General features: G+C 41.2%; 2 protein-coding genes across 3 annotated transcripts in view; both read right to left on the reverse strand.

The window, feature by feature from the left end:
- KDM4B (lysine demethylase 4B) overlaps nt 1-1,836 on the reverse strand; it is a 259,342-nt gene extending 257,506 nt beyond the window's left edge. Inside the window, exon 1 of one of the 2 annotated variants that reach the window (XM_027851028.1) lies at nt 1,748-1,836. The gene's annotated coding sequence lies outside the window, so the exon portion shown is untranslated. The remainder of the gene's footprint in view (nt 1-1,747) is intronic. The other variant, XM_027851029.1, reaches the window with a different exon arrangement.
- Nucleotides 1,837-6,180: 4,344 nt separating this feature from the next.
- UHRF1 (ubiquitin like with PHD and ring finger domains 1) lies at nt 6,181-51,935 on the reverse strand. The gene is made up of 17 exons (XM_027851381.1): nt 51,852-51,935; nt 49,465-49,627; nt 37,582-37,845; nt 29,529-29,692; nt 28,802-29,017; nt 23,236-23,345; nt 22,906-23,092; nt 20,945-21,068; nt 20,739-20,846; nt 19,814-19,918; nt 19,596-19,702; nt 16,948-17,110; nt 16,670-16,807; nt 13,038-13,161; nt 12,793-12,950; nt 9,878-9,976; nt 6,181-7,637 (listed from the first exon to the last, which is right to left on the reverse strand). Exons 2-17 carry the CDS (start codon nt 49,615-49,617, stop codon nt 7,491-7,493), a joined length of 2,367 nt encoding a protein of 788 aa, XP_027707182.1. The 5' UTR covers nt 49,618-49,627; nt 51,852-51,935; the 3' UTR covers nt 6,181-7,490.
- Nucleotides 51,936-72,089: the final 20,154 nt, after the last annotated feature.

Here is a 72,089-nt window from a genome sequence, read left to right on the forward strand (position 1 = left end):
CTTACATCGGGCTGTCAGGATGCCCTTGGCTAAGCCTAGTATTAACCTAGCTCATTCCAGTAAACAATAGAAAAAGTGAAAGAAAATTTCATATTCCTCGTATAATCTCATGGTAGGACTCTTTAAGGATTCCCCGAAAAAAAAAAAAAAAAAACAACTCAAATCAATTATCACGAGCACAGAGGATTGACTCAGTTTCGGGGCTTCCTTATCTAAAGCTGGAGGGCTTAGCCGGCATGCTGTAATTCTCAAACCAAACTACCATTTTTAAACAATCAGCCCAGTTCTCCTATTTAGGATCACCGAAATTTCCACCCTGCCAGAAGCCTGGCTAACCTTTTCTGTCTATCCCATCCAGAGCTATGTCACGGTCCCAGATACCGACAGTCCGAAACTACTCCATAAGATTCTAAGTATTTTAAGAATGTGTGTCAATTCCACAATCTTTTCCTAATCCGTCCACATTCGAAAAGTAATAGGACTAGATTGTATGTATGCGGAATCTGCCTTTCCCACCCCCACTTACAAGGTCTCAACTTCTGTAACCCCAGTTTGGTCGCAGACATAAGCGACACCCCCTTCCCGACCGCTGTTTTTGGGCCAGGCCCTACTTCTCCAAATGTTATGGGGCTTTTTAAAAAATTCATTAACACCTCATTTGCAAGAGTGTGTTGGAACCACCCACAATTGTCACCGAAGAAGTCTTTTGTGCGGGGCTGCCACCCTCAAAACAAACACTGCATTTCAACCCTTTCAAAACAAAAAACGACCCCAAGCCAAGGCACTATTCGGCCCACGACGCCCCAACCCCCTTCCCCCCCCCCCCCCCCCCCCGGCTTAGTGGAAAGAAAGAGAATGCACCGGCCACGCGCGACGCCCTCCCCCGCTCCCTGGACACCGCGGCCCCCATTGTGTCCCAGCCCTTCCTCCTCCCCCTCCAGCTCGGGCCGGGCCGGACCGGCGCAGGCCGGGTGACAGCCGGCGGGCGCCGTCGACCTGCCTCCCGAGCCTCCGAGCGGAGCGCGTTCCCCGCCTCCCCCGGGTGGAGCGGGCGACCTGCCGGGAAAGCAGCTCGCCCGGCGCGGCGTCGGGGCCGGGGGCTGCCGCGGAGCCTGGGGGCAGCGGGGGAGCCTGGGAAGCACTATTTCCCGGCTCTGGGAAGAATGGGGTCGGGGATCGGGAGAAAGAAGGAGGGGGAGCGGAGGAGGGGGAGGGGAGGAGGGGGAGGGGGGCCCCCCATCGGCCGGGGCAGTTAACGCATGTAACCTCCCCTCGCTGGCCCGGCCCGGCCGGGGCCTGAGCAGGGACACCGCCCCCGCCCCCACCCACGCCCCAGCCCCGGCCCCGGCGCGGGGACCCGAGCGGCCAGGCGGGGCGCTGGAGACAATGAGCGGGGGAGGGCGGCGGCGGAGGAGCCGCGATGGAGGAGGGGAGAGGAGCCAGGCCGGGCCCGGGACTCACTGGGGTTGCGGTGCTTGCTCCCCGGCCCCGGCCCCGGCCCCGGCCCCGGCAGGGCGCAGGCCGGCAGCCCAGCCGCGCTCTCGCCGTCCCCGCCGGGCCCGCCATCGCGCTCGCCCTTTCTGGACCGGCTCGGCTCGGCCCCGCACGCCCGCCGCCTCGCGTCGTCTCTCCGGGAGGTGTGAGGGGGCGGCCGCGGCCCGGAGTGAACGGGGAGGGGGGTGGGGGGGAGGAATACTCTTTCAGCTTGGGCCTCCCTCCGCCGAGGCGAAGGCACCTTCGGCCTCACCTGATGGCCGCCGCCCGGCGCGTCAACTCCGTCAGTCCGTCGCGGGGTGGCTGGGCCAGCCGCCTCTGGCTCCTTAGCTCGGGCCGGGCCCCTTCGCTCGCTCGCTCGGCCAGCACTCGACCCCACCGCAGCAGAAGCTCTATTCGCGATGGGCCCGCACCGCCCCGGCCGCCATTGGCCCCAGCACCCACACCCGCCCGCCCATTGGCCACGGCTGACAGCTCCGCCCCTCCCCCTCCGCTCCGCCGATCAACAAGGCAAGGCCCTGCCCCTTGGCCAGCAAAGAGGTGGGCTAGGAGGGATTTCGGGCACGGATTGGTCGGGCCTCCAGGGAGGCCGCACCTCCTCATTGGACTAGCTCGCAGGACTCCCGGCCCTCCCACGTGCCTGCTGCCCGGCCACACTCCCATTGGATCCGACGAACACCATTCAGCCACTCTCGACCAACCCAATGGCTAAACAGCCTTGGATTGACAACGGTGCCTTAGGGCCCGCCTACCGGCTGCACTAAAATGAACCACTATTGGCTGCAAGGCAAGCCGGAGGCGCAAAGAATGGATGTGGCAGATGCCACTCAAATCCCTCTCAGCAGAGCCCCCGCCCTTGCAATCAGGCTGGAAAATGAGTACGTGATGCCCAGCACAACAGCAGGCTAGGTTTGGGGAGGTGGGAGCTTCTCTGTATGTTGGAGACCTTTTCTATTTGCATGCAGAGGCCTTAGCACCTGAGAAAGAAAGGGGAAAATGAAAAAGAGAAGGAAAGACCTCCTGGACACATGGAAAGTAAGCGGTGGCCAAGCGCTTCCCGGGGTGAAGTGGGACTTAAGGCTCAGGTCATGATGAGGAAACTGAGGCCCAACCGTTATGACTTTCCCCAAGGTCATACAAATATTAAGTAGCAGAAATGAGTTCAGAATCCAAGCCCTCTGACTCCCAAGTCTATTGCTCTTTCTACCCACCACTATGCCTCAGTTTCCCTTTCCAATTATACCGCTCCAAAAGCTGCTTCTGAATTCTAATTGATTCCCTATCTCCCCACTGAAACTATTTTCAAATCTTCTCTTCCCTCCTCAACCCCCTTCCCCAGCTGAGGATCTCACCTCTTTCCTGAGAAATATGACAACTTTCCTTGTGAGCTCCCTCTTTTCCCAATCCCATTCCCCAAAAAAACTAATAAGTAAAACCTTCCCTAGGTCCCATTATCCTTTTCAGGTTCCAGTCCTAGATCTCCTCACCCCCTGCTTCCCTTTAAGCCAAATTCCTAGAAAAAGTTCTCTGCATTTGTTTGTTACCTTAATGTTCTCTTCTCTCATTCCTCAATCTTTGAGGCAACTAGGTGGCACCGTAGCTTGGAGTCTGGGAGACAGCAGCCTCAGACATTGGCCAGAGTAAGTCACTGTCACTGAAACTGTCAGCCTCAATTTCCCCAATTGTAAACATAGCGCCTGCCTCCCAAGCTCATCAGTTAATTAAAATTGCACCCTCCAGGTCGCCAACTATCTCTTATCTTGACCTATGATCTGCATTAGACACTGTTGAGCACCCTTCTCCTCTCTGGATCCTCTGTCTTCTCTGGGTTTTTCATGACACCGCTCTTTATAGTTTTCCTACTTGTCCATTTCTTCTCCTTTATTAGCTCATCATCCTTATCTCTCCTCCCTAACTTTGAACGTTCATGTTTCCCTGAAGATCTGTCCTAGCTAGGCACGCATGCACATGCTCTTCCCCTGTCACGGATTTAACTATCTTTATGCATGACTCCTAGATCTCTATGTCCAGCCTCAGTGTCTCCTCTAATACTGATCACCAACTGGATCACCAGTTTCAAACTGGATTTTCAACAAGTCTAACACTGAACTCATTCCCCCACTCCAACCCTCCTGTCTTCCACACATCGCTATTTCTGTGGAAGGAACCATCCTTCCATCCTTCTTGGTTCACTATCCTTAAATGTTCACTCTCGTTCTCCCCAAATAATCAATCAGTTGCCGATCCTGCCATTTCTACTTTTAAAGCATATCTTCAACTGAACCATTCTCTTTCACACAGCTACACTCCACAACCCCTAAGTTCAGGCCCTCATCACCTCTTGCAGAAACAATGGCAGTCCCTTAATTGGCCTCCCAGCCCCAAATCTCTTCAATCCATCCCACACAAAGAGGCCAAAGTGATTTTCTTTAAGCACCCTCCCCTACTCAACCAACTCAAGACTTCCCATTGTCTCTCAGCTGGCCAAAGGGATTTTCTTTTGTCTTGATCTGACCTAATCACTCACTTACACTACCAACTCTCAGTTCCCTACTGTCTCTCAATCAACTTTTTTAAAAGCCCTTCACAACCTTGCTCTAAACAAGTTTTCCAGGCCAATTTTATAGTACTCCCCCTTCCCACTCTTGGCCATCCAGCTTTGTTTTTACAATACTCCATCTCCTGTTTCTATGCCTATTAATACTCTTTCCTCACTTCAAGACAGCTCAAGAACCACGTTCTACATGATGCCTCTCCTCACTCATGCTAGTTGCCCCCCCTTCCAAACAACCTTTTCTTTATTCTATTCATATTTATCTTATATGCACTTAACTGTGTTTGTTTTCTCATCTCTTAAAATGTAAACTCAAACTTTCCAGTAGGGATTAGTTTATTCTTTCTGTATTCCCAGTACCCAGCATAGTGCCTAATAACAGGGTAAGCATTTAATGTTTGTCATTTATTAGATTGTTTGTTAGAACCTAAGCAACTCAAGTGTGCTTAAAGACCACCCAACTCTACCCTCATTTACAAATGAATAAACTGAGGCCCAGAGTGGGAAGACTTCCAGAACTGGATCACCCAGTGGTAGACCTAAGTGAGGCCAGGACCCAGATTTCTTGATTCCAAGTCCTGTACTTTTTGTCTGTCAAAAGCTTGAGTGCCTATTCTGTACTGGGCACCAGAGATATGGCTGCTCAACCCGAAGACCCACTGCTATTGAACGAACTTAGCGCAAGGGAAGGTAAATAAAGATTTGGTCCAGCTTCACAGGAAAGCTGTTTTTAAAACAATGAAGTATATTATCAATTTTCCATTTATACAGCACCTTTTATTTTCAGGCCTCCCTTAAAGCCTTTCCTTACACTACATTCTGGAAGATATTCCCAGCTGGAGTGCACAAATTGAGCCAACTGGCATATAGCATTTCCAATTTTAAAAAATAGCTTTGAATTTCCAGTACTTTTAGTTACTATACTTTTCTATAAGTAAAAGTTATAAGGGGAAGTGAAGAAATGGCACAAAGATATTTAAAATAGACTGCAGAAACATTGTCTTTCTCTTCCTTTGTTATGTATTTTTTTATCTGTTAATAAAACATATTTCTTGGGGATGGTTTTTTTCTTTAAAGTTGACCCCCTCCACCCCACCCCCACCCCCAAGAGAAAATGAGAAAAAAATCAGTCTTCTTTATTATACATTGATCCAAAACTGTTATTTTCCCTGGGCTGGTCTTTGGCATATGAAAGTATGAATAATTACAAATATTTCTTATGGAAACCTTTGTAATGATATAGTTTCTGCTTAGTCCATTTACCTGACCCTTGATTATGACCAAACCCAAATGATCACGCTCTGCCTCATACTTCTGATGCTTTTAAAGCAAGTTACTGCGCCTCAGTGTCTCAGTGTCTTCATCTGTACAATAGGCTTAATCAACAGCTCAGTCTTTCTTATTGGGCTGTTTGTGAGGATCTGAAAATGAGGGCATTAAAATCTCAAACTTTGGTTTTCTGACTCCCTCCCTATCCAGATTTCATTCCACATACCAGACCAACTTCACAATGGATTTATAGAGATGAACTAAAAATCCACTGTAAAACGTTACATTAAGTGGACTTTGTTACCTGTTGACTGAATATTTGCAATTTATCGGAGAGCTGAAAAAGATTAATACCCCTAAAGAATGAAGAGGCACAGTAGAATACAACATGCAGTCAGGTAAGGTCATTGGATTCAGGTTGTGATTATGACACAGTGCTAACAAGTTCTCAAAATTACAGCTGCATCAACAGTGAAATAGAGATGAGGGGGCAACATGACAATTAGAGGACAATTTCTTCATCTGTAAAATGAAGTAGGCAGACTAGGTGGCCTCTGACGGACTTTCCAGCTCTGAATCCATCACACCATATTCACTACTTAACATACAAGTGTGTTGGGAGGTTTCCTTACAAGTGCATTGACATGGGAGCTGGATAAGTTCATATTGAATGAATATCAGATTCATAATTACACAGAAATCCAAGCTGAATCTAGCATCACAGGCTGTTCAGAAATCTTCACAGGATCCTAAATGTATCTAATCCCAATAATGTATCTAGTCACTCTCGGGATTTAAGATAATCACGTCAGAAACTTGGCAATTTTTTCTAGACAAGTCTATAAAGAATAACAAAACACACATTCATCTTTAAACACATTTATTTTGAGAACTTAAAATCTGCACATGTACAAAAAACATCTGAACTTTTTAGAAAAAGCCTACACAATGTTTCATTGTTTTTATCCTATCCGTTAATATTCTACCATAAGGAAAGAGTTTTACAAAAAAAAATATATATCATTCCAGTCTGTCTGCAGTTAAGTGAGTTAAAATATCCCTGTTACATTGAGGTATTAAACTTCAAACATTGGTACTGTTAAAAAAAACCAAAAATCCATTCACAAAATTAAAAAAAAAAAACAACTAAAACTAAGTTATCTCTTTCTGGGTTCATATACAGTAACTGAAAAAAAATTTCATTTGGAAAAGTGTCTTATAAAAGAAAAACTTTCTCACTTATATAATTCTCCATTTCAAAATGGAAATGCATTTAAAATAACGATAAAGTAAAATAATCTTAACAAAATGCACCCTAGCAAAGAAGAGTTTCAAGGTTTGCAATGCCACACTAATGACGTTTGGCTACAGTGTTCCATTTTCAAAGGAAGAAATATAATCTGGTTGGCAATTTCAACATTTCAGTGCTAAAAAGAACCCAGTCTTTTAGAAACGAACCAAAGGCACTTAAGAATGGCTCTAGTATGTTCCACAATGGCATTCTGGATCAGAGACAGCATCTGGCTGAACAACCAGTTCCCTCGGTAAAAGAAGAGTCCAGCTGAGGTAGCATTCTGTACTGCCCCGAGCACTTAGCTAAATGCAGGCCGAGAGCTTTTTTATACTTATTTTAAACATAAAAGTAAACTGGTAGAGAATGGCCTTGAAAAAGAGCTTAACCCATTTTAAGCAAGATTTTTTTTTCTTTAAACAACTTCTTGATAAACCATCTAAGCAACAGGTCCAAAAACACCAGGAACCACCTTAGAGAATTTGAACATCAAAATATTGCCAAAGAGCTGAGCATACTTCTACCTTTGAGGCCAAATCCACAGACTTTACAAAGATTGTTCTAGCAACCAAGCCACATTCTACATAAGAGGGAACTTTTGAGAACTCAATGTCAGGTTCATTAGCAGCCTTTACCAAAAGTAGGAAAATTTATGCTGATAAACTGCAGGTTTTAGGAAAAACTGAAGGCAGTATCCAACATTTTAAAAAGCCACAACACATATAAAATAAATCCCTCAAGGTTTATAGACTTAACAAAAAAAAAAAGGTGGGGAAGACAAATCTTTTCAAGGAAAAGGTGAAGCTATGTGTTTAAATTAAGCCTACCGAAAACCCACTGCCACATTTTACCATTAAAGTAAGAAGTGCTTGACAGACAGAATCACCGCCCATTGCCGTAGCCTGGGAAGAGCTGACTGAGGATGGTTTGCAGTGGCTGATTCACTTGCATAGTGTAAGATTTACCCAGATCATACCGACAAGCTGGGCAGCTGTACACCTCGGCTCGGAAGGATCGGTCCAAACAATCCTGCAATCAGAGTTTGGAAGATTTTAGAACAAGCTATGACCAAATGCAAAACCCTAGCAGCCCATGCTGTACCATCATCCTGATTCAGTTTTTTCACTTTTCTTGAGCTGGCTGCATCCTACGCAGAGGACTCACATCCAAGTCGCTGAAATGACTATCTAGGTCCCTTGCTACCTTACTACCACCTGTGTCAATTTTTTTATTAATTTATGGAAAAACACCAAGCTACCAATGGACTTTGTAAGAACCATCCAGACTGCAGGCTTTAACGTCACTTCCAAAGGCTAGACTCCTAATGGAAGCATTTCTACAAACCAAGATCTAATGTAAAAGATATTGGTAATAAATTGTTACATGAGATCAGAGGATCATAGATGTTGTGATTGGAAGAATTGGAAGGCACAACAGGGAACAGTCCCTTCATTATACTAGAAAAGGTCAAGGCCATTAAAAATGCTCATATCAAATTCCTTTATAATTGAAATGGCATTTTCATCCAATCAGTCGACTTTGAGCTTTTTGGGTTACTTTTTAAATTCTAAATATTTACATAAATATGTTAACTTGGACCTAAATATGCAAAATGTTGTTCTAAGAAAAACTGTCTAGGCATTTACGTATAATTTGAGAGCTAGAAGGGATCTTAAGTGTCCTCTACTCCAACTCCCTATTTTTACAAATGAAGAAAATGAGACCCAAGAGATTTAGTAACTTTCCCAAGGCCATATACATAGCAAATAGTAGGGTCAGTATTCAAATAAGTAATCAATACATATGCAGGTATAATAGTCACCATATGTGTGTATGTGTGTGTGTGTTTATTGTAAACAACTGAGTTGAACATTAAATGCCTTTTTTTCCCTAAGTTTTTAAAAAACCACACTAATCGTTGGTCAGGAATACAATTAATCAACATTTAAAATATAGTGACTGCTTGTCCTTGAAAGAGCTACAAGACTATTCTTTCATCTTTCCTATAAAAATTGGCCAATATTTCCTCTTTTAATTATATATGACTATATACAATACATAGTTCACACAAAAAAATGCCTATAAGCTTTTCTTCATTCCATGGGCATCTTTTGACTATTTTAACAAGGCGTGGTGTCCTCTTTCCAGGAGGGACTCTTTCTTGGCAACAAAAACATTAGTGGAAGACACAGAGAATCAGGAGAGGGAAAAATTCAACTGATATTCCTCTTCTGCAATGTTAAAGCAAACACTGAATGATTGGTCAGAGAGAATAAGGGTGGCCAGAGTGAAAAATATGCACTCAAGGTAGGGAATATAAGAAAGAGATAGTGCTTGCAGAGTTCATGGGAGAGGGGTAGAGTTTCTGAGTTTCTGCCACTATGCGGTTTGATGCATGCTCCATAAAGCTGCCCAGGCTCAGGACCACACAAAGTTAACTTAAAAAAAAACACTAATTAAAGTGCTAGTTGTATGCAGAAAATTGTGCTGGGTCCTGAGAGAGATACTAGGGGACTGAGAAAGACAGTCACTGTTCTCAAAGTGAGTGTTCCAACACATAAACATACACACACACACACACACACACACACACACACAAAAATTATAAGATAGTAAAGACGTAAGATAGATACAAATAAAGTGTTATGAGAAGTTCAAGAAGGGAAAGATCGTTTACCACTGGAACAGATCAGAGAAAGTATAAAAGATGAGGTAGTATTTGAGCTGGGTTTCTGATAGGTAGGATTTCAACAGAATGCTAGAGAGAACATTCTGTATTCCAAATACAGAAAGCAGATGTGTGTATGAAAGGACAGTGCATAGCACAGTTTGGTTAGAACATGAGAATTAAAAGAGAATAACAAAATTTCAGAATTGAACATTAGATATTATCTTATCCCTTCATTTTACATAGAAGGCCAAGAGATATCAGTCCCTTTCTCCAGGTCACATGGCTAGCCAGTGGAAGAATCAGGACTAGAATACATATCACCAACAATGCAGTATTTTCTATGATACCCATTGCCAACTACCTTAACAAATATTAATATATGATACTAAAGAATACTACACAAAAATCTAACGTCCGAGCCTATACAAGGCTAGTAAGGTTAAGACTACAAATGCTCAAAAAATACAAAAAGACGCATAATGACAAGAGACACTGTAGATCCACAGGGACTTTAGTCAAATCTGTTTCTAGGTCATTCAGCATTATCACCCTCAAAGATACAATATGCATCTTAAACAGACTGACCAACATTACTTACCTTGCAAACATTATGCTGACACACAGTGGTAATTGGCCGAAACACTACCTCTTGACAGCAAATACACAAGAATGTTTCTTCCACTTTATTCAGGAATTTCTATAATTAAGAAAAAGACTGTGTGAAGCCAGCAACGAGACTGACCCTATATACAAATCAACAATCCTCAAGAGTATGCTTAGATAACACATCTAAAGTCCTTTCCAGTTCTGAATCCTAAGGTAAAATAGAGTGTTCCTTACCACCCAGGGAAAAGGCTTTGTGATTCAAGGACAAACTAGCAATTCACCTTTCTCTAAGATGTTAAGGCTTGCAAAGTGTCTTCCTCACAACAGCAGTATAATGTTGTAGTACAAAAATTGTGATTCTCATTTTGCACATAGAGAAATGGAGGCTTGAAGAGGGACAATGATTTGCCCAAGGTCATATAGCTAGTAAGTGACAAAGCAGAGACTCAAGTTCAAGTCTAGCTCCAAGATCATTGCTTTTACCATGAAATCATACTGCCTCAGCAAGCACAAAACCGGAAAACTTATTACTAGATATCACACACATGCTCTGGGTCCCAAAGAAGCTTAGCCCCACAATAATTAAATAGTTATCCTGACACTTCCTTCATACTGAGTTCGTAAGGACCTTGTGAAATAATCTTAGGCAGTTAGAAAAAAAATGCAAAGGAATAAGTAAGTGTGTAATTAACACTGAAGTATGCAAGCTTAGAATTCCAGTAATATCAAGTCATATACAGAATTTCACAATTCAGAGCTTTGCACATGCTTTTAACTCAAGTAAAAAACCTCTGGACTGGATCATATCCAAAGAGCAGAACAGAACTGAATCCTATCAATGAAGGGCTCTCTACCAAGAAAATACCTGATCCAAAAATAAAAATATCCCAGCTGCCACCTTACTTTTTGGAAAAATCTACTATTCTGCAATAGAGTGGTCAAAGGCTATAAACAGGCAATTTTTAAAAAATGCAAACTATCATCAACCAAATAAATATTCCAGTACTAATAAGAGCAAATTAAAACAACTCAAGGTTTCAACTACCCATTAGATTGACAAAAATTATAAAAGAAAAAATGGTAAAAGATTGGGGATGGAACTATGGGAAGGATGATAAACATATCAATGCACTTTAAGTGGAGTTGTAAATTGTTTCAACTGTCCTGGAAATCAATTTGGAACTATACCAGAAAAGTCAAACTACATCATCCTTTGACCAATCCCACCCAAGGAGGTCAAAGATAGAAGGAAAGGTCCCATAAATGCAAAATATTTATTTATAGTACCCATTTTTCTGGTAGCTGAGAACTGGAAACATAGTGACAGTGCGTGCCCACTGAATAAGGAGCAGCTGAAAAAACTGTGGTATGCTAATGGCCATTAGGTGGCAGAGTGCAGGGGAGTCAGCATGTATTGCCAATGGCAGTAGTACCCAGTAATTGACAGTTAACAAAATAAGTAAAAATAGAATACATATGTTAATATATGGTTTTCTAAGTCAATTTGCAGCTAACAAGGATCCTTATGGACAGTTTAGTGGCTTCTTTTCTATTGGAATTTGATACCACTGGCAGAGTGGATAGGGGGCCTGACTTGATTGATTTATACTGATACTGACGTATGCATTACTCCTGAGCAAGTCATTTCAGCGCTCTCTGCCTCTGTTTTCTACTCTGAAATGGAGATATTAGTATCTACTTTCCAGAGTTGTTGTGAGGATAAAGTAAAATAACATGTATTGAAAACACTGTGCAAACCTCAACACACTATATAAATGTTAGCTATTATTATAAAATACTACTTTACTAGAAGAAATGACAAATAAAATATTCTGAGAAATTTACAAAGTACTGGTATAAACTGATATAGAGCAAAGTATAAACAGAAACAAGAAAATAATTTATACAATGACCACATGAAAGACATCAAAACTCTGATCAATGCAGTAATCAACTTGATATGCCTGGGTGATGGTGGAATATATCACCCTCTTTGGTAGAGAGGAGGTACGCTCTGGTTGTGAAGAAAGGCACACATGGTCAGCCAGAGTTTATGTGTTAAATGTGTTTTGCTTTACTACACTTAATTGTGACAAGGAGGAATTCTATGTGTGTCACTGGGAAGCTGTGGTGACTCTAAAAAATATCAACTGAATACTAAAAAACCGTCTAGCTTTCTCAGAAGATAAGGGCCACTACAGCAATGACAGGAAGGACTAAAATGTCATTACCCTAGTCTGATGCTTACATAAAATAGCCTTTTTGGAGAAATGAAATTCATAACAGCAAAATTAAGGATAAGAGATCATCTGACACACTCAGTTCTGAAACAATACATTTGTACATACTACACAATCACTGTAGTTGCATCTCAAAGGAAAGGTTTTCATGTTCCAAGTTGTTTTACCCATTGATAACCATATCCAAATTTCTCTTAAGAACACATTAAAATAAATCACTTATTCAATACTTCAAAAAGATCTGTGGTTTCATAGGTATGGACTACTCTAATGAAAATCACAATTCCTACCACCCCCAATAGACTGTCTTTATGAGTAATACCATAGCCTAAATAAATAAGGCATCTTCTGGTCAGCAACATTTTGGGACTGGGTCTCTCTGCACCTGGCTCTCCATGTTCTCCAATGACAGAAAGACTGTCTCCAGACCCCAAAGCCAAGTCTTTCCTATGTGGTGGCTCCTGCAGCTTACGTGCCTCTGGCACAGGGTTTGATACCACACTTCAATGAGACATCAAAATAGGACCTTAGTGGAGGTCTAAATTATTAATTTACTGGCATCTCATTGATCAGAAATCAGCTCTTCACATATCTAAAGCAGCAGATTCGGCCCTTTAACAAATACTTCTGCAAAGAGGGAAACTAAAAATAAAATCTCCATGCCTACCGGCCCATCCTTCAATGCCCCTAATACTTCGTTCCACAGTTTTTCATTGGATTCATCATTCTTGATGAGAGTCTTCTGCTGGGAGGTGAGTTTGTATGGTTCCACTTTAGTCTTCTTGGACACTGTACTAGGAGAGGCCAGAAAGGCCTCCCTACCCCCTAAAAGAAAGAATACCTGGTCAGCCCACAGGAACTCACTGCCTTGAAATAAAGCTGCAGAAGGAGCTCTGCTGCTCAAATACCAACCTGCTGTCTTCCTTTTCCTCTTCCCCTTTCCTTTCCTTGGAGATGTCAATTCCTCATCATCACTCTTACTATTTTCTTTTTCCTTCTCTTTGTTAGCAACTGCTTCCAAATACCCTTCAGGATACTGAAAGGTAGAAACAAAGTCAAGTAAAGAAATGCAGAAAGAAAAGTTCATCAGACACACAAATTTTCTATCACTCCTGGTTTCTGAGATCTCCACAATCTCAAGTTACTTACCAACAGAACTCATCTCTTACTACGTGCTAACATAAATGCTTTCCTGAAGTTAGTACTGCCTCTGCCTGTCCCCTAACCATAACCAAACATATCACAACCTCCAGGCTTTTTCATTTGCTAGTCATCTCTCCTCAAATAGCCTCTCTTGCTCATCTTCAAGATTCTGGCTCCGTTCTGACCTCGTCCAGGAATATATTTTTCAACCACTCTGAGACATATTTATTTCTCTAAGTCTTCTAACTCCTAGGATAATCTCCAGTCAATATTATTCACTTTGGCATAAAATCAGATGATACGCATATTCTTAACTCTTTAATTGAAGGATGAATGCCTCTTCTGATGTCCCTAATGGCAGAAATGCCTTCTATTTCTTTGATAACACCTATAGCAATGCTATGTACACAGTAGGCATTCAAGCAATATTTGTTGAAATGAATCAAGTGTTTTACCAAAACATGTACACCATTCTTTGACAATATGAAATATGCATCTTGGCAAAAAATCTAAAGAGAAGATTTCTGCATGGACTTGGAAAGGATGCAGTAGGTTAAGTGAATCCTAAAGTCTCAACTCTTTCAACTTCATGATTCTGTGAAAACACAGTCGATCAAAAATCTTCCACCAGGACTTAAACATTTTCACTTCTAGCAATAGTCTTTTTGATTTGGATTTGTTTTATATTCAGTTTTTCATAACTTAAAATCCCCTATTGTGCCAAAGTTATGCTAAAAAAAAAACTCTTTATGATCTCAAGAGTATAGGGTAAATTTATACTCTTTTTTTTTTTTTAAAGTAAGGCAATTGGGGTTGAGCAACTTGCCCAGGGTCACACAGCTAGTACGTGTCAACTGAGGCCGGATTTGAACTCAGGTCCTCCTGACTTCAGGGCCGGTGCTCTACCTGAACAAATGACCAAACTTTAAAGCACAATTTACAAAAGAGTCAGGAAATTAGACTATTTTCAACCTACAGAAGATGAAATGGCTCTAGGATTCCTCTTACCACTCCTTGTCCAATGAGTTTCTAAACTACCTATCCATGTTTGGTGTGTGCTAGTTTTTGGTGGTGTTTGAGGAAATAAACTCCAAATTAGCATTGAGTAAAGAACTATATCTGAACACATCAATTAGACTCAAAAAACAATACAACCCAAACAAAAAAAGGATTGATTGGCTGATCTCCTGGCTTTACATTTTCCCATTTCAAATTTCCAAGTGACAGAAGAATTGTAAATACAACTACCAATGGTGGTGCCCAAAGGCAGTTGATATTTTATGCTCCTCCAATTGAGAAGGGGAAATATACAATCATCTAACTCAAAAAAGGACAGGTCTTCAAATCTAAGATGCAACAGCAATCCCAAAAGGAAAAAAACAGCCAATGGTTGATAAGGGTTGACATTTATATAGCATTTTAAGGTTTGCCCTCATAACCTACAGAAGTTTACAACTAAAGAAAGGAAGGCTTAGAGAAGTTGTTAAGTGATCTGCACAGTCCCACAGCTAATGAACCACCAAACAGGTTTTGGAACACAGGCTGTCTGTTTCCAAGTCTTATCTATCCTCGCCTATCAACATTGAGTAGCATCCATTTAACTATATTCAATAAGAATAAAGATAGAAGCCAAATACAATCATGTATTTTATCATAAGAGACAATATAATATCGTAGAAAGACAATGGATTTGCAGTTGGGCAACCTGCGTTCAAATTCCAATTTGGATGCTAACTGTTGTTTGTCCTTCATTCTCAAAGAGGACCACCCCATCAGGAAGGTGATGCCATGACTACTGTGTGACTATGTGCAAATCACTTATAGCTAAGCCTGTTTGCTCAGCTACAAAGCAATGGGGCTTATAGCTGGATGACCTATTTTTCGGGGTCATGAGCAAAGGCTTTTACAAATCTTTTAAAGCACTACAGTAACAGCAGGAATTATTAGTACCACTGTCTCCCTAATTCCAATTGTGTGAATGACACCAAAGGTAGAACTTGAATCCCAAGCCTTCCTGTAAATAAACAGGAGGCCATTCTACCTCTTCTCCTTTGGACAACAATTACTGCAAAAATAACAAGTAGAGTAATGCTGGTCCATCCTACACACAAGTCTCAGAGTAAATCTGAACAATTCACAACTTTGCTCACAAAATGGAAGACTATTCATGCTACAGCATTTCCCAATACAGTTCAAAAACTTTCAAGAGTTCTGTCACTCACCAATGAAAGTCATAAAATCCAGCTTTCAAGGTTCTATACAATCCAGCATAAATCTATCTTACTGCTGTATCTCACAGAATGACCCTCCTCATGCATTCTTATCACTACTTTGGCCCATGCTGATCTTAAATCTAGCTTTCTCCCTCCATTACCTCTGTGTACTGTAATCTCACTTGTCCTTCAAGGCCCAATTCAAAGAGTACTTCTTCCAGGAAGCCTTCCCTAACCTCGATGAAAATCTTCTAGCCTTAGTCAGAATCCTTTTTTTTAATTATAAAACATTTTTATGTAAATAAAGTTAGATTTAAATAAATGGAAAAATATTCATTGTTCATGGATAAGCAGAGCCAATATGATAAAAATTACATTTCTACCCCCCCCAAATCACTGTGGAACAATGAAAAATTCTGTATAATTACAGATTTCTTATAACATTTATCTAGACCCCTCCTTTGTATTTATCACTCCAACTTAGTATCTACCTGTTTTCATGTTTTATCTCTTCCATTAGATTGAAAATTTGTCTTAAAGACTTTTTTATCTTTAACTCTAGCTCCTAGAAGAGTATAGGTACTTAACAAATGTTTACCAAACCAGAACCAGAAAAATAATACACACCAATTCAACAATATAAATGGGAAAAAACCAACAAACATGAAACTAGATACTGTAATGATAAGGCTCAAAGAGAAGAAAAACGTAACCCCCTCTCATCTTTGCAGAGGTGAACGACAATGGACATGGAACACTGTCCATAGTACCAGATTGGGTTGGTTTGTTGGTTAGTTTTGCTCAACTGTTTTTCTTCACCTTTCTTTTTTTTAACCTTTTTTTTAGTCTTTGTTACACAATGGTTCCCTATGGAGAGGAGGAAGGCTATATTTGGAAATAAAGGTGATATAAAAACAAAAAAAGTCAGTTAAAAGTTAGAAGTATAAAATAAATATTTACCAACCTGAATATAATCCCCCATAACACATTAGCAAACTTGTCCTATATATAAAAGACACATAAATTTGATTTGTATTCTAAAGGGCTGACCTAGAAAAACTAGGTAGACAGTTTTCCCTAGTCAAGGATAATTTGCTTTGAGGATATAATTAGCAATTCCTAGCCCATCCTCCACAGAAGTATGTGTCAATACAACATAATCCAACATAGGCCTTGTCCTGACCTTACCTGCATTGTTAAGCCAAGTTTCTTCATCCTGTCTTTCCCTTCCCTGGTCCATGGGCCAGGTTCATCATCATCCCTCCTGAGGAGATAACGCCACACAAGGAAACCAGATTTCCCTTTTTCAGGCCAATACTTCACTACCTGGAAAGGGTTGCAAATTAAGTATAAATGACATCCAATATGGGGGGGGGGGGGGGACAACTCATCCAGTCAGCAAAGGGAAAAAAAAAACCCAAATTACTTTTAACACTAAAGAGAGAAAAGCTCACACCAGAAGTTACCTTGTATATTCCATCATATCGATTCCCTTCAGCTGGGGCATATTTGCTGTGTTTCCCTCCCTTGACGTTTCTCACCACCCTGACTGGCTTCCCAGCTCGCCAGTCCTTGGCTTCAGCTCCACCTCGATCATTGATAGGAGCACTGCAGTTCAAAGCCAGAGCTCTAAAAGATTAAAGGGTAGAAAACATTAGGAAGTAGTAGTCTAGGAAAGACAAAGACAAAGGCACAAAATACAGGTATCATGTGTGGAAGGTTAGGAAGGCAGGATGAGAAATGGAGAGAAAGCTGAGTTGATTATTTCATACCCTGAAAATGCAAACCTGTAGCTACCTCTTAAAAAAAAAAAGAACTGGAAAAAATAAGCTAATGGGTAGGCTAAGCCAACATAATAAAAATGATAATTCAACCTAAATTAATGTACTTATTCAGTACTATACCAATCAAACTACCAAAAAATATTTTGTAGAAATAGAAAAAATAATAACAAAATTTAGCTGGAAGAACAGACGGTCAAGAATATCAAGGGAATCAATGAAAAAAATGTGAAGGAAGGTAGCATAGCCATACCAGATCTCAAACTGGATTACAAAGTGGTAGTCATCAAAACAATTGGGTACCGGCTAAAATTAACTTTTGTCCTTCATTCATGAAGAGGACTATGATATCAGGGAGGTGATGCCAAGACATGCAAGTGAACTGGATTTAAGTGAGGGAGGGCTGTGCAGAGTCACCAGCCTCACTTTCACCTCCAGAGATATCTGGGTCCAGTGGCAAGATATAGATCAGGACAACTGGAGATGGCCCTGGATGCAGTGGGAGCTTTGGCATTTTTAAGCTAAGGTCTTTCCCAGATCTCAGTTTGACTGAGGCAGCACCCATTCAGTGATTAAGATGAGGTAAGAAATGAGGCAGAGAATGGCCTCTTTTACCTACTCCAAAAAATCAGTTTGTGAGGGGAAGACCCTCAGAGTTTCTCACTAGCTAAGAAACAGAGTGGTGGATCAGTGGAATAGATTAAACACACAATACACAGCAGTAAATGACTTTTAGTAATCCAGTGTTTAATAAACAAAGATCTAAGTTTTCGGGACTAGAATTCACTATTTGACAAAAACTGCTGGGAAAAATGGAAAGCAGTTTGGCAGAAAATAGGTATAGAGCAACATCACATACCACATATCAAGAAAAAGGTCAAAATGGATACATGATTTAGGTATAAAAGGTGATACCATAAGCAAATTAGGGTAACATGGAATAGTTTACCTGTCAGAACTATGGAGAAAAAGAAATTATGACCATACAAGAGAAAGAGAATATCACAGGATATAAAATGGATAATTTTGATTACATTAAATTAAAATGGTTTTATACAAACAAAACCAAAGTAGCCAAAATTAGAAGGAAAGCAGAAAATTAGGGGATAATTTTTACAGCAAATTTCTCTAATAAAGGCCTCATTTCTCAAATATAGAGAACTGAGTCAAATTTATAAGAATACAAGTCATTCCCCAAGTGATAAATGATTAAAGGATATGAAAAGGAAGTTTTCAGATGAAGAAATCAAAGCCAACTATAGTCATATGAAAACTCTAAGTCATTGATAGATTAGAAAAATGCAAATTCAAACAACTCTGATATGTCATCCCATACCTATCAGACTGGCTAATATGACAAAAAAGGAAAATGACAAACGTTGGAGGGTATGTGAGAAAATTGGGATGCTTATGTACTGTTGGTAGAGTTGTGAACAGATACAACCATTCTGGAACTATAACTAAAAGGCTATAAAACTGTGCATACTCTTTGACCTAGCAATACCACTACTAGGTCTGTATCCCAAAGAGATTTAAAAAAAAAAAAAAAAGGAAAAGGACCTATATGCACAAAAATATTCATAGCAGCTGTTTTTTGTGGTGGGAAAGAACTAGAGATCAAAGGGATGCCCATCAATTGGGGAATGGCTGAATAAGTTATGGTATATGACTGTGATGGAATACTATTGTGCTAGAAGAAATGATAAATAGGATGGTTTCAGAAAAACCTGGAAAGACTTATGTGAACTGATAAATACGATTATATGAACAAAGTGAAATGAGCAGAACCAGAACACTATACACAGTAACAGCAATACTGTATGATGACCAACTGTGAATCACTTAGCTATTCTCAGCAATACATCTAAGACAATTCCAAAGGACTTGTGATGAAAAATGCTATCTACCTCCAAAGAGCTGATGAGACTCTGAATGCAGATCAAAGCATACTTTTTTTAAACTTTCCTTATTTTTCTTGGGTCTTTTTTTTGGGGGGGGGGTGTCTTTCAAAACATGACTAGTATTGGAAATATTTTGCATGACCGTACATGTATAATCTACCAAATTGTTTGCCCTCTCATCAATGAGGAGAGAGGGGAGGGAGAGAGAAAATTTGAATTTTTTTAAAAAAATAATTAATGTTAAAAATTGTTTTTACATGTAATTAAAAAATATTTTTTAAATTAGGAAAATAAATTAATTTTACCCTTTTTTCAAGTTCAACAGCAAAGTATTCTTGTTCAATGAAATTAATTGAATAAATACTTCCCTGCAGACTAAGTCAACTTAAGGATTTAACAGTAACCAGAAAAGAAATCCATAAAACCATGAACCTGTTCATGTTGGTGAGTTTTTGATCACAGGACTGCTCTGCGGTCCGTTTGTTTCCAGAAAGATCTCTGCCTCCACTGCCCGTATAAGTGAAAGAGTTGCCATGGTCCTGAAGGGAAGAAGCACACAGACCAAGGCTCAGTTAATTAAGCCTATCGAGGTGAGCAGGGAACAAGATGGAGAGCTTCTCTTGCAGACACAATTACAAAACATCACTTACTACATCATCTTCATAGCCCCCTGCCAGGACCAGAGAGTAGGCACCGTCATTGCTTCTGCCATGTATACCTGCCACATGGGGCCTATGGACACCAGACTCACTCACCTAGGAAAGGCACAACAAATCATACATGTCTTGACTAACACGATTCTCAGAAACCAGACCATATCCCACTTTGTGTGATTGTCAAAAATTTTCAAAAAACCCCAACCCCCAAGGTTAACTTCTAGATTTTAATATATATATATTCAATTTAGTTGGTGGCAACTTTAAATTTAAAGATTATAGATTACCTCATCTAGTTAAACCAACATTTAAATCATGAATGCCCTCTACAACACCCCCAACAGTGGTCATCAACCCTCTCAAACAAAACATGATCAAATACAGAACTGGTGGTCATACTTGTGAACTAATTGTACAAATCATGGCGGGAGTAAAAAGCGCACTGGCCTAGGGGTCTATGATATGTGAGTTCACGTCCTCTCTACTACTATGAGACCTTGAGCAAATCACTTGACCTCTATCAGTTTCCTATCTATAAAGTACCAGGGTTGACCCAGACGATCTCTCAGATCTATTCCAGCTCTAACATTCTAACATTTAAATATAACTTGTTCAAAAAAAAAAACAGTAACTTAAACACAATCTTAACCCCTTAAACCATTTTGGAGAGACTGGGATAAGGTATTTTTATTTTTGCCGTGGGGGATGGTGCACTGGTTTACATAAATGGCATTCTAGGACCTTAAGTACCTCCTCCCCAAAAGAATTTCTTTTGACACAAGACAAGACCACAAACCAAGGCGATTCCACACCACCACATCTCACCACCTCTGATCACATCCAATCTAACATGAGGCTCAATGAACATACCCTTCCACTGAAATATCACCACAAACTCACACTGCCGGCCCTGTTATACCTGCACTCTGAACTTCCACATGGTACCAACAGGAATCCCAGGGATTGGTCCATAATGATTAGAAGGCACAATAGTGCACTCCCTTGTGCGCCCCACACATGCCATACCCTATATTAAGAAGAATAATTTGGGAGAAAAAAAGTCAGTAAGAAAACCTTAATGTACCATTAAAATATCAAAATGAAATAAAAAGTTGTTTCCCACACCTTGCCCCAGTCTCTTTGAGACGATGATGTAGCAGATGCCATCTTTGCCTTCTTTTTGCTCTCTTTTAACTTCTCCCCTGCCAAGACCACTTCACTGGCATCATTCCGACATTCAGGGCAATACCTATAATTATATATCCATAAAATTATCCACCGGTCATAGCAGAATAATATTTAAAATGAGTAAAAGATAAGGACATATTTCTTAAATTATCATAGTACATTTATCCTGGAAAAAACCTACCTGACTTCAACCTTTCTCACTTGTACTTCAAAATGATATTTTTTTATAGTCTTGTCATTTCTATGTTCTCAACATTTCTCTCTCTATTCCACCCTTCACACCCTAGTTTAGGCCTGATCACTTCTCATCTGAACTACTGTGACAGCCACCTAAATGGTCTACCTGCTTTAATTCCTACCTCCCCCCTTTTCTCTAATCTATCCTCCACACAGATACCAAGATATTTTCTTAAAGCAGAGGACTGACCATGTCAGTCCCCTACTCAATACAACTGCAGTAGCTCCATATTACCTCTAGGGCAAAATACAGACTCCTCCATTTGGAAGGTAAAGCCCTCTACAATTTTCTCTAACCTGCTTCTTTTCAAGCTTCTTATGCATTACACACCTTCATGTACTCCTCAGTCCAGCCCAAAAGACTTTCTTCACACCTAATACTCCTTTTCTGGCCTTTGCCCAGGCTGTCCCCCTAGCCTAGAATGCTCTTTCTCCTCATCTCTATTTCTGAGAATCCCAGGCATCCCCCAAAGCTCAACATAAATGCCACCTTATACTTAAATATGTGCTTGCAAGTCTCCCCAGCACAGTGTTAGCTCCTTAAGTGCAGGGGCTATTTCATCGTTATCTTTGCATCCCTAACATCTAGCAGAAAGCCAGGTACATAATAGCTGCTTAATAAATGCTTACTGATTGACTGAAAACATCCTTTTCATCCTATCCCACCGAGATCTGGAAGAAGCAGCTATACTGTTAACAAAGACAGCACCGGCTGTGGAGCCAAGAGGCCTGAAGATGACTCCTAATGCTACTATTTCCTACTGTGTGACCTTGGGTAACCCACTTCTCCATGCTGGGCCTCAGCTTCCTCATCTATAAAATGGTGCAAAGATCTAGATTTCATACATCAAAGCTCTGTTTCAAGGAAATTATTTTATAAACCTTCAAGCACTATAAAATGCAAGTTATTTTTAACACAGTCAACAGAGGCTTCGATCCCCCATCCTAGTCTCTTTACCACAGAATCCCCACTTCACCTAAGCAAATCACTCACCAAACTTGTTCTATTTCTTTTGTATCTTTCTAGAAAAGATTCTCGGGGCAGCTAGGTGGTACATTAGATAGAGCTCCGGCCTTGGAGTCAGGAGGACCTGAGTTCAAATCCGGCCTCAGACACTTGACACTTACTAGCTGTGTGACTCTGGGCAAATCACTTAACCCCGACTGCCTCACCAAAAAAAAAAAGAAGAAGAAGAAGAAAAGATTCTCCATCTATAACCCATGTGCCCCTCTCCCTGAAACCCCAGATCTCACCATGGAAGCCTGCCTGGCTCCATTCAATTCATTTCCCCCAAGTCCCTCAGCACTTCATTTCATTTCAGGCTGTCTGGTGCACACAGGCATCACAGATGAGTACAGGTTTTTCAGGTGATGCCTCTGCTTTGTTCCTCCACACTCCAGCCTGGCCCATCAGAGGCTCTACAGGCAGATGCCAGGTATTTCAGGTGTCTTTTTCCAACTTCCCCACCCCATCCCCGACCCACCACGTCTAGTACTTTGAGGAAACAGTTACCTAAATTGTTCAGTTCCTCCAAACCAAGATATATGAAGAAGGGGACTTAGGTCTTTATAAGGTGTAGTGTCAGTCTCTCACAACTGCTTCTCTTCAACCCTTACCCCAGAAAACTGCAGACAGGGTGTCCTGCGACATGGAAACTCACCAGTCCTCATCATCTGGAATCCGGCTCAGTGGAGGGCTAAGGCAGTAGATGTGGAAGGCCATGTCGCACTCATCACACATCAGCTGCTTGTCAGGGTCTTGCTTTCCTCCGCACACATAGCAGGCACACATTCGGCAGGTCTTATTGGGGTTATCTTTACAGTGTTTGCAAATGGGGCCACTCTGTCCTAAATGCAGAAGGTCATGAAGCAGAGACAGATACCAACACAAAAGAAGCACGTCAGTTTACAAAAGCCAGTCTTCTACCACCGAAGTATGAGAACACTAAAAACATCCCATGGAAAAACAGTGAAGGGTTACCAGGACTCACTTTTCAAAGGGTTTTCGAAACCAACTGGGCTCACACTGCCAGGCTCCTCAATTTTGTAAACTTCATCCACAAAAGTTATTCTACAATCATTCAGAGAATCTGCAGCATCCCTATAACAAATTCACATATAAAATTCAGCTTTTGCCATGACAATCACTCACTTATTCCTCCAATATCCTGAAATCAGTTTTTAACTAATGCAATAAGTACACATTCACTACAATACCTACTGCAAAACTGACAGTATCCCATTTCACAAAAAGCAGGGAGTGGGAACAAAGGATCAAAACTGTGTGTCAACTGTCTAAGCTGACATAGGATGCTGAGACAAAAGTAAAGTGCACGAAGCTGCCCAAAAGTGCTAAGACATGTACCCTAGCTTAGGTTAGAGATGAGTCCCCTAACACTAAACCTAGTGTTCTTTCCAGTCAGTTGATCCAGAACCATTTCTTAAGCAGTAATGGTAATAAGGATGGGCAGGGCTTAGCCTGAGCCTCTGTGGGATTTCACTAAGGTAGGAACTCCCCATTTACTAATGCAGGAATCTGTGGCCTTAAAAAGCTGCTTAGGGAAGTCCATAGTCACATGGCCAGTCTGTGTCAGAAGCACTCCACCCAGTCCCCTTGAAAAAGAAACAATTTTTGACCTCAAGAAACTTATGTTCTATCAGGAGACACAATGTGCAAAAAATAAGAATATATAAAATATATACCCCCCAAAAAAGTGTGTGTGTGTATGTGGCAAATTTAGAGAGGGGGGAACCTAAAAGAAGATGGTTCTGAGACACGTGCACCTCTTGTCTTCCCAATCCAAAGTGCCAATGATTGCCCAGAGCTGCTCAAATAGCCGAGAGACAATTACTTCTCCTCCTTCATCTTCCACTCTCTAGGCCAAAGCTTCAGACTTAACATTAATACTGAGACTCCCAGGGTCGGCAGTCCCAAACCCCTTCCATATACCCACTTTTTTTACACTCACGGGAGGCAGAATTTAAAAAGATATTAGTAAGCCCCACAAATGCATCGGACAAATAATACAGTCCAATTTAACAAACACTTATTAAGCACCTACTTAATAGGTGACTAGGTGGCACAGAGCTCCAGACATGGAGTCAAGAAGATTGGAGTTCAAATCTGTTCTCGGACACTTATTTGCTATGTGACCTCAGGCAGTTCCTAAACTGTCATCTGCTTCACTTTCTTCATCTGTAAAATCTGGATAATAGCATCACCTACCTCACAGGATAGTTGTGAGGATCAAATGAGATAATATTTGTAAAGTACCTAGCATATAGTAGGTGCTATATAAATGGTTATTCTCTTCTCTTCCTCTACTATGGGTAATGCATGATGCTAAGGGACACAAAGTTTATATAACACAAGATTCTTGCTTTATTGGGCTAACAGTATGCTTGGAGAAAAAAAACCACATAACTAATAAATAACAACTGATAAGTGCATTAGAGACATGTGATATAAGGTGCTTTCAATGTGAAATCTGAGGGAGAAAGTAAGAGTAGGGCAAAGAAAGGGGGAAGGCATATTAGAGGAGGCATCCAGGCTGGACCTTAAAGGGTGGGCACAACTGGTCAGGGAGAATGTTCCAGGCATAAGGATCAATACTTGATGGAGCCTTAAGGGAAAAGGAGAAGAACAACGAAGCACAGAAGATGGCTATGTTTTCATCTGTTCATTGAAAACACATAAATGTGTCAGAGGGACAAGAAGGGTGGGAAGGAAGCTTGAAGTAGACTGACGAGTCCCTGTAGCTGACAAGTATAGGATCCACACTCCACCTAAAAGACATGGGTGACAAGCTACTTTTTTAAAAACTTTATGTCTAGCTATGAATAAGGGGGAGCGGAGCGAAGATGGCTGAGTAAAAGCAGTGACTTGCTTGAGCTCTCCCCCAAACCCCTCCAAATACCTGTAAAAAATGGCTCTAAACAAATTCTAAAGCAGCAGAACGCACAAAAAGAGTGAAACAAATTTCAAGCCCAAGACAACCTGAAAGGTCAGCAGGAAAAGTCTGTTGCGCCGGGCTGGGAGAGGAGCGCAGCAGTTCAGCATGGGCATGCAGGGAAAGACCAGGCCTCAGGAACCTGGAGCAGGCCTCAGGGGACTGAATCATGGGTAGCTGTGGCAGTTTCCAGACCTCTCAACCCACAAATGCCAAAGACAACTTAGAAGGTCAATAGGAAAGGTCTGTCCCTCGGTGAGAGAGGAGCTTGGTCCGGCCCCAGCCTTGGGGCGACAGCAGTTCCTTCCAGAGCTCTCAGCCCACAGACTGAGGGGGGATCAAGTGGCCAATCAGAGAGGGATTGCAGAGATCTCTTTGCTGGAGCTGAGGCAGGATTCCCTTTCTGCCTGTGCTTGGATCTGGGTCACAGTCCTGGCTGGCAGTCCTGGGGTGTGGAGGAGCACTAGGTGGTAGAGCTTGTGGTGGCACTGGAGGGGGAATCCTCCTCACAGTTCCAAGGCAGGAAAGAGTGCTTGGGGTCACTCATAGACCAGAGCACAGGCCAGGAAAGGAGTAAACACCTCACCCTTGATCATACCACCCTGGAAGAACTGCAAATTTATAGGTCCCTAGAAGCCTCTGAAAACAGCTGCACAAAACCCCCAAAGCTTGGGACAGTACATTCGCCACACTGGAAGCAGACCCCTACCTTACCAAAGGGTTTAAAAGTCAAGTAATTGGCTGGGAAAATAAGCAAACATTGCAAAAAAAAAAAAAAAAGTCAGACCATGGAATCTTTCTTTGGTGACAAAGAAGATCAAAACATACAACCAGAAGAAGACAACAAAGCGAAAGCTCCTACATCCAAAGCCTCCGAGAAAAATATGAATCAGTCCCAGGCCATGGAAGAGCTCAGAAAGAATTCTGAGAAGCAAGTAAGAGAAGAAGAGGAAAAACTGGGAAGAGAAATGAGAGTGATGCAAGAAAATCATGAAAAACAAGTCAACAGCTTGCTAAAGGAGACCCAAAAAAATACAGAAGAAAATAACACCTTAAAAAATAGCCTAACCCAAATGGCAAAAGAGGTCCAAAAAGCCAATGAGGAGAAGAATGCCTTAGAAAGCAGAATTGACCAAATGGATAAGGAAGTTCAAAAACTCACTGAAGAAAATACTTCCTTAAAAATTAGAATGGAGCAAATGGAAGCTTATGACTTTATGAGAAATCAAGACATTATAAAACAAAACCAAAAGAACAAAAAAAAACCAGAAGACAATACAGATATGAATAAGGTATTAATAGAGAGAAAAGGAGGTAGGGCACCATGGTGCTAATGGTGGAAGGGCAAGAAAACACAGTAACAAAGAACTTCTCAGCATAGCTGATAAAAAGGATTTAGGAGAGTATGATGGCAGTTGTAGAAGTGTGTGAGGTCACACTAGCACCAATCCCTAAACATTACTTAACTTGGCACTGGTGCTACATCCCCATCACATAGGAGCATATGAATGAGAACTGGCAGGGACCTCACATGAAGTCTAACCTCCTCGTGTTAGAGGGGAAGCGCTCGAGCTCAAACAAGCAGGAAGAGCAGGAGCTGGGTTTGGCGCCCAAGTCCTCTAACTCTAAACCTCAGGCTCTTTTCACCAAAGCAGGCAGTTTTATATGGGGCTAAAATCTTTTACAGTCATCATTATCTTTTTTTGTTTTTGTTTTTTTGTTTTTTTGTTTTTTACTTTTTGCTGAGGTGATCAGGGTTAAGTGACTCGCTCAGGGTCACACAGTTAGTAAGTGTCTGAGGCTGGATTTGAACTCAGGTCCTCCTGACTCCAAGGCCAAAGCTCTATTCACTGCACCACCTAGCTGCCCCAGTCATCATTATCTTTTAAGATTGCCAAGAACTACCTTGAAATAAATCCATAGATAATAAGTAAAAATTTTAATCAAGTTTTTACATAATACAGAATGTTTAAATCAATCTACTTCCTTTTACCTGATCCACATATCACTCACCATGTTACCATAGAATCTTAAAACTAAGAGAGACTTTATTGACCAATTAGTCCAAAGTTTTACAGATAAGGAGACTTGAGACTGGAGAAAGGAAATGTCTTGTCCAAAGCAGCACAACTAGCTCACAGCAGAGCCAGGACCAGAACAGGTTCTGGCTCTACTATAAGTCTTGTGGCTCTCAGACTGGGGTTCTGACAACATTTCATTTCTCTTGAATATGTCAGTCAATGATAACCTATTTCCTTGACTCAAATTTGTGATTTCATCAATGTGGAGAACTCCTAGGAGACAAATACCGTCCAGAGAAACAGACTGGTGATCTGTCTATAACTTAAGTTTTAGAGTTAATTAACTGACTGGGCACTGAGAAGTTAAATCATTTTCAGCCTATGGTCATATAGCTAATATGCATCAAAAGACAGACTTGAACCCAGATCTTTCTAACTCCAAGGTCAGTTCTCTATTCTACCTCACATAATTTATTATTATTATATGTGAAATTAATTGGAACTCATAAAAATCTACTTTTAAAAAGTATTTTTAAGGTTTAATGTTCCTTGCAAAAACCGCACAAGGCATGTAGTAAGATTTATCACTTTCCCCACTAAGCAGATGGAGAAACTGAGCTTGAGAGCAGAAGTGACTTCAGTGCTCCCCCAACTAATGGTTTCTTTTGCAATACCGAGCTGAAAGCACTGGAAAACTCACTCAAGGCTTGTTCCTGTTTTGCATGCATTTGGAAAATAGATCTGGAAGCTAACATTGTTAATCAACACCCCTTGCAGATCACTTGTGAAAACAGCTGAGACTCTTCCATCCTCAGCAGTCTCCCATTCAAAAAAGTGTTTCCAATCACTAAGTTGAAATTCTTCAGATTCAGAGGGGTAGGCCCTCACATATTTGGCAACTAAGGAAATAATGACAACTCAAAAGCAAACAGCACTATAAAGTAAATAAGGCCAATTTCAACTTTTTTCTATGTTAAAGATAGTTCTCAGAGATGAAATATTCAAGAGTAGAATCCCAATCTAATGACTCTTCCTTTACTTCAGATTGAATTTATTAATTATCCATAAGCTAGTGTTGTACAGTGAAAAGAACAATGAACTAGAGATCAAGAGCCTTGAATTCAAATTCCATTGCTTATAACAACCTCACTGAGAGAACGTGGGTAAGTCACTTCCTCTTTCTGGGTCACAGAAAGCATTTGGACTAGATCAGGTGTCAAACACACAGCCCACAACATTCCCAAGTGCAACCCAAACCAGATTAAAATGTACTTGGGAAGTATTTAACAAGATAAATAAAAATACAATAAAACATAGAGGACAGTATTTTTTAAAACTAAGTCAATATGAGGCCCCAAAGGGATCAGTTAAGTATGGTTTAGCAGTCCCCATTTCTGAGTTTGGACTGGACTAGATGATCTTCAAGGCTCCCTGGAGGGCTGATCCTCTATGTTTCTAAGCTAAATTAGGCTACTTTAATACCTCTAATTTTCAAGAAATCACCAGTTCTTGACTATGGCCAACACTTCAATTATATCAACTTACTGTGACATTATGAGGTACACTCACAATCACATGCAACTTACCCAAGCAGTAAGTTTGCATAGATCTCTTTAACAGTCCTAGTTTCCCGTTTTCGAAGAATTTCAGCATCATACCAAAAGCCCCTCTCCTTGGGCTCATCAGGATTATAGTTCACCATCACAATTTGTCCAACTTCCAGCTGATGCCATTTCAGTATTGTCCGAGCCCGAGCTCTTACATCTTTTGAACTCAACTTCACAATGCCATTTTCTGGATAGCTTTAAAAATAAAAAGTACAATAATCAATTAACAGATATACAAAGACTATATATGAAAAACTAAACTCTCCTCCCTTGAAATGAATTATTACAAATGTATGCCAAGATTACATAATAACTAACATTTATAATTTTAAGGTATGCAACGTTCTCTATATACATTATCTCATTTGATCCCTAACCCTTATGAGGTAGGGTGCTATTACCCCATTTTAAAGGCAGGGAAAACTTAGAGGGGTTCCAAGTGTGTAAGTGATTTTCTCCATGGCCACAGTAAGTCTCTGAAGCATTTCAAATACACTCCTGATTCTTAAGACCAGCACTCTTTCTATTACCCACAATTAATTTTCATGCTTGTGTAGGAGTATCCCCATTAACCATTTTTCCTTCATGTGACTTCCAAAACAGTTTTATGAATTGAAGTCTTACACAGGGACAAACTAAATGAGAGACCCTCAAAATCATCTATGTGAGGGACCATTCAGAAACCACAAACCAACTCCAAACTCACTCTTCATATTTCACATGATAGATAACATCCTCTTCAGCCACTTGGCCATCTCCATTGTCACTGGATTCACTGGCTGCTGCTTTTTCTTTCCTTGTAACATTTACCAATATGGCTTCAAACCACGCTCCCATGTTTGTATCCCGGGCATCTACATATTCATTGATCTACAGATGAATAAGGAAAAGTTTTTCACTGACCTTGGTAATTTCCAATTTTCAGAATTTGAACTTGACAGCTTATTCACTACAATTCAACAGATATTAAGGACCTACTGTGTGCAAAGCCACTGTGCTCAGAGTTGGGGGAGATACAACGTTTAGATAAGACACAATCCCTGACTTTACAGGATTTATAAATCTAGTGGTGGATATGATACAGATAACTGAAATGCAAAATAATCCATGGTAAGCACACTATAGCAATATAAAACAAAGTGCTCCTTAAGGCCTAGATGAGGGAGTCATTACTGATTTTGCAAGTTTAAAAGGTTTAGCCCTTCCCTCAACCCTATCATGAGGCAAGAGTTAATGGAGTTGGCTAAGGTCAAACACTCCTTAGGTTACCCTTCAGCCTGCTACTGGAATCATTCCCATATTTAATCTTACTATCCCAAGCATTAGCAATGATCCCAGGGTATGCTTTGAATTTTTCTTAGTAATTAATACAATTTCAACCTCTCACTAATTAGCTGGCTCAAGCCCCCACCCCAGTTCAATAAAGAGCATTTATTAAATTAACTGGAAAAACTCCCTTTTTCAATAGTAATTGTTAATACTTCTTTACGTTAAATCCCTTAATTTTCTTAGAATTGGGTAAATAGCAAAACTGATCAATATATAATTTATTAAAATGAAATGAATAAAAGACATTTGCAAAATTTTGTCTACGAAAAAGATCACAACCAGAATCACCTCAAACTCTCACTCTAACAGCAAACGACTTCTTGTTACTTTCAGACCACAATTTCTCCATTCAGTTCATTCCAGGTTCTGATTAAAGTCTCAAGAATTCTGTTTGCATTTCTCAAGATAATAGTTAAATTTGGTCTCTCAGGAACCAAGTTATTTTTATTCCTTTTCCTTTATCCTCTCTTCAACTATCACAGTAAAGTAACAGTCATTCCAGAATACACTGTAAACTGCCAATTCTTCCACATAATTTTCTTTATAATGATTTTAATCACATAATTAAGACATTTCTCACAAGTTTTCTCCTTATCCTCTTTCTCTGTCTTCTCCCCAGTTTATCTCCTCATAAATCAAAGTTAAAAAATAAACTCTTTTCCCTAACTTCACAGGGAGAAGCCTCTCAAAGCAAGGTATTTCTGACTCTTAACTTTAAACTGCCACCTCAGACTACTTTTCCCACAACATTCCATTTGGCAGCCTTAAACCCAAATCACTCTGGCTCTCATAGATTGGCCAACAAAGGGTCCCAGCCCAAGCCTCATTTGGTCATTGTTTGGATTCTGATGGCTCGAGTGAGTGTAAATACCAATTGTTTCTGTTTTGGCCAGAAACCCTGAGGGTCTTCCCCTCACAGATTGATTTTATGTTATTTTTTTTGACTAGGTAAAAGAGACCATTCTTTGCCTCATTTTTACCTAGCCTTAATCACTGAATGGGTGTTGCCTCAGACAAACTGAGACCAGGGAAAAACCTTAGCTCAAAAAGGCCAAGGCCTCCCCCTGCATAGGGGCCAGATCTAGGCATCCTGATCTATATCTTGCCACTGGACCCAGATGGCTCAGGAGGAGAGAGTGAGGCTGGTGACTTTGCACCCTCCCTCACTTAAATCCAACTCACTTGCAAGTCATGACAACTCCTCTATGATGTCATGGTCCTCTTTGAGATTGAAGGGCAAACAAAAACAAGCATTTGGTTCTTAAAGATACAATAACAGTTTCTGTAGTCTGAGAGAGCCTAGTCAAAAAGATGTATTATATAGAGAAAGGGAAGGGGGCATACTGGGGCAAGGGAGAAATCAGGGAAAAGCTTCATGGAAGAGGTGATATTTGAATTAGGTTTTAAAGAATGAGTAGGAATTAAACAGGCAAAAACAGGAAGGCTATTTTAGTAAAGACACAAAGGTGAATAAGTAGAGGTAAGTAAGAAGAACAAATGAATCAATCAACCTAGAGCACAGAATATGTAAAAGAGAATAATATAAATTAAAGCTGGAAAGGTAGATTAGCACCAAATTGTAGGGTCTGGAATGTCATGCAAAAGAACAAACAGGACTTAAAAGACAATTAAGAACCAGTGAAGATTTTAACAAATAAATGACAAGACCAGATCTACACATAAAAGAGAGACAAAGTGAAAAACCAAGAGCAGATTTAAAAAAGATACGCAGCTCTGATTCTAGAAACATTTTGTTAGAAGTAATGTGAGACATAAAGGTATAGATGTCCTGCAGATAGGTGGTAAGGCTCATCTAGATAACAGGAGAAAGGTCTAAGACTAGAGATAATACATTTTGGGGAATCTTCTGCATGGGTGAGAGTGCTTCCTCTGTGAATACAGGGAGTCAGTAAGATTGCCAAAAAAGTGTGTATAGAGGGAGAAGATGGCCAAAAACACAAAGACACCATATTAGGCCAGGAAGAAGACAAGGAACCAACACAGGAAACAGGAGGGGAGTGAAATGCCTCTGAAGCAAAGGGAAAATAGATAGTGGTCAATTGTGTCAGATGCGTCAAAGAAATCAAGAACAATGAGGAATAGGAGCAATGGAGAAGGTGGGGAGTGGGAGGGTGGGGGAAAAGCCTTTGAATTTAGCAATCAGGTCACTAATGAATTCCGAGAGAACAGTTTCATTCTAGTGGTGGTGACAGAAATTTCAGAATAGGTTACAAGGGTAGGGAGATTAAGCAACTGAAGTATTAGGTATAGAAAATTTCCTCAAGTTTTTCAGAAGAGAAATGAAGTGGTAGCTGGATGGGCTAGAAATGTCAGGGGAAGGTTTGAAAAGATGAGCACATCTGCAAGGAGACAGAAAGCAATCAGTGGAGAAAAGGCATCACTGATGAAGTGAGGGCCCAGAAGCCTAGAGAAAGCGATTAAGGGAACAAATACAGCCTCAGTAAGGCCTCTTCTCTAACAGAAGAAAAGAGGAGAACGATAAAGAGAAGATGATACTGAGAAGTTTTGAAAAATGCAAGAGGAGCTCAGGGAACTCACATTAAACGAACTCTACCTTTTCTGTGAAACAGAAGGCCAAATCATCTTAATGGGGTTGGAGGTACAGTCGAGGACTTAAAGAGAGAAAATATGATTTGAAATAGTCACTCCAGGGGAAAGAAGGAATCTGTAAGAGAAGAGTTAAGGACTTCGGCAAAGCAGTGACAGCCAATGAGGCTGCACAGCAGAAACGTGAAGTAAGGGAGAACAGCCTGATATCACAACTTTCTCCACGGACGCACTACAGCCTAGGATTAGAAGAAGAGAAGTCTAAAGGTGGAGGTTCCCAGGAATAAGGATTAACAGGTGGAGAAAAGAAAAGAGCAAGTTAGCAGGTCCTCAGGGTCCTAGAGGAGTGACTAGTAAAACAATTTAACATACCATGGAGTCAAGCCTGAGTATGAAAGTAAAGCCAGTAAGACACTGGAAATAACACACATTTGGAGCCTCCCAGGACAGCTCAAAGCTGGAAATGAAGAGCTGGGAATCATGGGCACTGAGATAACAGGTACAGCTTTAGGATAACCAAGGGAGAAAGGATAAAAATAAATAAGGGGAAAAAGCCAAGACCAGAGTTGGGGGGGAGGGGTTAGGGCAAAAGAGGCGCCATGGGAAACAAAGCAGAAGTTATCTGAAAGACGGGAATACCAGAAGTGTGGTGTTAAAGGCACCAAGGAAATAAAAAGTATCAAGGAGAAGATGACAAGTGTCAAATGATACAAAGAGGTGAAAGAAGATAGAGAAAAGGCCAATAAATTTGGTCAAGAGGAGTCTTTGAATGACCTTTGAGAAACAGTTTCAGAGAAGTACACGGGATGGAAGTCAGATTATAGGGTGATAAAGAGGGAGGCAGCAGTGACCGGACAGCAAGGTATAGAGGAAAAATACTAGATCTGGTACCAGAGGCCATGAATTTGAAACCCACCATTGCCATCTGTCAGTGGGACCTTGGATAAGTCCTTTCCCCTCTCTGAGTCTCAGATTCCTCTTCTGTTAAATGAGGGAGTTGGACAAGATGACCTCTAGATTTCCTTCCAACTCTAAATCTATGAATGTAGAAAAGAGATTTAAAGTAGCTTGAGGGAATCAAAAAGGTCAAAAGAAGGGGTTCCTACAGTTGCTGTTTCTGTTTAAGGATCTGGAGATCTGAGTGCCTTTGTAGGTAAAGAGGAAAATGAGAGAGAAAGATTAGAGATGCAAAGAGAAAAGAAGTAATTGGTGGAGCAAAGAAAATGATAGAAAGGATAGCCTTGGCCAAAAAGGGACAGCTATTCTTTAGTGAAAGAAGGTGCATGAAGATACCAAGAGGTCCTGAAGTCAAGGGGAGGGGAGAGGAGGAGGGAAAGTAGAGAATGGATTGAGGATGCAGTTCCAGCACCTAATAATAACAAGAATAACTAGAATTTACAGAGCACTTTAAGGTTTGCTAAGTGCTTTTATATATTCTATCTCATTTGATCCTCACAATCACACTTAGGAGTGTTCTTGCTATCCCTATTTTACAAATGAGGAAATTGAGGCTGAGAGGCAAAGTGACTTGTTCAGGATCACATAACTAGAAAGTGACTAAGGCAGGATTCAAACTAGAAACTTCCCCACTCTAAGTCCAGCACTTTTTGCACTATACCACCCAGACGCCACCTACCACTGGCCCTCTGCATACAAGTGTTTAATAATGACTTCTTGAATTAAATCGAATTAAAGCAGACTTCATATCTTTTGACAATATAATAGAAAGTTAATTCTTCTAGATCAGGAGTTCTCAACCTTGTTTGTGTCCTGGACTCCTTTCACAGTCAGTGTGGGGAAGTCTGGATCTCTTCTCAGAAAAATGTTCACAAATGCATAAAATAAACTACATAGGATTACCAAAAAAAAAAAAACATTTATTTTGAAGTATAGTTACCAAAATATTTATAAAAGAAAAAGTCCACAACTATGTCCAAAGGGCTATAAAAATGTGCATACCCTTTGACTCAGCAATACCACTTCTAGATCTGCATCCCCAAGAGATCACACAAATGGGAAAAGGACCCACATGTACAAAAATATTTATAGCAGCCCTTTCTGTGGTGGCCAAAAATTGGAAATTGAGGAAATGCCCATCGATTGGGGAATGGCTGAACAAGCTGTGGTATATGAATGTAATGGAAAACTATTGTGCTATAAGAAATGACGAGCAGGCAGACTTCAGAAAAACCTGGAAAGACTTATATGAACTGATGCAGAATGAAATGAGCAGAACCAGGAGAACGTTGTACATAGAAATAGCCACACTGTGCGATGATTGACTTTGACAGACTTAGCTCTTCTCAGCAATGCAAGGATCTAAGACACCTCCAAAGGTCTCATGATGGAAAATGCTATCCACATCCAGAGAAAGAACTATGGAGTCTGAATGCAGATGGAACCACACTATTTGCTCTTTTTCTTTTGTTGTTTTATTTTGTTTCTTCTTTCTCACAGTTCTTCGCATTAGCTCTAATTCTTCTTTATATCATGACTAATGTGAAAATATGTTTAATGTGCATGTTTAAATAGAGCCTATATCAGATAGCATGTCATCTTGGGGAAGGGGGAGGAGACAGAAAGGGAGAAAACTTAAAACTGTAAATCTTATGGAAGTGAATGTTGAAAACTAAAAATAAATAAATTATTTTTTAAAAAGTCCTCAGACTCCAAGCTAACATCGCTTGTTGTGGAAAATATATCTGCATATAACGATGAGTCACAGTTTCCTAATTTTTCTCCTTTCTCAATTTTTGTTCAAAACAACAAAGGGAGTAATAACTATAAAGGGGAGACAGCTACTGTGAAAATAATAATAATAATAATAACAAAAAATTTTAAAAGCACTTTAAAGTTTTCAATGGGCTTTACAAACATCTCATTTGATCATCACAACAACCCTGGGTAGGAACTATTATTGTTCCCATTTTACAGATAAGGAAACTGAATCAGAGGCTAAGTGACTTGCCCAGGTCACACAGCCAGTAAATGTCCAAGGCTTGATTTGAACTCAGGTCTCCCTGACTCCAGGTCCAGTGTTCTCTCCCCTGTGCCACTTAATTGTCTAATAACAACACATTAAAACAATTATTTCAAATTTTCAAAGTGCTTATGTGCATTATTGCATGTTTGAGATCATGTCTTGAAAGCATGCCCAAGTCTTCCCAATCTTTAAAAAGCCTTCAGTAGACCCATCTCTTCCCTCAGCCAAACTCCTAGAAAAAGTTACCTACATCTGATACCTCCTCTTCTCCTCCCACTCACTCTGCAACCCTTTGCTGTCTGGCGTTCCAATGTCATAACTCAAATGAAAATGCTCACTCCAAAGTTATCAATGATCTCTTAATGGCCAAATCTGCTAATCTTTTCTATACTTTTTTTTTGGACTTTCTGATGCATCTGATACTGTTTGACCACCTTGTGTGTCTCACACACACACACACACACACACACACACACACACACACACACACCCCCAATACCCTCTCTTCTCCAGGTCCCTGTGGTACTTCTCACTCCGAGCTCTCCTCTGATCTGCCTGCCCACTGCTTCTCTGCTTCCTTTGTTGGCTTATGATCCTTATCACACCCACTAACTGTGGGTGCTTTCCAAGGCTTTCTCCTCAGTTTATGTGCCTGGCATATCACTGGCTTAATAATGTCTTTTCAGTCATTCATTTCTTTCATTCTGTCTCTTGGTGAAAGATAACAAGTTTAATTACCATTTCTCTGAAGATGACTCAGGTCTATTCTACATCCAGTTCCAGTCTCTTCCAGGCTTCAATCCCAAATGCCTGTTGAACATTTCAATATCCCAGATGTCTCTACCTCAACATGTCTAAAACAACTCTTCTTCCTCCAAGTCCACCTTTCTTCTAAAGTTCTCTATTTCTGTTAAAGACAGCACCATTCTTCCAGGCTCCCAGGTCTGTAAATCTGTCCCTAATTCTTGACTCCTCACTCTCCCTCAGCTCACATGTCCAATCAACTTGCCATATCTTGCTGTTCCTAACATGCACAATCTCATTTACATCCAACCCCTTTTCACTCCTTACACAGCCATCACCTTAGTTCAGGTCCTTATCACCCATATCCTTGACTACTGCAATGGCCTCCTAATCGGTCTCCCTGCCTTCTGTGTCTCCCCATTCTAAACCATTCTCCACAGGGCTACCCATATCACTCCCCTACTCGGTTAACTTCAGGGGCTCCCTGCTATCTAGGACAAACAATAACTCTTTTGTCTTATAAAGCCCTTCCCAAATGGCCATAACTCAAAATCCTCCCAGCCTCCTTGTACATCAGTGCCCACCTCCTTGCACTCCATGCTCCAGCTCAAATGGCTTTGTCTGGGTCCCTGTCTCCAGGCCTTGGTGAGAGCCTGTTTTCCTGTCTTTCTCCCTGTCTCTGCCTCACAGAAGTCCTCTCTCCTCCTCTCAAGACATAATTTCTCAAGCACTACTTTTCTATAAAAAACCCTTTCCTTAGCTCCCAGATGCTAATGTGTTCCACCCTAACTTCCTTGTGTATACTTTGTATTGATCCTGTACATACTTATATATGTGTATGCTGTCTCCCTCAAGAGAATGTGAGCCCCTAAACAGTAGGAATTATTTCATTCTCCGCATGTTTCCTCAGTGCCCAGCACAGTGCTTGGCACATAGTAAAAACTTAAATGATTGCTGACATTTAGTTGCATGCTTAGACCAATGGTTCTTTCAGGAATGAGGAGGAATTGGAAGGGAAAAGTGACCCCAGGTACACACAGAAAGGTTCACAAATGTGAGGCACAGAATGGAAAAGGTTAAGAAATCATATTCCAAAGAGTAACACACATCAAAAATCCAAAATGGAGAACTTTACCTTATAGAGGCCAAATCCTGGATCAATCCAGTCTGCTTGAGCAGCTGGGCCAGGTTGCCCATCAATTTCCAGGGCTCCTTCTCCGTGGTTGGAACTCTTATCGGATTCACTCTGGCCTGAACAACAGCCGGAATCTGTATCAGAGAGTTCAGAATCCTTCTCTTTACTAGGAACAGAAAGTACAGCTGGGCTTTGTCGCACTAGCAGCTGAACAATGTCGTTCAGACCAACGCTATAGTCAAAAAGGGAATGCCCATCTTCCATCTGTGGAGAAAAGCAAAGAGGAAAGAGATATTATTGGCAAATGCCCTCCAGAGCTAGGGGAAGGGCCCTCAGCTGTCCCTTCACGACATCCTATCTGTCTTTCAGCCCACCTGTGAATATGAAGGGGCCTCAGAGGCTCTCTAGCCCAACCTCTATACCTGAACAAAGATTCTCTCTACCAGACACCTGACAAGTGGTTAGCTGATCTCTGCTTGAAGGTTTCTAAAAAGAGAATCCACTACCTCCTGAGGCAGTTCACCCCTCCGGCAAATAGCTGTGGAAAGAAATTTTTTTCTTACATCCAAACTAAATCTGCCTCCTTATGTCTTCCCCTACTACTCCTAAGGTCTGCTTTCTGGGACCAGCCAGAATTAATCTAACCCTTCTTCCACATGATGGCCCTTCCTTCAAATACTCTATCATCCAATTTTCCACGTTACCTGCCCCATTCCTTAAGAGATCCTTTAGGTCCTTCACCAATCTGGCCACTCTCCTCAAATAACTCTTTAGGTTACCAATTTCGTTACTAAAACACAATGCCCAAACTGGAATATAACATTCCAGATTCGGTCTGAGCTAGGCCAAGTTGAGTAGAATTATAATCTTCCTTGTTCTGACCATGCCTCTCCTAAAAAGACTTAAGATAGGACTCCAATTTTTGTTTTTTTGTTTTTTTGTATCACACTGTTGAGGAACACTATCTAGATGTGCCTCCTGGTTCCCTACCTCCCTACCGTTGTATACTTAAAGTCAAGACTATCTTTATCACCATTACATGTGATCTTATTATATCTAGCCCAACATTCTGGCCTGTCAAAATCCTTCTGGATCCTGACACAGTGATTCAATGCTAGCTCTCTTCAAAAAAGCCCTGTAAGAAAGCAGTGTAATTAACATCTTAATTAAAGTAGATAGGGAAGCAGACTTTCCAAGCATTAAGTGACGTGCACAAGGTCACATAGCTAGTAGTATAAGAAAACACAAGCCAGTTAGCATTAACTAAGTACTTACTATGTGTCAGAAAATACCCATCGTGCATAACATATTGTATATCCCATAATGCAAATGTGGAAAAAGCACAGAATGGTTAGAAGGCCTAGTTTCAAATCTGCTGGATTACCTTTGTGACTTTACACAGTTGATTTCTCTGGTTTCCTTAACCATATAAAATGAGGTATTCAATAAGAAGGCACCAACCCTAGAATGCTTTCATTTTCTAAATCTTATCAGGTTGCCTCTCCATACCATCACTGCCACACCTACAAAAGTACCCCCTCCTGCCAATCCATGGCCATCATCTCCCTTCAAGATCCAGTTTAAACTGCAGAAGGCCTTCCCTGATTAAAGCCTTTACTTCACCATTTACTATCGGGAAATTGATGTTTGTATCTACTTTGTAAGTGTCTGCATGCTTTGCCTTCTACGCTGAATCACAAACTGCATCTGTATTCCCTGCATAAAGTTGTAAAATTTTGTCTCACTTCTTTCCTTTACTTCCTGACAGCATCCAAAGAAGAACACTCAGGAGGCACTCAAATTAACCAACCAGATCACAGTCATACCAATGGAAAAGAGATGCAAAATGCAAGTGAAAAGGCAATGAATAGCAGTTTTACCTCCCTGAGCCTCCAGGAAATATGGTTAAATCGATCACATTCCTGTAAGGCTCAACTGTTTACAAAGCATCTTATACAGTAAACAGCACAAGTCCTAGATAAAGGATAAAGATAAACATATTTTACAGATAAAGGAATCAAAGCTTGGAGAGATCAAATGACCGCCAAAATCAGAGCCTACAGTAGGAAATGGAATCAGGACCCAAGCTCCAACATTCTCATTCCAAATTCAGTACTCTTTCCCCCAGCCCATGATGTCACTCTTAAAGGATCAACTACAGCCACAAGTCACCTGAATGGCCAAGTTCACATGTCAGTCACTTCAGGGGGAGGTATTTCTTCAGTAAAAACCATAAAACTGCTTCTAAAAATAACTGACATTTCATCTTTGGACATCCCAGAATTCTTCATAAACATTAAGGTGCCATATAAATGTCAGCTAGCCTCACAGTCAGGTGAAAATGATCCCAATTGACTCATCCATTTCTGAGGATGCAAATTAGAACTAAATTACTAAATGCAAATATATGTAATAGATACATATTTCAAAATGCATCTTCTACTACTAAACTGTCAAATTAAAGTGGTTAATAGTTTCTTAAGCACTTCACATGCATCGTCTCACTTGATTCTCACAAAATCCCAGTGAAGTTAAGTACTACAGGTATTCCCATTTTACAGACGAGGAAACAAGAGGCTCAAAGAAGCTCAGTGACTTGCCCAGGGTCACCCCATTATTAAAAAGAGGGATAGCAAGCTAGGTGTACCTGATTACAAGGCCAGTCCTCTATCCATTAAACCACGCTGCCTCTAATCAAGTTCTCATTAGAAATAACAGACACAGAGGAAGCCTTTGCATAAATGGATAGATTGAAGTAAGCAAAACCAAAAAAATAACATACACAATGAACACCACAATGGAAATGGAAAGAATGACAATAATAAAACAATCAAAACTGAATAATGTGAAATCATCAAGACCCAGCTTGGCCCCCAAGACTATGAGAATGAAACAATACATATAATGTCAGACTTTGTCAATGTATTTCTCTTTTTTATTCTTCATTGTTAGTGATGGTTCTCTGTAAGGGGGAGGGAGGAAAGATATACTGGGCAATGTAAGTGTTGTTAAAAACAGAAGACATGAAAAATATTTGAAAGAACACATTTCTTCATTTAATAAGTACTGAGCTCCTACTATGAGAACAAATAGTAGTGCCTTAACAATCCACTACTACTAAAGAATTTCAAAAGTGAAGGTTAATTTCCTATTGAAGACAGAACTGAAATACATAGCTTAGATCTGCCTGAAACATTCACTGGCAATTAACGCCACTATAGTCTAATCCACAGAAGTGAAACCCCCATAACTTCCTTCCCGACTCCTTAGAAACAAAATGAGTCCCAGAACCAGACACTGCAAAAGTTACTCAGACTTAAGGACATACACAGATCATGAGTATGAGTGTGTCCAGGTTTACTGGCACACTCAGTTCACTCTACAGTCAACTTTTATTTATGGCAACAGAAAATTATTAACATACTAAAGCAATCTGTATGGAAAGAACAGGAACAGCAAGAACTAATTCATTTCCTCTATCAAGAGATAAAGGATACTAATCAAAAGTTTAGATAGGTGACTTAAATATTTACATATGTACAACACAAAAGCTACTAGAATCACCATTATTGATTAGTAAATCTGTAATAGTATTCGTAGGTAAGAAGGCTATAAAAGCCTACAAAGAAGCTGCCATTAGATATCAATTCCTTTGAGCTCTTTAAGACTTTATCCCTAGTTTTTGGTGGTGTTTTTCTTACATGGGAGGAGGAATTGGGGGAGAGAGAGGCAAGTGGTGGTGATGTTGAAAAAGGAAGGTCATTGAATGGTTTTTAAAAACAGAAAAGAGGGGCAGTTAGGTGGCTCAGTGGATAGAGCTCCGGCTTTGGAGTCAGGAGGACCTGAGTTCAAATGTGGCCTCAGACACGTAACACTTCCTAGCTGTGTGACTCTGGGCAAGTCACTTAACCCCAATGCCTAGCCAAAAAACATTAAAAAAATAAAAAATAAAAAAGTGAAGAGAATTTGTAAGGAGACAGACAAGTGGGACAGCTTTAGAACAAATATGTTGAATTATATACTTTTTTCCTTAAAAAGCAAGTTTTTCTAATATTCAGTTTCATATACAATGCTCTTTGTTCTTTGCCTATGAAAGTGTCATATTAATTGAGAACAAAAAATTAAAAAATTTTTAAAAGACTTTATCCCTAATTAAAATGTTAAAATGTAATAACATTAACACTTTAGTACAAATTAGCTTTTTTAATTAAAATTCAAATGCTTTCCAACTAAGGATGCTTTTCAGAAGTAAGATGAGAAGCCTAGAGGGAACTCATATGCCAGGAGAAGAAACTTTATTCCACTAAGTGTAAAAATGAAGAGAAACTGCTCGGGACTCCTCGTGCTTACTTATCATATCAGGGGGCCATAACGAAGAACCTGAAGAAATGTTGGTTCCTAAGCAATAATGACTAGAAACTCTGACTTCACTGGATGCCAGTTGCCTCAACATGTAAAATGAGATGGTTGTATTACATAGTCCTTGATGAGTCTTCCAGCTCTATAATTCAGGGCATCCCTGTAAACAAATCATTCTAGCAGGTTCAAAGGAGTGGGTAGCATTATGAGTACTACAAGGTGAACAAACACTGGCAGGCCAATCAACTAATTGAAAGAGTATGTACACCATGCTTTCTCCAAATCTTCATTTCGGCTAACGCTAACCCACAAACCTGAGCCGGCCAAACAATAGAGGACTAAACCAGGGGGAGCAGCAGCAACCCTGAAAAGAGGCAGGAAGTAGAATAACTCTTACTCCTAACTCATGGATGATGAACCTGAAGCTCAGGCACTAAGGCGACCTGCTCAAGGTCACCGAGCAGAGGTGGCAAAGCCTCAACTTCACCCCAGCTCCTTTGACTACAGTTCCACTCTATATTCACTATACCAGTTGTTTCTCAGGGAAACACCTCCAGTTTTCTCATGGTGGTCACATTTTACACCCTTCCACCCCTAACCTCTAATATCTTAAAACATATTAATGGTTTGCAGGGATCCAATTGGAGCTGCTGCTTAGCAAGATAGAAATAGACACAGGTATTTTAAGAGGCTAAAATTTTCATATACCTTTCCACAATTATGTGAACTCCATATGGCATATAGGTTTAACCCAGAAGATATAGAAGACTGTCTAAGGGGCTTTTTAAAATGCCTACATATCAATATCCCACTAGACATTCACACACCACTTAATTCTAGAGTTAGACACAAAACAATAATGTCCAAACAGCCACTTTTACTTAACAAGTTTGCCCAAACACCTAGCCTCAATAAGCTATGATAGTCACACAAATTGTGGCACAGTCTAGTGGCAAGTGAATGATATCAGCAGCCAGAGGATGAACTAAGTTCCAAACCTGGCTCTGCTCCATAATACCTATGTGACCTTAAACAAGCTTGTCTCTGGGCCTCGGTTTTCCCATCTGTAAAAATGGGAGACTGGATATTGCTGGAGGAGCTGTAAGAAATCAAAGCCATCAGCAGTTCTGTAAAACAATTTGGAATTAAGCAAGAAATGTTACTGATTTATCTATATCCTGTGACCCAGATATTTCATCACTAGACAATCAGAACATCTCCTATGTCTCAAAATGTTCCTATCAGAGTAATTTATGACAACAAAAAATGAGAAACAATAAGAGAATGACTGAACAAATGACTGCCTATGAAGGCAGTAGGCTATTATTCCCCTATAAGCAATGACAATGAAGAATTCAGAGAAACGTGGGAAGATATGTTTAAAGTGATACAGTGAACAAAGAAGAGTCCCAAGGACAACATACAGCAGTGCAACAAAGTAAACAAAGCCAGCAGGGAGAAGCAACAAAACTCTGGTCAAGTACAACTGCCAACATCAGCACCAAACTTTCAAAGTTAAAGGAGACATCTTTCCTGTCTTGTTAAAAGTACATAATTAACCATGTTTCAAGAAATGTGTTGCGTTAAGAGGTGGGCTGGTTTGTATCAAAACAAAACAGATTAATAATGTTTAAAATTTTTAACAACCCAATGAATTGCTACAAAAATGTGAGGTTAAAAAACAAGTAAAAGGACGGATTAAACTGGGTGCCCCTTAAGGACCTATCCAGCTCCCAATCCTAACAGGTTGGTACCCCTATGAAGAAATAAATCTAAGCAACAAAAAAGATTCTCTATGGCACAGATAACTTAGCCACAGAAGGAATCAAGCTCAGCTCTCCTACTCCTGAAATGATGCCCATGTAGTAGAACCATATGGGAAGATGAGGCTTCTCAAGCTTTTTTTTTTCCCCTTAAAATATTATTTTCTAAGAGTACTGGTATACCTAAGGCTTCAAGAAAAATTATTTGACAGGTAGCATGCACTGCTGTAAATGCATTTAATAAAAAAAAACTTGGAATTTACCAACAATAGGCTGTGAAGTTTGATGAAGTATTAGTATATATTCTTATTATGGGGGTCAATATTCCTCTGTACAAAAATGTTCACAGTAGCATTATCTGTAACAACAAAAAAGATGGATCCAAAATAATGTGCCACAATTCACGAGGTATCAAAAGGCCAAATAATATATTCTGTCTCAAACACTAATGGGCATGAAGTTTGGAATACCATTTGAAACATCACCCAAAAAGGTGGGAAGAGGTGAGAAGAGGGAGTCTGAAGTAACTAGTACTGCCATTTTCTAGCAAATACAAGTGTTATTCCTTACCATACCTAATAGACATGTGCAAAAGAGAAGCTTCAGGATTTTCCTAAATACTTACATTCTTATGAACCTATAGTTCTAATTTTTCCAACAATCAATCCCAAGCATGGTGGCACACACCTGGAGTCCTGCCTCTGGGGAAGCCAGCACTGGTAGATCTCTTGAGCTTGGGAGGTCAGAGCTGCAAGAAGGCTCAAGCTACATCTACCCTGTATGTTCCCCCTGGAGACACCCCCTGGGGCAAAGTGCCCCCAGGGTGTCTAAGGAGGAGCAAACTGGGTCAAGTGGGGAAAAAGCTTCCATGCCAATCAGGAGTGGGATCTAGTACCTGACTAGCCCCTGAACTTTCAACCTGGACAAGATAAGGAGACTCAGTCTCAAAAACCAAAACAAGCAAACAAAAAACCACAAAACCACACAACAGTACTGACATGTCACATTCCCCAATTTATTTAGACATAAAAAGCATGTGAACCTAATCAAAGCTATTTCCTTCCCTTTTTACTGCCTCCAAAAATGCTATTTCAGATTGGAGCCTAACTAGTTCTAACAACAAAAAATCTGATCTGTGTAGGAAGCAGAGATGACAAAAGTCCTATGTTAATAATAACTCACATTTCTATAGTATCTTAAGTTTTCAAAGCGCTTCCCTCACAACAACTCTCTGAGATAGGTAGCCCAAGTATGTTCCCTTTAATGGGGAAAAGAATGGAGTCTCTGAAGGTGAAATGAATTTAAACAATCTTACAAGTCAACTTACTTAAAGCCATGATAACTCCAAGATCTAAAAGTTCTATGCAACCCAGAGGAAGGCCTAAATTTGTATTTTTGCAAACTGAGCACTTCCTCTTTTGAACCAAATAAATTCCCTCTATCTACCCTTAAGCTGCTTTCCTATGAACTAAACTCTCAACATTAAATCAGCTTATCACCTTTATACAAATGACTCCTAAATTTACATACATATATGTGTATACGCATATGATATGTGTGTGCATGTGTGTAGGGAGAGAGGGAGAGAGGGAGAGAAGGAGAGAGAGAGAGAGGGAGAGAGGGAGAGAGAGAGAGAGAGAGAGAGAGAGAGAGAGAGAGAGAGAGAGCATTGTTTCCTCCCAGTACTATATGTAGTCTCACACCTTCTACTACGTGCTGGACAAATACAGTAGGAGGCCCAATTGGCATCTCAAACTGATCCAAAACTAACTTTCCTGAGATAATATATATAAAGCACTCTGCAAAGTTTTAAGGACTACATAAATGTCAATTGTTAATTTTATTATTCCTCACTAAACTCATTCCCCTCCTCCAACCTCCCTCATTTTTTTCTATCTATGGCACTATCATCCCTCCCACTCTTGCAGGGAAATCTCAGCATCATCTCTGATGCTTCTTTATCTCCTTCACACCCCCTTTCCAGTATAATTATGAGCTACAAAAGCTAACATGATCTTAGCCTACATTAAGAGGCACAGTGAGCAGGCCAAAGGCGAGGATCATCTTCTGATCTTTGCCCGGGTAAGATCATATCTAAAGCATCGTGTTCCGGGCGTGGAATTTTAGAACAGACATTGAGAAATTAGAGAGTAGGGAGAATAAAACTATGCTAGTGAAGGGCCTTGAGTGCCAGCCATTATGAAGACTTAATTAAAAGAAATTAAAATATTTAGCCTGGAGGAAGCTAAGAAAGGACAAGATGACTCCATCTTCAAGGGATACTTTAAAGGGCTGTCACATGGAAGAGGGATTAGACTTGTTCTTCTTGGTCCCAGTAGGTGGAACTAGGAGCAATGGACAGAAGTTTCAAAAAGCCAAATCTAACCTTGGGGGCATAAATTTAGAGCTGAAAGGGATCTCAGAGATCATATAGTCTAAAGTTCCTCATTTTTTACTGACCAGGAAACCCAAAGCCTAAGTGACTTACCCCAGATCACACAGGTAGTGTGAAGGACACAGGATTTAAACCCAGGTCATCTGACTCCAATAAGGAAAAACGTCCTAACAATGAAAGCTATGCAAAAGTGGAATGGGCTTTCTGGGCAGATGGAAATCTCTAAATGAAAGCTGATAGACCATTTATTTGTTATAGAAAAGATTCATCCTCACCTTAAAGAAGCCTTTTCTTCCTTCAAGGTTCAACTCAGGTACCATTTCCTCTAGAAAACCTTCCCTCATCCCCCAAAATATAAAGTCTTCCCTCTCTAACTTTCCTAAAACACTTTTTCTGGTTTGTTCTCTTATTCCCCATCACATAACCTCACACCACACTTCTATAGTCTCTAATGGCACAAAAGCCTCTCAAGCCAAGTAACGATTGTTTTTCATCTTTACATCCCCAGTGCCTTGCACAGAATACGTATTTAACAAATGTTCACTGAATGAATGAAATGTGTGAGTTGTAAGTAGTTTTGAAATTAACCATGAAGAAAACAATATCCCCTAAGTGCCTGCAGTCCAGATGATTGAGAAATCCACTGAAGTCCATCTCGTGCACCCATTCAAAGAGAGATAAATGGACGTTCTTGAAGGCTACGTCAGGGGAACACAAGCTCTGGCAGTTCCTAGCAAGCTGGAAAGACTGAGTTCATTGGTTCAGCTGTAATAGGCTGTTGTCTATCATCTGACACTTGACCTAGTGAAGTGCAGAGGCCTAGCCATTGGATGAATTGTTTCAGTCAGACCTAAATGGTCTTGAAAAAGGCTGCAATTTGCTCAGGTGAAAAGAATAGCAACACTAACAAAATTATGAATTCTTTTTGGGGGGGGCAATTAGGGGTTAAATGACTTGACTTGCCCAGGGTCATATAGCTAATAAGTGTCTGAGACTGGATTTGAACTCAGGTCCTCCTGACTGCAGGGCCAGTGTTCTATCCACTTCACTACCTACCTGCCCCAAAATCATGAATTCTTTAGTATTATTCTGATCCTTCCCTAGCAAGGAAAGAAGAGGGTAAGAGAAACAACAGAATGTTTAACAGTGAAAACACTTAACTTTCAACTTGACCAGTGTGAAAAGCTGGATATGCTGTGACATACACAGGGCTACTTTACAGCTGAACTCTACTAGCAATGCTTCCTCTGATACCTCATTGTAGCATGAAGCTTCCTGTTGTGTTATCAGTAGACCACTGGCACTATCAGATGCTAACTAGCTATAAAGGCTCCACAAACACCCCAAATACAGGATTAATTCCGTTGCCCAAGGACCAGCCAAGTTCAGGTAGCCACGTTATTGGAAAGTTGGCCAGTATGGTACATTTTTCGGCCAAACAATTGAGGAAAATAATTTCATAAGGCAGTTAGCCTCTCTGGGTCAATGGAAAAAATACACCAATAAAATTATGGATCTTTGAGATACTGAAGTATAAGTAAAGCTATGCTCTGTGACAAGGCTTTTACAAAATAACAATACAATAAGAGGACCCATCCAAAACCAGGTTCACCAAATCAATTCTGCAGACACTTACAGGGCACCCACTATGAAGACTGTGTCAAGGTCTAGGGGAGATAACAAAGTTTAGATAAAATACCTTTCCTAACATCACAGAGTTCATACTCTACCCATATGGGGTCAGTTTAAGAATAGGTGAAGGGGTCAAGAGTGAGAAAAGTTTAAGAAGCCCTTGTCTAGAAGATGCTAACTTAAGACATTATAGAAATAGGCAAACTAAAAGGAACACAGTGGGGAGAGAGAAGGTAAAAGCCAAAACCACCAGGAAATTTTGGTACCCTGCTACTTATTTATCAACTTTTACTTACCTAGCACTGGCACAAATTGAATAAATCATAAGGTATGAAAATTACAGAATATCATTGCACTGTGACAAATGTCAAACCAAGAATTCAGAGAAAATTTAAATGAAATTAAAGAAGTATAGTCACAATGACTACTATAATGAAAACTCAAAATGAAATAAAGCATATGAAATTAATGAAAACTCTAAAAGGCTCCTGAATTTGGATTAAAGACAATGACAAAATAGCTCCTTTTTTTGACAGAAGACAATGAAGAAGCCACGTGACCAGTATCAAGAATGCTTGTCAGAACTAGGGGTTTGTTTAACTGTTTATTTCTTGGGGAGAGGTTTTCAGGTGAGGTCAGTCGTATCAAAAACAGAAGTAATCCAAAAAAAGGTTTAAAAAATAGTGATGCACATAACATGCCAATACTGAACAATACATTCAACTGAACAAGAACTTTTTTCTCTTAGCACTTCCATTTTCATAAGCATTTTGAAAATGTACTTCTAGGAGGAAAGACAAATGAATCACTTAGTACTTTTTCTAATAAGAATAGGAAAAGTCTACCAAACCCAAAGAACCCATGCCAAGCTTTGGGAATTCATGAATCGCTAGATGGCAGCATAATCCTGTTTGCATGCTAAACAAAAAAAAAAAAAAAAAAAAAGGCGGGCATTTAGCAAACTTACTGTTTAACTCTACGATCCTGATTCTGACTCTCCATGTTCCCCTTACCTCAACTATGTTCCCACCAAAACAAATATGTAACCTCTCCTGCTAAAATCCTGTAAAAGAAAATCAACTGAAGGAACTGTCTCAGCCACTTACAAGAAACTCAAGCTCCCTTTCTTCCTAGTCTCTCTTGGTATGGAATACCAAAACTGTTAATGCAAGTGAACACATCCTTTGATTATACTCTGGTTGGCTCTGGGGACTTCACCCTCCCAACAGAGAGCAATGGTTTTCTTATTTATACTACTAGATGGTTATTAAAGGTGATGCTGGTACTTTTCCTCTAAAGACACTTCATTAGCTCTTAATTGACCCTGAAAATTATTCTGTACAGCAAAGAAAGAATCCTTTGGGACAAAGGATTAAAAAGGATTTTTAAAAGCAGGGGAGAGACAAATCACAAGTGCTTAGGAGAAACTCAATAAATCCTAATTGACTATTATTTTATTTTGCCTGATTTAGGTACCTCTAACAATAATACAAAAATGATGATGATGATGACGATAGTTAACATTTATATAGCATTTGCTATATGTCAGGCACTGTGCTAAGGGCTTTACAATAGTTATCTCATTTGATCCTCACCATAACCCTGGGAGGTGAGTGTTATTATCCCCATTTTACAGATGAGGAAACAGACAAAGTGGTAACATTAGTAGAGATTCCTCCTGCCAGGCCTTGCGGGGGTGGGGGGGGGGGACAGAAGGGAAAAAGGTCGGTTTACCTGTTTGCCCCGATAAAAAAGCCTTTGTCTCCCTGGTTCCACCCTGAACACTTCCTGGATCTTCAACCTCAGCTCTTCCACCTTGGTGAGCTTAGAGAGGGAGTCTACCCGGTGGGTCTCCTTGCCATCCATGGTACGGACCTGGATCCACATGTTGGTAGCTCTGTGGGAAGGACGGAGATAAAGGAGGAAAGGAAGGAAAGAAAAAAGTGTAAGGAAGGGAGAAGAGAAAGGAAAAGGAATAAAGGAGGAAGAATGAAGAGGGGAAAAAGACAAGAAAGGGATGTAGGAAAAGAAATGATAAAGCAAGAGGAAAAAGAGGATAGAAGGAAAGAGTAAATAAAGAAAGAAAGGAAAGGAGTAGGAAGAAGGAAAGAAAAGAAAGAGGGAGAAAAAAATGAGAGGGAAAGAGGAAAGATGGTAAGGAAGGAAAATAAAGTAAAAGATGGAAGAAAAGGTGGAAGGAAAGAAAGGTGGGAGAAAGTAGTAAAGGAAAATAGGAGAAAGAAACGAAGGAGGAAGGAAAGGAAAGAGAAAAGGAAGGAAAAGAGGGAGAGAGGAAGGAAAAGAGGGAGAGAGGAAGGAAAAGAGGGGGGGAAGGAAAAAAGGAGGGGAAGTTGAGAGAAAGAGCCAGCGCTCACACTCACCCCCGCCTGCCTGGGCAGTCCCGGGGGGCTCCCCCCGCCCCGGGAGGCTTGGGGGGCGGGGCCCACGCCCTGCCCCAACCCGCACTGTCCTCTCAGGGACCTCCACAGGGCAGGCCCCGCCCCCGCCCCGCCTTTCTGCTTTACCAACCCGCCCAGGACTCACCTCCTGGGGAGGGGTCCCGGCTCGCGGGCCGGCGCGGGCTGAGGTGGTCTCGAGCCAGCCTGCCCAGGCCCGCCCGGCCCCACCACCAACTCCCCCTCCGCCTCCCAGGGTGGCGCGCGCATTCCGCTCCCCAACCCCCATAGGAGAGAGAATCAATGAACGCTCTCAATCTAGCCCCCGCCCTCACCCCCATGCCTCTCCACCACCGACCCCCTTTCCCTCAGTCCAGTCCCGAAGCCTCCGCATTCATTATTGGCCAAGTTCGCTTTGCACGCCCCGCCCCACCCAATCCCATTGGACGAGGCCCAAGGAAAGGCGGAGACAACTAGCAATGGCGCGCGAAGTCGTTCTCCGCGCCACAATTGAATTCGCACTTTCACCAAGAGCCCCGATCCCGCGAGATCATGCAAATAAGCCATCACTTCCTAAGGGGCTGGTGGATAGGGAGCGGGATGCTTGTGCTACAGAGACCAGGCTTTGAAACTACTTTACTACGCCCTTGGTACCCAGGGAGCTGCAAACGCTAGTGGTACCCGCCCACACAACAAGGGCTGTAGCGCTAAGTGCCTCCTAGAGAAGGCAAGTGGAGCTCCCCCTCTTCTCTCTTGGGATGGCAGCTGGCCCCGAGTGCCCCCCAAAAAAGGCAGGTGGCAATGGAAGCTTGGCTAGGGAAGACGCCTGGCACTAGAACCCCCCGCGCCATGGTTGGTGATCGATGCCCCCCACCCTGAAAGGACCCTGGTATTAGATACCCTAGGGGAGGGAGGTGGTATTAGATGCCCCATCAAGTCGCCTGGCACTGGATGCCCACCCACAGCAGAGCGTCCTGGATGCCTCCTTAAAAATAAAGAGAGCCATCCATGCCCCCAAATGGGTGACAGTACTGGGTGGCCCAAGGTAAAGTTGGCAGGCAGTCCTTCTCTGGGGCCCTTAGGAAACACCAAAGGCCTTGGGGGGCTCCAAGGAAGGTGAGCTGCGCCCAAGGAGGGCCGGTGGCGTGTTCTGGTGGCGCTGCCAGATGCTCTACGGTACATGGTACTGGTGGTCTCTAGAGACGCTGTCTTCCCAAACAACTTCAGTACCACACGGGCCATCTCCAATGAGCTGAAAACTAGACTGGGGCAGGGCCAGTACTAGAAGGTCCTGCCTTTGCCCCTCCTGGGAGTAAGCAAAGCCAGGCCCCTCATTCAAATCCTTCTTTCCCCCATTCCCCATGCTCTTCCCGGTATCCACTCCTCATTCTAGCCCCGGTTTAATTACTGCCCTGGTTAAGACAACCATTGCAGAAAGATGGTGAGTGGGCGGCAACGGCAGAGAAGTAGGACCCCCGGGGGATGGCACCCGTGCCGGCCCTGCGAATGTAGCCTTTGCCCGGCCGGGACTCACTAAATGCTCGATAGCCGGGGGCTGAAGCAACTCTCACCGTCCCTAGCTCCCTCGGATCTTCGGACGCGGGAACTCCGAGAGGAATTCCCAGTTGCAAAGTTCCCGAGTTGCACTATCAGTCCCGACCCAGAAAAAAAAAAATGCATGGCCAGCCCACGGAGTGGAGCCCAGAGCTGTGACAGACAACTCACCTCCGCCCGCGGCGCTCCCAGCTGCTCTGCAATTTCCCGCGAAAGCCCCGGTTTGTAGCTTGGCGCTGAAAAACCCCAACCCAGGCTAGCAGCCCCTGATTGGCCACCTCGTGGCGGGAATTAGGAAAGAGGGGTGAGGAGGCCCGCCTCCTCCGTCCCCCAGCCCCATCCGGGGCCCCTTGCCCCTCCCCGCCTGCACCCGAGAGCCTAGGAGGCGCCAGCCAAGGGGGGGAGCCGGGAGCAGCGGGGCCACTGTATCCCCAGCAGGTAGCTGCTTGCTGCTACTGCTATTGCTGCTTTCGCTCCTGCTGCTGCTGCTGCTGCTGGGACCTGGCGAACGAAGTAGGCACTGCCACCAGCAAAGGCACCGCTAGGAACTGGAGCTGGGCCAGCAAACGCGAAACCCGAGCTCCCAGTGTTTACGGCTCCTTGGCTTCAGCCCGGAACTCTAGACAGCCCTCTCCTGTCCCATCTCTTGGGGGTGGGTGTTGGGGGGTGGGGGGAAACCATCCGGTCCTGTGACACAAACACCCCCCTACACATTCCCAGGATGATCAGCTTCCTTCCTTACACTCCCACACAAAGACCCCGCGAAAAGAAAAGGGACCGGGGACAGGTGGTGCATGCGGTTGTCACTTGCCGGAAGCTTTTAAACGGCTTGCCCAATTTACCCATTCCACAGCCTGCCCCACCCACCCTAAATTTCCAACCTTATCCAAGCTTCCTCTGCAGGACCAACCCTAGGCTCCAGCCAGGCCAAGCCTGCAGGGGCCCGCCTTGCTCCCTATGACCCCTACCTCCCCTCCCCCAGCTCTTAGTTTCCCGCCTGCGAAGGCCGGTTCATACAGTTCTTGCCCATGCAACGCTAGCGCCTACAGCTCTCCTTATAGGACAGGACAATTAGGGCTCAGGCTCTCCTTCCCGCCCTAAACTCTTGCAACACTGGTTCTGCACCAAACACGTGGCATATCACTGCCCCCCAACCTTAGCTAGCCGACCCTGGGCCTGTGAAGCCTGCTGGCGCCAGCCGACCAGATGGGCCCATGCGCCATTCTCCAGCAGGCCCAGCTCTTTTCCCGCCTCGGCTCCTGCTGTTCCAAGCACGGAATGCCCTGCCCCCTCCTTTCCCCTACCCCTTCTGCAAGCCCCAGATCAAGTCCTTCCGCCTCTGGGAAGTCTTGCCTGAGCTGGGATGAATTCTTATTGGGAGTTCTTGGCCTCCTTATCGCCTTCCTGGCTCCCTTAGTGCTCAATTTATTCCTATGGGAAGGTCTTCTGGAACCCCAGAAGCCAGCATCGGAACAGAACTGGCGTAAGGGTAGGTTCCTGCTCAGTAACCGTGTGTTGAATTGAACTGAAATAATTCCTTGTTCAAAGGACCATCTAACCCTGTCCAGACCTTAGACGGAAGAGGAGTTCCTCACTGCTACATCCACAGGCACACCAAGTTTGTCAGTCTGATTACTTCCAAAAAGAAGTGAACCTTTGGGAGGCAAGAAAGATTTCTTTGTCAGAGCCTCACCAGTTCATGCCTCTTGTTGCAAACACTCGGCATAGCAATAAAAGTGGATATCATTTAGGGGTACCTGAATACTTGTATTCACTGAAATTCATACATCAATCCTGGAACCAAAGAGTCCTAGAGTTGGAAGGGTCTCAAAGATCCTACCTGACCTGAGGTCCAGCATAATGGTTTGCCCTGAGAAAGTACTTTAAAATGCCCATTGTATTCTGTGAACCTCTTTCAGGATATCTCTGAGAGCCATTACCCAGCTTCTACCGGGGACCTGCAGAGTGGCAAGGCCTTTAAAGCTATGGACAGTTACCCTCCCACTCCCACCTCCTATGTCTGAGGCTGGGTAGGATCTAAAGGACTCAACAGCCTGGGAGGGCAACCAAAGATGACAAGAAGACCAACTCCAGTCAAATGGGTACAGATAAAGCAGGGTCCTGCCTCTCTGGACAGCTCAGAAGTTTAGAGGTCTCATTCTGGGTCCCCCTATTTCCCCCAGTCTCTCCACTCAATAATCCAGCAGAGAGGACTTATTATTGTGGTTCTGTCCATTTCAGTTGTATCTGACTCTTCATGACCCCATTTGGAGTTTTCTTGTCAGAGATACTGGAGAAGTTTGCCTTTTCCTTCCTTTTACAGATGAGAAACTGAGGCAAACAGGGTTAAGTGACTTATCCAGGATCACACAGCTAGTAAGTGTCTGAGGCCAGATTTGCATTCAGGAGGTTGTCTTCCTGACTTCAGACACCTAGACACCCTGAGAAGAATTACAGAGCAATGGAAAGAGGTAGAAATCTACCTGGTTCAAACCTGCCTCTGTCACTACCTGTGCAATCCTAGGCAAATCAGTTAGCCTCTTTGAACCTCAGTTTCCCCATCCGTAAAATGTTGCTTTTCACCCGCATGGCCTCTGAAGAGCCCTTCTAGCTCTAAATCTGTGGTCCAGTCTTCAGCTGCTGAAATGGTTGTCTTCTAAAACTGATAGAACCACGACACCTACCTCCCACGATTGTTAGGAACCAATGTGATAATAAAATATTCTGCAAACTTTAAAGTGCTACATAAATCCTAGCTATAATTTTCATCACTATCATTATTCCTCCAGTCAAAAATCTTCAGGTTGCTCTCCGTTGCCTCTAGGATAACATATAAAATCCTCAGCTTCATATTCAAAGCCTTCTTTTAGTCTGGCTCATACCTACCTGCCCAGTCTCATCTCATGTTGCTCCCCTCTGCATAGTCTTCATTCTAAGTGGCCTGCTGACTGCTCCCCCTACCCGATGTTCCATCTCTCACCCCTGCCCCTCCCCACGCACACACTTGTCTTCACACAATTGTCCCCCTGTGTCCCAGAATGGATTCCCCCTCACCCCTTTGAGCTTCATAGCTTCTTTCCTTCAAAGCACACAGATCAAGTTCCCCCTCCTACACAAGGCCTTTCTTCATTCGACACCCCCTTTGCAATACACTTTCTCTCTCCGTGTCTTTGTCTCTCTCATCCCCTCTCTTTCCCTCTCCTTCTCCCTCCCTTTATGGCAGGTTCACTAGGAACTCTGCCTGCTCCTATTGGTGTTACAATAAACCTTGTCATTTGACTGGAAAAAAAACAAAAAACAAAAAAAGTGCCTTATGTATTTTGTATTAATTTATCAGAATAAAATGTATTTTCCCCAACCTTCCTAGTAAAATACAAGTTGTTTCAAATCAAGGATTGTTTTGTTTTTATATTTGTACCCTGTTTACTTAGCACAGTTCCTGAGACATACTAGGTGATTAATGAATTGAATTTGTGGGGTTACTGAAGCTAGTTTTTCTATCTAGACACCCTTTGGAACCTCTTTCTCTATTTGTCCCTGTGAGGAGTTATCGTAGCTGATAACTCCAGATGCTTCTGCTGCAAAAGTGAAGTAGAGAAATGGAAGAAAATGGTTGTAACACTAACATACATTTCAATAATTGACAAAGTATTTTCCTCAAAACAACTCTAAGCAGGAGGCAGGATAGTTCAGTGAAGAAGATTGAATACTAGCTCTATCATCTGTATGACCTTTGACAAATTACTTAACCTTTCTGGGCCTCAGTTTCCTCATATGTAAATTTAAGGGGCGGGCCTCCTATGACCTCTAAGGTCCCTTTTAACTCTAGAGTTATGATCTTATGAAAGTAGGCAGTACAAGTACTGATTTCTCTATGATTTTTATCCCATTTTGTGAATAGAGGCAGTGATTTGCCCACGGTCCCGTAGCCAGTTTTCCGAACTTATCTCAAAGTGAGCTCTGAGCACAAGGAGAGCTGATCACTGAAGAGAGAGATCACTGGAACCTCAAGAAGAAGCCAACCAACCAGGACACTGAGAGCAAGACAATGGAGAGAAGTCAACAGGAGAAAACACACCACAGAATCACAGAAAATCAGAATTAGAAAGGCTTTCAAAAGCCATCCAGTTCAACCCATACCTGAACAATTAGCTAGGTTTCCCCTGAGATCTCCAGTGAAGGGGGAGTCACTTACCTTCCAAGGGCCATCTGCCCCACTTGGCGACAATTCTGATTGTTCAGAAGTTGTCCCTTATTATCCTACCGATGTGGGATTAAAATTGTCCATCCTACAATAAAAGAGACTGAGGCAGAGCTCTGAGCCAATGGCAGTTTATTAAAGGGTCCATGGTACCCTCTAATGAAGTGAACCTCAGATCTTCCTCAAGATCTGAAATGTCCCATTCTTCTGAGACATTGTATATACAGAATTTGATACCCAAATATGCAAAAGAGGCGTGGTAAAATACAGAATCCCATTGGTTGACATATGACACATAAGCTAAAATAAGCAAAAATTATCAAATAAGCAAAAATTACAAAAGAGTATGGTCCAGAAGTACAAAAATAATTTGGAGGACTTTCCATGTAATTGAGTTACCTCCACCACATTGAGCTTGGTCACCACGACAGAGAAAAACAAGGGTGGGGAAGCCTCTAGTTAGCTTCCTATGATTAAGCAAATAAGTTTACAATCAGCAGTTCATGGCTCTGGGGCCAAATATACAGAACTTATAATCACTACCCCTATAGAATCATATCAAATTGATTGATTCTGATTGGAATAGAGTAGGGGCCCTCAATGAATCAACTTTCTCACCTAACCTGCCTTTTTATAACCATCATCACACAAGGCTGGATTTGGACCTACGTCCCCTGACACCAGAACTGGTGCCCTTACTACTCTCTGAGATAATTATGGAACACGAAACATTTTGGATGCAAGATATAGGGAAGATGGTGGGGAGGACAACGATGGGGAGTTTCAGGAGCTTCAAGAACCAAGGGAAGAGTGAAAGCAAACAGGAAGGGAGGTGGAAAGGTATCAATAACAAACTTTGTCTGCTTTCTTATTTTGCTTTCAACTCTGATCCCGGCAGCCTCCTCCTAGGTACCCCCTAAAATTATCCTACTGCAGGCACATGGAGCTTATCTGATGACTCTTCTAATTAGCCTGTTTTAAAAACAAAGTTTGGATAATCAAAGAAGCTAACTTAAAACAATATATGCATATCCTTTATGGGAGCTGGAGAAAAGGTGACAAGATATCCTGATAATCAAACAGATAATGAACAAATTGATTACAAACTCCTCCAGAAAAAAAAAAACTTAATTTAAAATTTAAAAAAAACCTCAACAAAAATAAATTAAAATTTAAAACAAACTCCTCCAGAGGTTTTTTTTTTTGGAGGTAGGGGAGGAACACAACTACTTTTTAGTCTCCTTCAACAGTAGGGGAAGTCTTCAACCTATCCCCCCAAACCCACATATTTGAATAAAAACATGCTCATAATTAAAGCAGTCATTTGAATAAAACCAAACTGTATTTTAACAAAAGAGACCTCATGGAGTCTGTCTCACTATTAGCTTTGATTAGTTTTCCAATATTAAGTGCCTGGCCCAGCTGTTGAAGGAAAATCTGAAGGAATCAGTTTGGGCTGGGGCGACACCATCCCAGTTGTCTCCTTGCTTACCTAAAGCATAGGAGCAAAGAAAAGAAGAATCACCCCAGGCAAAATCAGGGGCTAGAGAGAAGAAAGAGAAAGGAACGATTGTTCTGTCCAAAGTGATGAAAGAGGCCAGAGCCTTGGCTAGGGACTTAACTTCAGCTCTGTCTCTAAAGGGCCCATCAATTGCCAGGAGGAGGCCCTTGGTGTGCAACTTCCAAGAAATTTGATTTTGCACAGGTGGTCATGGGCTCATACAAAGAACGAAGGGGCCCAAGTTTGATCTTGGCTTGAATTTCTGATTTAACTCTTTACTCTCCTGAATCAGCCTTCTGCCTCTAAACATGCAATCCTGGTACGATAAGTTAATATTCACTCGGGGTCAACTAGTGGCACAGTGGATAGAGCGCTGGGTCTAAAGTCAGAAAGACTCATCCTCCTGAGTTTAAACCTGGCCTCAGCCACTATCTAGCTGTGTTCCCCTGGGCAAGTCACTTAACCCTGTTTGCTTTAGTTTCCTCAACTCTATAAAATGAGCTAGAATAAGAAATGGCAAAGTGATCCGTTATCTTTGCCAAGAAAACCCCAAAAGGGGTCATGGAGAGTGAGACGCTACTGAGCAATAACGGATCGACTCAGTGCCTCACACACTGGGTTGTCAAACGTCCATGAGAGCGCTATGAGCAATCGCTAGGCCTTAATGCAGCATATCAATGGCACAAATAGACAATAATGCTTAAAAAACACAATTTTAAGACTTTATAAAGTAAATGACAAGAAGTCATTTGAAAAGGTATAGCAGTATGGCTCAGATTTCTGGGGGATAAATTCATCAAATATATATTAAAATTTTTTTTAAATATGGTAAGGCTACTATTTCATCTTTTGAATGCATTCTAAATATTCCTAGTCCTTGTGAACAATGTTTTCAAACTAAACTCTCTTATCAGATTTCCAACTTTCCAATGTCTTTTGTTATGGAGATGAAAAATACTGCCATTGTCACTTATATGTCAGTTGGGGAACCCTAGACAAATAGTCATGATGAAATTCCCAGAGGAGGTGGGAGTGGATATACTGCTGCTCGCTAACTGGGGCCACTAATTTCAGGCCTAGTTTCTGTTCAATACTTAGGCAAAGGATAAGAAAAATGTCGTGAAGTCATGGAATTGGGGCAATCTCCCTCGAATTCAAAGAATGCTCAATCACTCTCTTTGATAGAACACAGGTGACTGAAATTGGTTTAATCTCAGATTGGGAACATACAAAATGAATGCACCTAGGATAGGAAAGGAAGCAGCCAATGTTGGAGGGGGGGGGTTGGTCTTTGCATCAAATTTCCCTGATAAGGGTTTAGTATACAAGACGTATAAACAAACAATAAATATACATATGACCAATAGTCGCTCCCCAATAGATAAGTGGTCAAAGGATATGAATAAATAATGCTCAGAATTGCAAAGTATTCACAGCCACATGAAAGAATTCTCCTAATCACTAAAAATAGGGGAAATGCAAATCAAAACAACTCCCAAGGTTTCACCTCACATCCTGCAAACTAGCAAAGATGACAAAAGATAGCAATAGTCAATGTTGGAGGGATTGTGGGAAGATAGGGCATACTAATAAAGTACCTTGTTGCTGGAGTTATGAAATGGCACAACCATTTTGGGAAGAAAATTGGATTTATGCAAATAAAGTGATTAAAATGTTGATACCCTTTAAACCAAAACTCCATTACCAGGCTTTACCCCCAAGAAGCCATTGATAAGACCAAAGTCCCCATATATGCCAAAATATTCATAGCAGTACTCTTTGTGATAGCAAAGAATTGGAAACAAAGTAAATGCCTATCATTTGGGGACTGGCTAAACAAATTGTGGCACATGAATGTAATGAAATATTACTGTATTGTAAGAAATGATGAATATGGAGAAGTATAGAAAGATCTACATGAACTGACTGATACAAAGTGAAATAAGCAGTCAAGAAACAATATGTACAGTGACTACAACAGTGTAAAAAGAAAGACAACCACACCCCCCAAAAATAAAAAATAAATATAACAAAACTATAACGATCAAGCAGAACTAGAATAAAGAGACATGAGAAGACACCCCCAAACTACCCCTTTTTGGAGGTGGGAGTCCACAGTTGTTAAACATTGTACATGTTTTCAGACATTTTCAAATGCATTGATCCATTGTGCTGATTTTTTCCTCTTTTTTTTTCTTTTTTTTCTTTTTTATGGCTTTAAAAAATACTATTTGTTACATGGGATGGTTCAACAAGCATTTATTAAGTGCCTATTGTATGCCAAGCACTGTGCTAGGGGTAGGTAAGATTTGGTGAGCATAAATAAGAAGCCAAAACAAAACAAAACTGGGCAGTCCAACTCCAAAACCCCTCTTTGAAATTTCAAGAGGTTTTTTTTTTTTTTTTTTTTTTTTGCCACTTAGTGGCAAGTATTTTCAAAGAATATCGGTCCAAAGTCAAATTGTCTTTTATCAAATTTTATCTTTTATCACTGAAACTCTAGTGTGATCTAAGAAAGCAAAACAACTAAAGTTTTAGCTAAAATTTGTTTTTAAAAAATCTTTCCAACATATTTTATTAATGTACAAATATTTTGCTCAGAAAGATCACTGACTGGCAGAGTTCCTCCTGCTCATAAGAAAAGTACCACTTTTGACCTAAGCAATTTCCTACTCATGTATTCTGGTAATAGTGAAATGATGAAATTCCATTGCAACATTAAACAAAAGGACATCATTTTCGTGTGCTTGTTTTTTTGTTGTTTTTTTTTTAATTAATTTATTATTTTACTAAAACTTTTCCATCTTTGACATTTGCTACATCTTCTTCTTGTCTGAAAAACAAACAAAAACCCAACCCCTTTACAAAAGGATTATTATTGTAATGAGCCTAATACAAATTTTAATAGTATTTTATTTTTTTCCAATTACATGTAAAGATAGTTCCCAACATTCATTTTTTAACGATTTTGAGTTCCAAATTTTTCTCTCTCCCTCCCCAAGATGGCAAGCAATCTGATACAGGTCATACAGCTGCAATCATGTTAAACATATTTCCACATTAGTCATGTTGTAAAAGAAGAAACAGAACAAAAGGGGGGAAAAAACACACCAAAAAAAAGTGAAAATAGTATGCTTCAATCTGCATTCAGAAGCCACAGTTCTTTCTCTGGATGTGGATACCATTTTCCCTCATGAATCCTTTGGAATTGTCTTGGATCATTGTATTGCTGAAAAAAGCTAAGTCTATCACAGTTGATAGCTGCACAATGTTCCTGTTACTGTACATTGTTCTGCTTCTGCTCACTTCACTCAGCATCAGTTCATGTAAGTTTTTCCAGGTTTTTCTGAAATCCACTGCTCATCATTTCTTATAGCACAGTAGTATTCCATTTCATTCACATACCACAACTTGTTCAGCCATTCCCCAGCTGATGGGCATTTCCTTAATTTCCACACACAAAAAAAGCTGCCGTAAGTATTTTTGTACATGTAGGTCTTTTCCCCTTTTTTATGATCTCTTTGGGATACAGACTTAGTAATGAGCCTAATATAAATTGCTTAAAAGTCATTAGAATAAGCTATATACCCATAATCAAATATTCATGGAAAGCTAGAATAGAAAAGCATCTTAGAGATATTGATTTCATTTCTTTTCTTACTTTTTTATCTTAATTTTTTTCTTCCTTTCATTTTTCCTTTCTTCAATTCTTCCCCATCCTTCCTTCCTCCTTCATGCTTTTTCTTTTCTCCTGTTTTTGAACCAGAACTGTGATTTCTTTAGTATAGTATATTCCCCAATATGGAAATTCCCAGCTCAGCATCTTCTTTGAGACTTATCATCTTAGAAAGTTATCTGAGGGCACTGAGAGGTTAAGTGACTTGCCCAGGGTCACACAGCCAATATGAATCAGAAGTGCGACTTCCTGATTAGGAAGCTGGCTTTCTATGCCTATACTATGCTGCCTCACAAACAGTTCATATAGAAACTAAAATAAAAGGGCTATTCTATTTCAGAAAATATGCTAGCATTTCTTTTTAAAATAAACTTGGACTGGTATAGGCTTTCCTCTCTCTCCATCCCTCCTCACCTCTCCTCTCTTATAACAAAGGTATGTTGTTGTTGTTGTTGTTGTTGTTTTTAAGAAAAAGAAGAGAAGGGGCAGCTCGGTGACACAGTGGATAGAGCACTGGACTTGGAGAGAATCTGAGTTCAAATCCAGCCTCAGACATGATACTTACTAGCTGTGTGACCCTGAGCAAGTCACTTAACCCTGTGTGGGATGCGACCTAAAAAAAAAAAACTCAGAGGTATCTCAGGGTAGGAACAGAAAGTTTATTTCAATTTTCGAGAATCGGATGTTCCTGCACCAGTATGTTTCTGATGAAGGAAGACAGAGTACAGAATTAAATAGCCCTAACTGTGAGATTCCCCCTCCCACCAACTGACCAATATTTTGGCTTACAATCTAAGCGCTAAAATCTATTCCCAGAGACAGAGAACAAAGAAACAATATACACATCCATCACCTTAGTTTGCTGCAAAAATGAACAATGTAGAGTGTGCGATCAAGCTAGATGCTGCTGTGGGAAGGTCACACTGACCAGAATGTAGCAACAGAATATGGTGGTAGCGGAGGTGGGGGGGGGGGGGAAGGTTTCAGGCTTGGCAATCTTTAACTACTGATGTCAGACTGTGAGAAAAAGGGAACTATAGAAATCTATAATTATCCTTTTCTGTCTTCTAAACTTACTTCCAAATTCAGGATAGTTTTATCCCAAACCTTAATTACACTGAGAAGTCTTCATAGGGGCATCCCACTCAACCCCAATTGCCTCACCAAAAAAAGCAAAAAAAAAAAATCAATAAAACTGATCAACACATAGAAAAGACTTAATCTTATGTGCAATGTTTCACACTCATGGACCCCAACTTCTTTAAAGGAGTAGGAGGGGGCGATGTCTTCTCACATTTCTTCTTTGGGGCCAATTTCAGTCTGTAATTTAGCAAAATTCACTTTTGATTATTTTTGGAGTTATTCTTTCTATTTATATTATTGTAGTAATTGTGTACATTGTTTTCCTGGCTCTTCTTGCTTCACTTTGCATCAGTTCACCTAAGTTCTTTCATGATTCTCAGTATTCATTGTACACATCATTCCCTACGGCACAGAAACACTGCATTACATTCATATATAATTTGTTTAGTCATTATTCAATCAATTGGCATTTGTTTCTTTTCTAGTTGTTGTTCAGTCCTGCACAACTCTGCATGACCCCATTTGGGGTTTTCTTGGCAAAGATACTGAAGGGGTTTGCCATTTCTTTTCCCAGCTCATTTTACAGATGAGGAAACAGGCAGTTACATGACTTGCCCAGGGTCACACAGCTATTAAATGTCTGAGGCAGGATTTGAACTCAGGATGAGTCTTCCTGATTCCAAACCCAGTGCACTATCCACTAAGCCACCTAACTGCTTCTTTTCTAGTTCTTTACTACCAGAAAAAGTGTTGCTATAACTATTTGGTGTATATAAAGCCTTTCTTTCTCTTTCTTTCTTTCTTTCTTTCTTTTTTAATTTTTATTAATGATCTCCTTAGCAGTGAAATTTTTAGGTCAATGGGTATGGACATTTTAGCCACTTTATTTGCATAATTCTAAATTGCTTTCCATAATCCATGCACTAATTCATAGCTCTACTAACAATGCATTAGTGTGCCTGTCTTTCCCCAACCCTTTCAACAGTGACTGTTCATCCTTAGAAATCTGCTGGTTGTGAAGTGAAATCTCAGTGGTCTTAATTTTTATTTCTCTTATCATTTATGACTGGGAGTCTTCTTTCATATACTTGTTAATAGTTTCAATTCATCTTTTGAGAACTTTCTTCACATCCTTTGTGTATTTCTCTATTGGGGAATAATTCTTGGTGTAAATATTTCTATTAATTATCAACATATCTGGGACAGTCAATACTTATCAGAGATATTTGCTGAAAAGATTTTCTTTCTCTATCTACCACTTCCCTTCTCATAATAGATTTGTTCATTGTGTTTGTCCAAAAGCTTTTTAATTTCTTGTAATCAAAAAGTATTTATCTTTTGTAATGCCTTTATCTCTTTTTGTGTTTAAGAATTTATCTCCTACCCATAGTTACATACTAACATTTCTTTTTTAAAAATATACTTTATTTATTTAACATTCTTTTAAAAAATCTTTTGAGTTCCAAATTTTCTCCCTCCTTGCAGCCCCTCCCCTACCCATTGAGAAGACAAGTACTGTGATAATGTCAATTATACATGAGAAGTCGTGCAAAACATATTTCCATATTAACTATGTTGCAAAAAAAGCAAGAGAAATAAAATAAGTGGAAAACTACGCTTTAATCTGCTCTCAGAGTTCATCAGTACTCTCTCTCTGGATGTGGATAGCATTTTTCACAGTGAGTCTTTTGGAATTCTCTTGGATCATTATCTTGATCAAAATAGCTAAGTGTTTCAGAGTTGATCATTACTGCCATATTGTTGTTACCATGTACAAGGTTCTCCTGGTTCTGCTCACTTCACTTTACATCAGTTCATATAAGTCTTCCCAGGTTTTTCTGAATCCATCCCCCTTGTCATTTCTTATAACACAACAAGATTCCATCACATCATATACCAGAACTTGTTCAGCCATTCCTCAATTGATAAGCATATTCCCAATTTTTAATTCTTTGCCACCACAAAGAGAGCTGCTATAAATGTTTTTGTACATATAGGTCCTTTTCTTTTTCTTTGATCTCTTTGGGATATAGACCTCAAAGTGGTATTATTGGGTCAAAAGATATTCAGAGTTTTATAGGCCTTTGGTATAGTTCCAAATTGTTCTCCAGAATGGCTGAACCTGTTCACAATTCCACCAACAGTACATTAATAAACCTATTTTCCCACTTCTCCTCCAGCATTTGTCATTTTCCTTTTCGGTCATGTTAGTCAGTCTGACAGGGGTGAGGTAGTACCTTAGCTTTCACGGACCCTCATAGGCTTTTCAATTTGCCAAAGAGAATAGTAATTTAAAAAAAAAAAGTAGTCCAGCAAAACCAAGCAGTGCATCAAACAAGCCCAGTAGAACATGTGCCATGCTCCATAGACCTAGCCCTACTTCCCTCCTCTCTGTAAAGAAGGAAAAAAGGTACATTTTCTTTCTTTTTTTGATTTCATTTATTTTTTATGAACAAAAATCCACCTTCTCACCCCCCTTCTCCTAGGTGAAAATAAAGAAAACCAAAACTCCAAGTATATTTTCACATATCTTCTGACCATGATCAAGTTTGTTCGTTATAATTATATAGTATTTAATTTGTTTTTGTTGTTGTCCCCATTTACATCGACATATTCATTATGTATATTCTTTTCTCGGTTCTGTTTACTTCACTTTGCATCAGTTCATATAAGTCTCCTCATGTTTCTCTGTATTCGTTGTTCATTATCTTTTATAATACAATAATATTCAATTAATCACAGCTTGTTTAGCCATCCCTGCAATTGATGGCTATTTGTTTTGTTTCAAGTTCTATACTACTATAAAAAGGGAGAATGTAGATATATATATACACACACATATACACATATATGTATGTATGTATAATACACATAGGTGTAGATATAGTATATGCTAAATGTATGGTGTATTATTTATCCATCTGTCTGTCTATCTATCTTGCCATCTATCTACAGTATATGGGACTTTTCTATGTATCTTTGCATTATATGCTTAGCAGTGGAATCTGGATGGGGAACCCTGCCCTCAGTTCAGCCCCAGTGGACTTTGACTGCCTGAGGCATTAGGCAAAAGTGTCCACTGTGCCTGTGTTGATCTCCCACCTACTAATAATCCTTAGCTTCTTTCAAGGTGCAAGTGATTGTAACTTCTTCTATAAAGCCATTCCTAATCTTCCTCCACTGACTCCATCAAGTGCTCAAATGGATCTGTGATCACACTGATTTGAGTGTTTGCATCCCTCTCCCTCAGTGATGATGATGATGATGATAGCTAACATTTATATAGCATCCTATATGCCAGGCACTATGCTAAGTGCTTCACAATTATTATGACTCTTTGTGACCCCATTTAGGGTTTCTTGGCAGAGATGGTTTGCCATTTCCTCCTCCAGCTCATTTGACAGATGAGGAAACTGAGGCAAACAAGGTTAAGTCACTTGTCCAGGGTCACCCAGCTAGTAAGTGTCTGAGGCCAGATTTGAACTTAAGAAGATGAGTCTTCCTGACTCCAGGCTGGCACTCTATCCACTGCACCACACTGGGAGGTAGGTGCTATTATTATCCCCACTTTGCAGATGAAGATAGAATCCCATCTCTACCTGCTGGTCCTGCGGGACTCCTATCCATGTCAAGGACCAAGACCAAAAGCAGTTATAACCTGAATTTGTATTTTTTATAGCAGAGCAGAAGCTTTAGTGCTGTAGACCTCTATGTTAGGCTGGTCCTCAGAGAGAAGACCCTGTCTGCTGCTGAGACCAACCTCCAAGTTTATCTAGCACATTAGAACTTGACCAAGTCAGTACTCTGTTGGCATAGCCTTCAGGAGCCCAAAGTCACTTTCATGCCATGAGGAGGTATTCAAGTAGGACTCTGTAAGATGGAAATATAGCAAGAATAAGGGATAGTCAACGGACAACCACTGATATCTTCAGAATGCCCAGACAAAGAGCAGAAAGCTCCCAGCACTTAGGGTGGAAGGAGCTTTTGTGGTGAAATTATGAGAAGATATGAAAAAGAGCTTCATAGGATGGGCAGGCATGGATGGGTTGAGGATCCACATCCTTCATCACAGGGAATACAATAAGATCACATATCACTTGGAATAATGGAGAGGAAAACGGGGAGATTGGTTATGGCATCTGAGTTGAGCTTTGGGGTAGAGATCACAAGAGGCTGAGGGGAATGCATTGCAGGAGGGGCAACTAGGTGGCACAGTGCGTAGAGCACCAGTCCTGAAGTCAGAAGGACCTGAGTTCAAATCCGGCCTCAGACCAAACACTTGCCACTTACTAGCTGTGTGACCCTGGGCAAGTCACTTAACCCCAATTGCCTAAAAAAAGAAAAAGAAAGAAAAAAAAGAGGGAGTACATTGTTGGGGGGGCACCTTGGGCAAAGACAGGGAGAAGGGAGATTATAATATTATGTGTGAAACACAACAAGAAGGCAAGATTGACTGCACTGTTGAATACATGAAGGGGAATAATTAAGCTAGAAAAGTAGTTTAAAACCAGTTTGAAAAGGGCTGTGAATGCCAGAGAAATTAATATTTTTTTATTCACCTCGTTGTCCCCTATGCCTGGAATAATCCCCTTCACTTTGCTCAATTCCAACCCATTGAGACCAACTCAAATGGTACCCCACAGTCCCTCAAAATAGTCAAGGCCTTCCCTCTCAGACCGTACATACTCTTTTTTGCACCTCTGGAATGCACTTATTATGGAATAGTATGGGTTAGTCATCTGAGTTTGTGTCCTATCTCCCTGTTAAAACTAAACTGTTACAGCTTCTTAAAATTCTGTATTCTCTCCAGTGCCCAGCAAGACAACCTGCTTGGAAGAGGCACACGCTGTTGGACACAGCCAACGAGAGCATCTGTTTGGCTTGACTATTTATGATTGCTTTGAAGGTTTTGTTTTCTTTTATTCCCCTCCCCCTCCATGGGGGAAAAGGGAGGGAGCGGGGAGAGTAAAAAAGTGGGATAAAAATGTGGGTAGGGACATAGTTGCCAAAAAAAGAAAAAGAAAAGTCATTGAAGCATTTTAAAAATATGCAAAAAGGGAAGAGAAGGGCCAGAAAGAATCCCAGACAAGCAGGCTAACTTTGAGAGTTGCGTGCTGAATTTATGATATACTTTAAGAAGAACACAAGCTCTACATAACAGAGAATTCCATTTTACAGTGTCCCTCTTTTTATGTTCTACTGGGTATATGAAGAACTCAAAGTCCAAAATTTTAAAGAATTTTTTTAAAAGTAAACTGACTTTTCTCTTTAAAAAAAAAAATGAACAAACAAAAAGTCCTACAAGCACCGCTAGCAATTGATAAATGCATATTGCTACACAGGGACTCACAGGACTTAGATTCCAGTCCAAACTGTCTTTTACTAGCTATGTATTGTTAGGTGGTGCAGTAGATAGCGTGCCAGACCTGAAGTCAGGAAGACTCATCTTCTTGAGTTCAAATCTGTCCTCAGATACTTACTAGCTGTATGATCCTAGGCAAGTCACTTAACCCTGTTTGCCTCAGTTTCCTCATCTGTAAAATGAGCTAGTAAAGGAAATGGCAAACCACTCCAGTATCTCTTGCCAAGAAAATCCCAAATAGGGTCACAAAGAGTTGGACATAACTGAAACAACTGAACAACAAAAAAAATATAGTCCCTTCTGGGCCTAACATTCTACACTTCTGTGAATCAATGAATGAATGAATAAACAAGTCCATTGCCAGACACAGTTACAAAATCTGCAAAGCCATGACCACCAATCCAACTTCCCATGACAAAAGGAAGTCAGTAGCTTTTGGAGTCACCTGGGCCATGATGACATCACAAACAAGTGACCTCAGCCCAAACACACATTTCCCTGGGAAACTTCATCCTAAGAGGTCTTGTTCTTCTGGCAAAGTTCAACCACATGGTGCTTCCCAAAGATGATAATGGGTGGCTGGCCAGCTCCCACTTCAAAGACCATTTGCTTCTCACCCTGACCAGCAGCCTGATTAGCCCCTACTGCTGCTAGTGAAGAGGGCTTACCTCAAGGGGAGTGAAGAGGTCAGAGCAGCTCAGGTCTTCAGCTAATACATTTTCTGCAAAAACAGACAGAATATACCTATCCAGCCAAGATCCCTACTGCGGAGGGTAAGGATGGGGTTTACAAGCAGGTCATTCCCATCAGAGATAAGTAGCCTGGACCTTGGGCACTGGGTTCCCAAGGCCCATAGGAAAATCAATCCATCAGCTAATTGATACAGGTTTCCTAAGACTCTACCATGTGCAAAGCCCAAAGCTAGGCACTGCAGGGAATTACAAAGTGAAGATACAATCCTTGCAGTGGAATTGGGAACAGGGCTAAGTTCCCTCATGCAAGTATTCATTAAGCACTTACTGTATACAGAGAGCCTATGTTAGTCTATGCTAGGTATGCAAAATCAGAGACAGTATAGACCATGATTTCCCAAAGCTAACACTCAAAGAAAGAGAGAAGTCCTTAGCTATAAAGGAGAAAGAAAAGTTTAGGGAAAAAGTCCAGGCAAAGTTCTCTGAGAAAAGTGAGAAAAGTGAACTAAGCGGTAAGGAGGCAGATAGGCTCAGGGAAGACTTCATAGAGGAGGTGGTCTTGAATAAAGAAAAGTCAAGAGATAAGAGATGGGGGGGTTGTCATTCTAGGCATGAGGGGCAGATAAGGAGGCAGGTGATAAAAGCAGGGATTGGAAGATGGTTCAGTCTGGCTGCAATGTAGAATTCATAAGAAGAAATAGTATGAGACAAAGTTAGACAGGCAAGTTGGAGGCCTTGACAGAACTCCAGTTACTGCTGCTCTTCTCCCTGGAAATGACTTTGCATAGATTTTATATCTACTTATATAAACACATGTTCTTTTCCCTCAGTAAACTGTAAGCCTTCTGAAGGCAAGGACTTCTTTTTTAATTATTTTTTATCCATAGGACCTGGTGCATTGCCTGCCAAATAAATGCTTGTTGAATGAATAATGAATAAATGAATGAAACTAGATTATAGAGGTCTTTGAAGCCCAGGAGTCAAGAGTTTATAATATATTCCATAGGAAATAAAGAGCTACTGAGGTGCCTGAACAGAGAAAACAATATGCTCAATTATAGAGAAACAACTCAGGAGAGTGTGAAGGATAGACTACGAAGAGAAACAAGAATACTTTTGGTGGGGAGGGTAGAAAAGAGGGGACATATGCCTAGAATCTGTAGGACTTGGCAACTGATTGGATTTGGGAAGATGAAGGAGACGGGGGGGGGGGGGGGGAGCAAGATGAGTCGAGGTCTTAAGCCTGAGCAATTAGGAACATGGCGGCCTCATCAACAGAAATGAAGAAATTGAGAGGAGCAGATCTGGGAGGAAATGATGATAAGCAAAGCTTTGGACACTTTGAGTCTGAGGTACCAGCTGGACTTTAATGCACATGGGCTTTCCTTCCCTCAAGGACTAGGTACATAAGGAGCATCTTGGCCCCTCCTTTGCTTGCCTTCGGTGAGTCAAGTCTTGGCCTTTAGGTGGATGCCATTGCCCAAGCTAAGCTTCCAGTTAAACCCCAGTGGACCCTGGGGTTTGCTTAGATTGCCTAGCTGTTCTCCTAGATTGTTCTCCTTCCTTAGCTCTGCCTATCAGCAATCCTTAGTTTCTTTCAAGGCTGATTGTGACTTTTGTATTGTCTTTCCTGACCCTCCCATTTGTTAGTACTCTCTCTCTTCAAAATATCTTAGTAAATATAACTGATATTCTATATTGCTTTTAAAATGGCAAAGCACTTGCACCTGCTTGATCTCACATGAGCCTGACTACAGTCCTGAGAGGGAGGTATAATAAGTATTATCTCCATTTTACAGATGATGAAACTGAGGCTAGGAAACATGATGTGACTTACTATAGTCACACAGCTAGTTAAGTGTTCTGAGGCAGGATTAGTGCCTAGGTCTTTTCGGCTCCAATGCCATTACTCCAGACACAGTGCCATATTGCCTCTGTAGTCTTGCATTTAAATATTTATATATTTATATGTTGTATTCCCACTGAGGGTAAGGGATGGTATTTAATTTTTTTCTTTGTATATCTTTAATCTCATAGTCTCACTGATGTGGGAACTCCCTCTGCCAGTGTGACGTCAATCCATTCATCCATCCCTTCTCAGGTCAGTGCCATGCTATTCTTATCCTTGTCATCCTGTCACCTTACTTCCCAGGCTCCCCTCTGCCCTGGCCCACAAGATGGGTGGCCTTGTGTTTTTCCTGGAAGCCTTCCCTACAGACGGACACTGTATCTTCCTGGTACAAAGAACTTCTGGTTTCCACCAAATAAATATATTAAAGGTCAGTACTTTACAGGGCTCAAGGGAAGATTCTCAAAAGATATTCAAAGCAAAGGCTGGGAATAGGGAAGGCAGGGCAAAGTCTCAATAAAGACTTTTGTACACAGTTCACATCTTTAAATAATAATAATAATAAAGATAAGAGATTTATCCACCATGTTGCAGGCTTCAGAACCAGGAAAAAAAAATGGTTCAGGACGTACGTAGCCAGAACTGAGTTGACACACAAAAGAAATGACCGGCTCATTTCTCAGTTTCTCTTTCCCTTTATGGCTGTGAGTGACACAAGAACTCCGGGGAGCGGGAGAAGGGGCAGGGGCAGCAAGTTGCATTCTCCACCCATCCACCATGTGCCTCGGTTTCTTTTGTATTTCATCTTTCCTGACATAAGGTGAATAAATATTCTGTGATGGGAGCACTCAAGCAGTCCTGGGAGTGCAGAATTTCCCAAGGTCCTATCAGAATTCCCATCAGTGGTGGAAGCTCAGGACACCCCAAACTCACATAGTCAAGCACTTGCAGCATTGGCAGACCAGATCCCATGAAAGCCAACTGACTTCTACTCCCTTTAGGATTCTGGGGATAACCCTGAGGGGTTGGAGCTTCTTTCATGGTAGCTCCTGAGATAATGGGTGTGCTCCCCATTATCAATCAACCAGTTGGCTCCATTAGCTTTTAGGAAAGTAATTGCCTAAGCAGGTATGTTACAAATAGTTGGCACAAAACATTCCCCCCAAACCAGGGCAAAATCTCCCGTTGCACACACACACAGGCACATGGGTGGGAAACACTCATTGCAAAGTGATGCCTCAGTCCCTGGTTCCGTGAAGTTCTTTTCTCCCTTTGTATAATCTTTAGGAGGTTTCCCTCAAGTGTAGCTCTCTACTGGGCTCTGAAGATCAGTGCCCAGCATTTCTCTCCATCACAAGGAGTCCCAGTCCCAGAAGTTACTGTCATCCTCCAGTGAATGTCTTTTCACATCACTCTGCAGGTGCTTCCTCCACATCAGCCTGTAACACTCTGTTAGCCCCTCTCCCCCATCTGCTCAGGTGCCTGGTGAGGGGAAGACACTAACTGTCGCCAGCGGGACTTTGGATAAGACCTCCAGCCTTCTCATGGTCATCTAGGCCCTCCATCTCAGAATATTCATTCGCTTAACAGTAAGGGGGAAAAAAAAAAGCAAACACAATGGAAAAAGAGGCACCATGTGCTTTGGACGCATGGCAGATGGGTGGGGGGTGGAGGGGATTGGGTTTGCTTCGGCCCCTCCCCCACCCAGCAGCTCACAGCCGTCTTTGTGTCACTCATCACCCGGAAGGAAAAGAGCCTGGAGAGATCAGCAGGTGGTCCCTTTTGTAGACAGGCTCTACGATTCTGCAGCCAATTATAAGACCCTTCATCACTGTGCAATGCCAGTCCCTCAGTCATGCATGGATGGAAACAGATTTCCAAAGTTCCACATGTTGGACAGATACCAGGCAGGGAATATCTTTGCATTCTTTTCATAATCCACCAGGAAAACAACAAGCCTGAGCGTGCTCTGAGGACGGAGCTCTCATTGGCCTGTCCATCCCTTTTCATGTTTCAAGTACTTAATAAATCTTAAGGCTGATCTT

Source organism: Vombatus ursinus, unplaced genomic scaffold (genome assembly GCF_900497805.2).
Source record: "Vombatus ursinus unplaced genomic scaffold, bare-nosed wombat genome assembly UNPS02009173.1, whole genome shotgun sequence".
Classification (NCBI taxonomy): Eukaryota; Metazoa; Chordata; class Mammalia; order Diprotodontia; family Vombatidae; genus Vombatus; species Vombatus ursinus.

Excerpts from the sequence above, each read along its gene's own strand:
- UHRF1 (XM_027851381.1), bottom strand. The coding sequence starts at position 49,617 with ATGTGGATCCAGGTCCGTACCATGGATGGCAAGGAGACCCACCGGGTA. Across the intron at positions 23,346-28,801 it reads TATGCAAACTTACTGCTTGG|GGATGCTGCAGATTCTCTGA; the intron begins GTAAGTTGCATG and ends AATTTGTTATAG. Across the intron at positions 13,162-16,669 it reads AACTTGGCTTAACAATGCAG|TATCCTGAAGGGTATTTGGA; the intron begins GTAAGGTCAGGA and ends TCTACCTTTCAG.